This window comes from Ananas comosus, linkage group 2 (genome assembly GCF_001540865.1).
Source record: "Ananas comosus cultivar F153 linkage group 2, ASM154086v1, whole genome shotgun sequence".
NCBI lineage: Eukaryota > Viridiplantae > Streptophyta > Magnoliopsida > Poales > Bromeliaceae > Ananas > Ananas comosus.
In genome coordinates this window covers 12009814-12081099 of record NC_033622.1, presented here as the reverse complement: position 1 = coordinate 12081099, position 71286 = coordinate 12009814, and the positions used below count along the sequence as shown (strand labels likewise).

General features: G+C 35.3%; 7 protein-coding genes across 13 annotated transcripts; 2 read left to right on the top strand and 5 right to left on the bottom strand.

The window, feature by feature from the left end:
- Positions 5411-8772, top strand: LOC109706791. 4 transcript variants are annotated; one of them, XM_020227783.1, is made up of 3 exons: positions 5432-5484; positions 5650-5708; positions 7529-8772. In XM_020227783.1, exon 3 carries the CDS (start codon positions 7542-7544, stop codon positions 8499-8501), a length of 960 nt encoding a protein of 319 aa, XP_020083372.1. In that variant the 5' UTR covers positions 5432-5484; positions 5650-5708; positions 7529-7541; the 3' UTR covers positions 8502-8772. The 4 variants fall into 4 exon arrangements, with proteins under 4 accessions (XP_020083371.1, XP_020083372.1, XP_020083373.1 ...); XM_020227782.1 differs by lacking the exon at positions 5650-5708 and having other exon boundaries at positions 5411-5484; XM_020227784.1 differs by lacking the exons at positions 5432-5484; positions 5650-5708 and adding an exon at positions 5751-6010.
- LOC109724867 (nitrate reductase [NADH]-like) lies at positions 10420-15927 on the bottom strand. Its single transcript, XM_020253820.1, has 4 exons — positions 14785-15927; positions 14490-14630; positions 12679-12911; positions 10420-11972 (listed from the first exon to the last, which is right to left on the bottom strand). The coding sequence occupies exons 1-4, from the start codon at positions 15794-15796 to the stop codon at positions 10620-10622; spliced, it is 2739 nt and encodes a 912-aa protein (XP_020109409.1). The 5' UTR covers positions 15797-15927; the 3' UTR covers positions 10420-10619.
- Positions 20277-30182, bottom strand: LOC109727036 (E3 ubiquitin-protein ligase COP1). 4 transcript variants are annotated; one of them, XR_002220698.1, is made up of 14 exons: positions 29763-30182; positions 29217-29294; positions 27443-27598; positions 26658-27017; positions 26227-26384; positions 25986-26051; positions 24123-24207; positions 23887-24042; positions 23670-23768; positions 23388-23492; positions 23123-23302; positions 22441-22551; positions 22047-22287; positions 20277-20537 (listed from the first exon to the last, which is right to left on the bottom strand). XR_002220698.1 is itself a non-coding variant. In XM_020256898.1 (13 exons), the coding sequence occupies exons 1-13, from the start codon at positions 30165-30167 to the stop codon at positions 22117-22119; spliced, it is 2130 nt and encodes a 709-aa protein (XP_020112487.1). In that variant the 5' UTR covers positions 30168-30182; the 3' UTR covers positions 21725-22116. The 4 variants fall into 4 exon arrangements, 2 of the variants coding, with proteins under 2 accessions (XP_020112487.1, XP_020112505.1); XR_002220697.1 differs by lacking the exon at positions 20277-20537 and adding an exon at positions 21725-21960; XM_020256898.1 differs by lacking the exon at positions 20277-20537 and having other exon boundaries at positions 21725-22287.
- Positions 34816-36035, bottom strand: LOC109727722 (STOREKEEPER protein-like; the record flags this gene model as incomplete). The annotated part of the gene is made up of 1 exon (XM_020257906.1): positions 34816-36035. A coding segment is annotated over one exon (909 nt), but the record flags the coding sequence as incomplete, so codon positions are not given.
- LOC109728765 (nucleolin-like) lies at positions 36038-36826 on the bottom strand (the record flags this gene model as incomplete). Its single annotated transcript, XM_020259289.1, has 1 exon — positions 36038-36826. A coding segment is annotated over exon 1 (342 nt), but the record flags the coding sequence as incomplete, so codon positions are not given.
- Positions 36965-42212, bottom strand: LOC109728756 (protein disulfide isomerase-like 2-3). Its single transcript, XM_020259280.1, has 9 exons — positions 42002-42212; positions 41750-41908; positions 40757-40870; positions 39767-39924; positions 38589-38688; positions 38225-38401; positions 37997-38142; positions 37512-37658; positions 36965-37411 (listed from the first exon to the last, which is right to left on the bottom strand). Exons 1-9 carry the CDS (start codon positions 42119-42121, stop codon positions 37237-37239), a joined length of 1296 nt encoding a protein of 431 aa, XP_020114869.1. The 5' UTR covers positions 42122-42212; the 3' UTR covers positions 36965-37236.
- Positions 64877-67468, top strand: LOC109706842 (1-aminocyclopropane-1-carboxylate oxidase 2-like). Its single transcript, XM_020227852.1, has 4 exons — positions 64877-65061; positions 65454-65686; positions 66404-66754; positions 66857-67468. Exons 1-4 carry the CDS (start codon positions 64954-64956, stop codon positions 67119-67121), a joined length of 957 nt encoding a protein of 318 aa, XP_020083441.1. The 5' UTR covers positions 64877-64953; the 3' UTR covers positions 67122-67468.

Below are 71286 nucleotides of genomic sequence, written 5' to 3'. Positions count from 1 at the left end.
TAATTGTTGTTTAATTTCATCGTATGCATTTAGAAAGTTTGTTGATTCTACAATTGGTTAATTATAGATCTAGTCGTAAAGCTTGACGAGATTTTCATGCATCCTGATACTTTTATTCGTCACTAGTTTGCGAATTTTCATTTGCGTTATAATCAACTTACTTTTTGGTCCATCGTTCGGAAAAGTCTCGTCTATACGGCTACAAAGAAAGTTCAGAAACAAAATTAAAGCCAAGAACAAACTATATAAAAAAAAAAAATCATAAAAGGGAAGTTAAAATTTAGAATAAAATTTAAATTCAGAAGATGAAATTAAAAAAAAATAATAATATTTGAAACCTTAAGAGCAGTATATTATTATAGTTTTCTGTGGTCTATAAATACAAGTTCTTCGTCAATAGAGATATTTAGTTAACTTTTTTAGTGTAAAGACTTTTAAATTCTATGGAAAAATGTATAGAGAAAGAGGATGCGTAAATATGTTTTATTGACTTTTAAATTTGAATTAATTGCAAGTGGCAAAAGGGCTTGATGGTTGGTATCCGAGACCCAAGTTCGAATCCTAGTTGATTCACATTTCCAGCTAAGTTTATTTCTAAATGAAATAAACGAAGCGGGTAGCATGCGACATTTCTCTCAAAAATAAAAAAAAAAGGATTAATTGCATACAGATTCCCGCAAACATAATGAATTGTAATTATATTTCTATAAAGTTCAAATTTTATAAGTTATTCCTGCAAAAGTCCTAATATTTTCAGATATATTCCTGTCGTTAAAATCCGTTAGAAAAGTTTAGTTAACCATAGGTTAAATACTTTACCCTAATTAATTTTTATAATTTTTGACATTTTTATCTCTTTTGTATTATACTGTTATAATTTTTGGAGGGATATATTTGTGATAGCAAATTGAAAATATAAACAATTTTTTAACAGTTTCTAATGTAACAAATAAGAGCAATATATCTGAAAACATTATGACTTTTGTAGGAATAATTTATGAAAGTTGAAGTTTACAAGAATATATTTACAATTTACTATCTATGTTTGTGGAACTAGTGCGCAATTAACCCTTTAAATTTTATGGAGAAATGTAGAGGATGTACGTTTCATTTTAGGTTAACCTAAACCGGTAGGTAAATCTAAAGCGTTGAATTTAGTCATTCTAAAAAGTTGGAAAAAGAATCAAAAAAAGAGTTTTGTCTTTAATGTCAAACAAACGTTATTAATAAGGTGGGTATTCACTATAACAAAATTAGGTTATAGGGACACATGTTTGGGACACTTTTAAGTAAGTGTCCCATTTATTCTAAATATAAAGCCCAATCCAACCAAAAATAAAAGATTACTCTACTCAACCCACCACACCCAGTCCATTTGGCCCGATTACAAACAGAAAAGAAAAAAAAAAGAAAAATCACTTACCATCTTTTCTTCTCTCTTTACTCAATCCACTGAATTTCTAGACGAAGAGCCTTTCGTGTCGTCCTCCTCCACCACCGCAGCCAACGAGATAGAGTTTCGGCGGTTGCTAAATGCTTAAATAAGTGTTGGTAAATTAGCAGCACTCTTTTAGGTTATAGCGACACTCTTTAACTGTCACTATATACCTAGCGACCCCACATATAGCAACACTTTTTAAAAGTGTCGGTAATTTTAGCTAGCAGCACTTTTTTGACATATAGCTACATTTAAAAGTGTCACTATAGACCGTTTTTGTTGTAGTGATTTAATTAGTTTTATATATGTTGTGAATAATATGTACGCATGAAAAACAAGTTTTGTATATAATTTTCAGAATTATAACGATTTAAATGCATAGTGCTAATTCAAAAGTTTCATAAAATAAAGGTATTGACGTATGAAAACTTGCTGTTGTGCACATGCATTCACACACGCATGTAATTAGCTTTGTATAGGGTGATCGATCAATATCATTAATTAGCGAAATGAAATTTTTAGATAGCATTTGATTTGGAGATTACGGTGATCATTCAAACCCCTAATAAGAATTTCAGTTTTTTTTTTTTTTCCATGTTATTACTAGTGTAAGAATCCGGGCGATGCGGTGGGTAATAATATTTTAGTACAAATTTACAAATTTAATAACAAATAATAACGTGAGAAAGGATTTAATAATATAAAAAATATAGAAAATTTTTTTACAATGAAATTACAATCTAAGAAAAAAAAAATGTAAGAAATGAAAAAGTAAGAAGTATAAGTGAAAAGATATTTATTTAGAATATTATAAAGAATGTATAACAAATGGCAAAAGATTATGCTGAAGAGACTTAAATTCATATTTAACTAATCATATAAAGAAATTTATTTGTCCAATTCTCTTTCTTAACCCAAATTAGATTTCTCTTAACACCAACTATTATTGCATTTATCTATAAATATCAAAATTGTCATGCTATTATAGAATTAGTACAGAATGTAAAGTAATTGAAGAAAAAGTGCAAGGAATATATGACAGCCATATAAATAAATTTTAAAAATAATAATATTTAGTTGTAACTACCTAAATTGTAAAGAGCTAATTTTCATACATCCATGAGTCCAACGGCTTATATATTATATTTAGTCTGTTGGTGCAACAAAATAATTTAATTAGTTCTTGATAATTTTGCTCTGTCAATTTTTATATAACTCAAATAACTTATTTATAAAAAGTAGTGTACAATAAAGAAAAAAAACTTTAGAAATAATTTTTTCTTTTTTTATCATTTATTATGAGGCAACATCTCGTAAAAAGTAGAAATTAATGAGGCAGGAAACCGAAGAGGCAATGATTTTACGGAAGAGGCGAATGGGCACACTGCGGAGGAATGAACAAAGAGCAAAGTGATTGGAGAGTAGCATTTAATTAATGAGAGGGAAAGTCGAAGAGGCAATGAGTTACGTGGAAGGTGAGCGAGCACAGTATGGAAGAGCGAAAAATGAGCGAAGCGATTGGAGAATAGAAATCGGAAGAGGGAGAAACTCTGAAGGTGGATCCCATAGGTAAAACTTAAGGAAAGCATGCCACATGGACTAAGATTATGAAAATCAATAGAACTAGTGAAGGGCCCGCGCTTTACAGCAGGTAAAAATTATAATAGTAATTAATAATAAGAAAATATTAAACATTCTCTTCTGTATCTCACTTGATATATCCACCAAACGTCATGGGGAGAGGGGAAGTGGGCGCGTATTAGTGAGAGACAGGGAGGGAGCGAGGAATAGGTTGGAGATAAAAAAATTAAAAGTCTGGTGGAGGGAAGGAAAATTGCCATAATCAATAATTGGAGATAGAGAGAGGTTAGGATTGTAAGATAGTAGTGAGATCATTTAAACATATTAATTGAAAGTTTGGTAGTGAAATCGTTTGCATTAATTAAAAGTACAGTGGAGGGAATGGAAATGGTAATAATGAATAATTGTAGATAGAAATGATAGAATGATACATGATAGTGGGGTCATTTAAATATATTAATTTAAAGTTTTGTGAATGGAACCATTTAAATATATTAATTAAAAGTTTTGTTAGTGGAATCATTAAAATGTACATTGAAAGTTTAGTGAGGGAAAGAAGAAGAGTCACATGCTAGTGAGGGTGAAGAAAAACTTACCATATGACAACAAACATTGGGAATTCATCTAAATTAATAGATTTTATAAATTATAGATTATAGATGCCACATTGACTAAGATTATGAAGATTAATAGTATTTTACAGTTGGATATTATTGGACAGTGATAGAGAAATTTTAGCAGGGTAAAGAATTACTTATTGGAATATCACAATTTCACCGTTATTTAAGAATTTAAGTGTTTATCGATACAGACTGCATTCACCGTGTCATATCGTGTTAATAATATATCAGTACGATACAATTTTCGTTCTAATAATACATTTCAAAACCCTCATTTTTTTAAAAAGAATAATAAGTAATTTTCTCAATAAAATTTTAAAAAATATAAATAAATAATTAAAATATTTTGTTGCTAAAAAATAAATATTTTATGCTATTATGTTGGTATACATGTATTTCTTTGATTGACATTTATTGGTATGATTCGACATGCACCGTATCATACCGTGTCTGTAAATTTTTGGCACGCCGTGATAATTAAATTCTTGCCGTTACCTATAAAATTATTGTCCTTTGATATAATTTGCTAACAAAAATATGCGCCTTCTCTACGTATCTCCTCCTCCGCCCATTAATTTCGAAGCGTAGAGCGTATACCACCGTATGTAGTATTTGGAGGAATGGTCCACGTATTTCCGTATATATTGTCATCTCTGGGTCCTCGTTCTTCACCCAAACACTGCCACAGTTTTTCCTTTTTTTTTTTTTTTTTTTTTTCTATGCTGTAAAGAGGTTCGAAAATATTTTGAAAAGCCCCAAGAACAAGTAATGCCTTAAACCTTTATGATCTTCGTTCATCTCATGTATTCGTGTACATATGTAGACAGTTCAATTTTACTTTTATGAAAACTTTTTTTTTTAGTTTTTCGTTCGTTTGGTTTCAAGAAAAACTAATTTTTTAAAAAACTTTTTTGCAAATTTCATAGCAAATTAATATTTTTATTTTTCAGAATTTTTTAAGAAAAACAAAAATACTAGTTTTCTATAAAATTTGAAAATAAGCTTTCCAAAGAAGCAAGTTTTCTTTGCAATCACATGGATTTAAAACTGAAAGCTAAAGAGATTTTTTATGAAATTTTTTTTTCCATGCTTTTTGGAGAAACCAAACAGCTTCTAAATCACTAATTCCACATAAAATGATGCTGGAAAATACACCAACCATTTATTTGTGAATTTTGAAACAACAAAAGATTTGAAAAATATTCTATTTATTTCTATACTTAATATACATTTTACTGTCTCATTAAAAAATGAAGAAACATATTATTATAGCTTAGTTTGGTATTGAGGCTCATATGATACTATTAGATAAAATGGAATTGGGATAAAAGTATATAGCGATATGCTTCTGTGTTTTCCGGTTGACTCTACATATGAAAAGAAATAGGATATTTTCTCATGGTACTTTTTCACCATATATAACGTAATCTCCTCGTAATTCTAAACGAAGCCTATATATTTTTGGCCAACTCCGTTTTACTTAACATTAGTCTCCACACCAAAGGGGTCCCAAGCCTGAATAACTTTTAGGCCTACTACAGGCCTTGCTTGTCGTGGGCTTAATTCGGCCCATATAGGAAGAGCTAATCAACTCAAACCGGGCCGGATCTGGTTGATCAGGCCCGGCCTATTACGGTCCACATCCAAACTCCTCGACATCGTGTCCTCATCGCGCGGTCCAAATGACGTTAATTCCCATTTTCAACACCACTCGTCCCCTCCCTATATAACAAACGTGGCTACAACTCCGTTACCATTTCGTCTTCTTCCNAAAAAAAAAAAAAAAAAAAAAAAAAAAAGCGCGAGGATTTGCTTGAGCTCGATCGCCATTCGAGGAAACCCTAGGTACACAATTCGACCCTTCCCCCTTCTTCGTTTTCCTCGCAAAATTTTAAAAATTTCCGAAACATTCGAGTTCAATTTTGGGCCCTCTCTTTTACCTTCCCTCTTTACCTTTCCCTTTTTTTCTTTTTAACTTTTTTTCTCCTCCCCCTTTTTTGGGGTCCCCAGTTTGAGGGGGGTTGGGAGATCTGAGTAGTAGCTGTAAGATGCCGAGATCGTAAGAGCATGTGAGTCTCCCCCCCCACCTTTTTTTTTTTTAAATTATTTTTAATTTTTTTTTAATTTAATAATGCTTGCGTTGCGTGGTTAGGGTAGATCCCATCGGGGTTATCGGTTGATCAGAGCATCTTATATAATACACTAATAAAAATTCTATCTTTGTTTGATGTGGGGTTTGCTGTATATATTTATCTCTATATATATGTTTGTATCCCTCAACTGTCTTAAGTAACAAAGTTGGCATTTTTCTATTATCTCTTGCTTTATTTTCCTCATTTGTTTGTTTGAGAGGGGGCTTCCTCAAAAACAGGTAATTCATGAGTATGATTTCATAGGAGAGTAGTTTAGATATCAAAGTGGGCATTTGAGCTTTTAAATTGTTGGGGAAAGGCGAAATTGTTACACGAATTGTTAACAATTGACCTGGGAATTCTAAATAAATTCTCTTACCTCCATTTTTTTTAAAAAAAAATTAATGCTGTATGATTTAGGTTTGTGACACAGCTACTATTCCTGGCTTATGCTCTGTAGCAATTGGAATTCTGAATTTTTCACTTCATATGGAGTTAATTCAATTTTATCGCAACACTTTTTAGTTCATCCTTGATTTTCAAGTTCTTGGTTTTTTGGGAGATGGAGTATAACAATGATCTACCCAAGTTGGTGCTAGTGTTGAAATGTTTTAGTTTTTCTTAGGACTAAAATTAGGTTCTGTTCGAACAGCTAAATTGAATAATTTTGGCCTTGAGTTATGGTGAATGTTAAAATAAAGTTGTAGGCAATTGTAGATCTGAGGATGCTTGGTGTCAAAGATGAATAGATACATTAAAGCAACATAGTTATCAGATAAATCTTTTATTTGTCTTATAATTATTGTATTACAAGACAATTATCCACTCATTACAATACCATCTGTAATTGGCTATATGGATTCATCATCTGTTTTGAAGTTGGAGACGTAATGTGAGATGTCTAGTGTAAATCCTTACGTCTCCAAGGAATCGTAGGATCTAGCTTTGCCAATTGAGATTTATCCAGATCCCTTGACTCGAAAGATTTATGATCTATCGTTTTCAAAGGCGCGCATGCTAATCTACATATATTTGGGACCTAAATTGTCTTCCAGTAAAGTAGATGGACGGTTTATGTTTGTTAAATATTTCATTTGTGATATGTTTTGGACTGAAAGTAACTCCATTTTGCCTCGTATATTATTGTGGCTATTCTTTGTTACCTCTAACTTGGAAGTAGAGTTGTCTAAATAATTGAATGGTGGTTGATGGTCTCTAGGCCTATAGTACTGCTTGTTTTATGTTCCTGAATAGAGAACTAAGTTGTTGAGTGTTATACAAAACTTTTTTATCCCACAGGTAGGCTATTGTTGCACGACAAGTTTCTGTCGTCTAGTTGAGTAGTGGTGAGTGAAAATTCGGTCATATCTGTCTTATTGTCTTCTTTGTTCTCGCATGTGTCTGTGGTTCTTTGCACGCATGCAGTTACATGCTCTTCGCACAGACAGAGACATATTTGCATGAACCAGTATTATTTTATACAAGTGTAAAGCTGGAAATTTTCATGTGATTTTTAAGTGCAAGCATAAAATCTTTCAGTCCCACACACAATTACACTATTAGTTGCGAGATATTGGAATTTTACTTACGTTGCTCTATATTTTTGAACAAGGATAGTGCATAACAAAGAAAGAGGTTCACAAAATGTGGTCTTCGTTACAACCTTTCTTACATACATGTCAACAGAATCCCATAAATGAATATTAGGAGAGCATTTTATAACACTGGTTTAAGATTTTAACAATTATTTTCCTCAGATATTCTGCTAAAATGGCAAGAAGTGTCAGACGCCGAAGACTTTCAACTCGTCAGCACAGGTCTACTCCATATTCTATCCCATCCTACCATTGGAATACAGAAGATGTAACTGATAGGAAGAAGAATAGGCTCTTATGCTCAGAGAAGAAGAGGGAGTGGGAAGACACCACCTGCTCGGTGTGTATGGAGTACCCCCACAACGCCGTCCTCCTCCTCTGTTCGTCCCATGACAAGGGTTGCCGCCCTTATATGTGCGGGACCAGTGACCGCCACTCTAATTGCCTCGACCAGTTCAGAAAAGCCTACTCCAAGGAGACAGGCCAAAAGCCAGAAGCAATCGAGCTTTCCTGCCCTCTGTGCCGGGGCGAGGTGAAGGGATGGACCGTTGTGGAACCAGCTCGTGAATATTTAAATAGTAAGAAGAGAAGCTGTATGCAGGATGATTGCTCTTTCGTGGGATCATATAGAGAGCTCCGCAAACATGTGAAGTCTGTGCACCCTTCCGCAAGGCCTCGTGATGTGGATCCTGCACATGAGCAGAAGTGGAGGACACTCGAGCACGAGAGGGAGCGGCAGGATGTGATCAGCACTATCAGGTCGTCAATGCCGAGGGCAGTGGTGTTTGGGGATTATGTTATAGAGATGGACGGTTCCGACGAAGAGAACGATGAAAGGGGAAGTCATGACATTAGTAGGAGGATCCTTTACTTCTTCTTGCAAGAGGGTGCGCGACTTATGAGGCTTCAAACAGAGAACGCAGGATCGGAACAAAGGGAAGAAGAGAGTGGTTATGATTCTGTAGATGGAATTAGCGGTCCTGATGTTAGTGCTGCGTATTCAGCTGATGTTGATGATGAGGCGGTGGCTTCTGTCATTAGTGCCCAAGGGAGAGGCATGGATGTGGCGAGATCGGAGGGACGACGGCGCCGCCGACGAAGAAGCCGGGGTAGATCGGGCATGGATGTAAGCTGAGGAGCAGAAGCTAGTACCGTTCTTGTTTATTGCTGATCAAAGGGAAACCGGCACACTGTTGAATAGGTAATGGCTAGATATTTGTGAATTTCTTCTCTAGTTTACTGATTTACATTCATGTAATTTAGACCCAAATGAAATATTGTTGTTCTTGTCATGTATGTTGATGCATCTTTGTTTATTTGTGCACTTCTTAACATTTGCATATGGTGTAAATTATTTGCTTCATTCTAGGAAGCATTAAGATTATTTGAATGATCTGTATTCTTCATTTCTTTGTTGTCATATTGTTGTTTCTAGTAAACATTCTCGATTACCGAACAAAATGCTTGTTCTTGGTTTCAATCATTAGATTAAATCAATTATCTTGTGTCCTCTGTGGGGAGTGTTATCTCATCTTTGCATTAACTTCCTTCAACTAATCTCACCTTGAGAATGCTTTTTATTGTCAAGAAATCCATGTAGGTATTCTTTGTTTTGCATGTTAGTACTCAAGAGGCTTAATGTGACACCATGTTCTTTGTGGGGTTGGACCTTACTTAACTACATTTCATTGCAAATTTGCTTGAAAAACTATAGATCAATTCGATTAATTGAATTACAGCAAATTTCAAACACTGAAAACTATTTGATGGATAATGTTAGATTAATAAGTCAAGCTAGGGCCATGATTCATTAACACATTTGGTTGAGAAATTCTTTGAACTTGCTAGTTCTCATTGGCATCATCTTTATTTACTGTTATATCTGAAGCAGTTCCAGCATCTTAGGCTTCATAAACTTCTTTAAATTCATAGTTAAAAAAAATTAATATGACAAGTAGAGAATAAGAGTTCTTGGATGTGAGGGGTGTAAGATCTATACCTAGTCTAGAGGCGTACTCTTAGCATTTCTCTTATTATAATACTGTTCTGTAGCATTTATATCACTTCGGATAATTTGTAATTTGCATGTCAACAAAAAAAACTTATTTATTAAAATTATTAAATATTGTTGGGGTATTAATAGAATATTCTATGATGTTATTGGACTCTGTTGTCTCTTCTTGTCATTAAAGTCAAAAGGAGAAACTTAAAAGCAACAGGGTTGGTGGGTAAACACTCAACCATGGGTGGTTTGTATGCAGTGTTGAAGAGTTTTTCTTGGAAAGTATCTACTCTATTAAGGACAGTAATGTGTCCTTGAAGGTAAAGAGGGCAAATTCAATGATTCCTTAATTCATTGCATCTATCATTTCACTATTACTTTGACCTCCTCACAACCATGCATGCTTTTAATTTTACTCTTCCGCATCTGCTCTTACACTTTAAACAAAAGCAAATTTGTCAATGTCCTTTGTAGCCTTTTGTACCATGTTTATTAGCTCTTACTAGAGAGTATTTTCTTGTGGTAAAAACTAACTTAATCAACCTATTTCTTTGCGCACAACTACTTTTTAGGTTGAAAATCACTTTTAAGTTGTATTGAAGTTTAAGTAAGACTAAATTTAGCCTTTAAATTTTAGTTTGTTAACCAAAGAAATACAAATATAAATAAATATTTGTACGGATGGTGGCTACTGTGTGACCTATAGCCTAGATCAATGAAAAGTATATATGATCGTCTCAAACTTACAGACCACGCTTTGATGTTTATTTAAAAAAATTGGGGTTCTTCTAGATGAGCTACATTTGTTACAATACATTTAACTCGGAAATTAAATTGCATTATGTAGAGACTAACAATGACATACAATTTGATATTAAAGTTCAATGAATTTAGCACTTATCTTTAAAAAGAAAAAAACAAACTTGAAGAACATTTTCTTTTTCAGTGCCCATCACTATCAACCACTTCTAATGAATATCCTTTAGTACCACTCCAAGAGGATTTTCTCATATACTTTTTGGTCCCACAACTAACCCCCTTGTTTCAAAGATTCCATCAAACCATAATAATACACATTGCATTAATCAAATTAATAAATGGAAATGGAGATTCCATACGCATCTGCTTATCCGCTTTTGACCTCTCTTCTAGGCTTTTGTTGGCTTAAATTACCAAAGAATAGGACTAGCACAGTAGTCAAAATAAATCCATACATATATATTTACAGTGTCCGAATCGTATCGTGCCGTATCAAAAAATAAAGATGGAGTCGGATTTATCATACTTCATCTTCTCGAGGTTTGGCAAAACGGCGAATTGTATCATCGGCTGCGGCCCGCACGCGAGTGCGAGCGTGTCGTCGGCGCCGCCCGCGGGGACGTGCTCCTGTAATATGGCCTCCGTCACGAAACCGATGCTGTACCGCCACTCCTTGTCGGGCCGGCTGAGCCTGTCCACTACATACCAAACCCTGAGCCGGTCCGGATACACCGCCGCCCACCAGTCCAATTCGTCCCTTAGGAGAATGTTGTCCTCCGACCGGTTCGTGTAGACTAAGTGCATCTCGGTCCGGTCGTCCGGCTGGTCACGGAGCACCGCCTGGATAACTTGGTACACTGGCGTGATCCCCGTCCCACCCGCGATCATCGCGAGCCGCCGCGCGAACCGGGGTTTCCCGTTGACCATGAAATTGCCCCGGCCGGAGTACTCGATGTGCCCGAGTGGCCCCTTTATGTCGATGGCGGAGCCGATTGGAAGCGACTCTAGGTACTGCGACATGACTCCGCCGTCGGGGAACTTTGGGTGCTCACCTTTGAAGTAAACCTTGATGAGGAGCTCGAAGTACCCAACCGTGTCGACGGGGCTCGTCGGCGTGTAGGCGCGCATGCACGGCTTTCCGTCGACAGTGGCGCAAAGAAAAATGTGTTTACCAACTGAAAGACCAAGAACTTGGTCGTCCGACGGGAGAGCAATTCGGAAGAGCCGCACGTCGCGCGAGACCACGGCCTTGGCCACGAGCCGGCACCGCACCTTCTCGCGCCGATCGACGAGAGCCGCAGCCGGAGCTCGGGCGGCCTCGCTAATCGTGTCCAGATGGTTAGCAAAGTCCGACGCGCCGTGCACCGAGTTGTCGGAGGCATAGCCGGCGGCGACGAGCTCGCCGATGCGGTAGGTGTCGAGCATGGCGCGGGCCTTGTCGGAGTGGATGGCGTCGAACTCCTCGGTGCAGTCGGTGCCGGCGTTGATGAGGATGCTGTCGGCGCCGCCCGGGTGGTCTTTGAGAAAGGCGGTGCAGTCGTAGACGTGGCCGTGGATGACGATCCAGGCGGAGTCGGCCGACGAGTGCTTGCGGACCTCCGACATGGAGAACTGCTGGGCGGCGGTGTTCATGAAGGGGGACGACGTGCTTTTCTTGAGAGTCGGCAGACGAGCGGCTGCGGCGGCAGCGGTGGCGGTGGAAGTCTCGAGGTGCTTCTGCTTGGCCATCCAGCCGCCGGGCTGGTTGCCGGGCTGCGTCGGGTGCTCGAAGACCAGCCCGATCTCGCCCCTGTACGGCCGGCAGCCTGCCACCTTCACCCTGAACCAGCAGTTGTTCATCATGCCCTGCATCCCCGAAATGATCACACCATTTAACTCACTGTCTTCCCAGTTTAGTCGCATAAATTAAAATGCATGGCAAGATATTCGGGTAAAAAATTTATGAAATTTAGGTTCAAACATACATAACTTATCTGATCTATGTATTATTTTAAGTCAACTATTTAATTTTTTAAAAAATTTTAATTTTATTGTCTAATAATATTTTATTTTGCTTAATATGAGTCAGTTAATAATATTTTAATTTTAAAATCTGAATGGATCGTTTGTCTTTACAAATATAGTTAGAATACTTCATATATACAATTCTCGCAAATATAAATTTATTAAAATCTATAATTATTCTAAATTTTAAAATCAAAGTATTATTAAACGATTCAAATTAAACAAATTAGAAGGTTGACCAGTAAAATTAAACTTATTTTTGATGTTAAGTAATCAACTCAAAATAGTCCATACTACGGATAAATTTTATATATTTTTACTTAAACTTCGTCTAAATTATAAAGCATTTTGAAAATACGATCCTCTAGACTTTCTTAATTTACTATCTAATTATTCAACAACTGTTTTGTAAAATTTGAATTTATTATTTATCTAATTAGAATATTAATTTTATATCGCTCAAGTGGCCACAGTCCTACTAAAACAAACAGTGCATTAATTACAAATTCAAAATTTAAACTTTTGATTTTGATTTTTGGTTGTGTACCATGACGTTCCAGATGAGTTTCTCAGGCTGGGTGTTGAGTGACTCGTCCCATGCTCGGACGGCGATCTCCTTGGCGCCGAGGAGGTCGAGGATCTCGACGTCGACGGACCAGAAGCACCAGCACCAGTACTTGCCGAACTTGTTCGGCTTCTCGCGGTGGTCGACTGCGCACACCACCCAACTCTCGCCGCCGTCCAGCGTGACTTCCACCCTCGTCACCTTCCTACCTCCCCCTGTCAAACAAAAAACGCAGCTTTAAATAAATTATTATGTTGAGCATAAAATATAAAAATAGTATAATAATTTATTTTTTTTTTTATAAAAAAGTAGTTATTCTAAACTATCAGTGGACACAGTAGTAACAATAATAATAATAATAATAATAATATTTCAATTGCCGACTTTTTGCGTTGTGAGTCGGCGGGAATAAAGCCAAAAAAGAAAAAAAAACAGCATGTTGTAAACAAGCCGAAATAATATTTAAAATAGGCTTTATATTATTCTGAATAAGAGGCAAATTTCTTTTGTTGTTCCTCTCATGAGTCAGTGTAATAAATAATAAGCAGATTATATATATATATATATATATTGCGGCTTTCAAAGAACGTGTGTAATAATTTGGTGAAGTGAATAGTAGATAATGAATGGCTTTGATCATATTCACCGGTTAGATTATACTATTCAACCGACCACCCACTCAACCCAAGGGGGCGCATATCATTCTAACCGCACATCTTTTAATCCAATGGCTAAAAACTTACAAGCACTAATGACTTGATACTTTTAAAAATATAGGAGCTCAATTCTCTCTCTCTCTCTCTCTCTCTATATATATATATATAGAACTAGGCTGAAATACTATTAATTGTACCAAGCGCTTGGTGCTATTAGATTTTCGGTTCTTAAATGAAAAAATATACGATTAGAATGATATGGACCCCTTGGAGCTGAGTGACTCATTGGTTGAGTAATATAATCTAATGAATGAAAATAGTCAAAAGGTTAAATCTAACGGCGGAAAACTTAGTAACACTAAGCATTTGGTGCTATCGATAGTATTCCGACAGGACTCTTTCTCTCCTTCCCCCTCTCTCTCTGTATGTATATAAATTGCCGCCTTCAAAGAACGTGTGTAATAGCTTAGGTGAAGTGAATAGAAGATAATTAATGTGCTATTAATTTTATTTATCCTTTTAAAAAAAATAAATTTAATTTGAAATATAAAATAATTATGCTTCGAACTTGCGTCGTTTAGTCTGTGCGAAGTGAATACTTAATTGAGATATTTTTACTCTAGTAAATGATAACTAATTTTAATGAATTCAGTTTAGTAATAACAAAATAAGTTATTTTTCTCGAGCAAACTCGGGCTTAATTTCGAATTATATTGACGCAAGTTTCTGAGCCAAATATTTTGAAATATGCCTATACATTTAATAGCAAATACATAGAGCAAGTAATTTTAAAAAAGTATATATTTTCTGATCCATATATTTTTCCCTTTACTTAATTGGTAAGCAAAAGGCTCACAGGAACCGCAATGTCAAAATTCATGGGATAAAAATTACTAGGTCGCAATTTCGACCACAATCATCAATTCTGTTAATTTCTTTTCGTTTTTATTTTTTTATTTTTTTTGTTTTTTCACTAACTAAAAGTTTCAGCGGACACCAAAATTATGGGAGGAAAAAAAAAAAAAAACAACCTAACCCAAAAAAACATCTCAATCAATTCTAAATATTATTATTTTTAATTTTTTTTTTACCACAGTAGTAAATAAATAAAAATAATAAGCGAAATAACGGACTCACCGGAATAGGCGTAGCCCCTGATGGTATACGGGCTTAGCGTGGTTAATGCGTTGATGGGGAGGATCTCGTCGTTACACGGCGTGGTGATCACCGAGTTAATGTTTAGCTCGTTGATGATATACTCCGGCTTGTGCCACCAATCTTTATTCATCCACCACACCAAATCAAAAAATAAATAAATAAATAAAATAAAATAAATTATGTTTAAAAATTTTATTTTATTAGTGCGTCCTTCAGCTCTACTGAAGTCGAAGTAGAGAAGAGAGTATATCAGTATGATTTTGAATTTGGATACCTTCTGCGTTGGCGAGCTCGGCGTCGACGTGGGAGGGGAGGACGCGGTTATCGTGGTAATGGTAGTAGCTGTCGGACTCCTCTGGGGCGACGGTGATTTTGCGGAGCCACTTGACCATGCGGCCGCCGATGAAGCCGGGGATGACGACCCTCACCGGGAAGCCGTGGTCGGGGGACAGCAATTCTCCGTTCTGCATGTAGGCCAGCAAGACGTCGCGCGACACGTCCATCGCGACCTCGCGCCGGAGGCTGGTCCCGTACTTGGACCCCTTCCCGCCGCCGCCGCCGCCGGGGAGGTCCTCCGCGCCCTCGAGGCGCACGTGGCGGGCCCCGCTCCCGCGCGCGGCAATGCCGCAGCGGCGCAGGACGTCGCGGAGGCGGGCCCCGCGCCACACGGACGTGGAGACGGCGCCGGGGCCCCAGCTGAAGCCGACGGTTTGGCGCGCCATGTTGTGCTCCTTGCGGCGGTTCCCGGCGCAGACGAGCGTGACGGGGATCTCGACCGGGGGGAAGTCCCGGACCAGCTGGTCCATGGTGAGCCGCGCCGGGCGCCGGACCAGTCCCGCGACCTCGACGGTCCACGCGGACCAATCGGCCCGGGGGACGGGCCCGTGGTTGCGCACGTAGTGGAGCGGCGCCGGGGTGAGGAACCCGTGGTGCATGAGCCGCGGGAGCGGGGGCTCGGAGTTGAAGGGGTGCTTCCCCGTGAGCCGGATCAGCGAGGGGTTGCGCCGGACCCACCGGTCCGACGTCCCCTCGTCGCGCGGGTCCTGCACCGAGGGCTCCACCTCCTCGTGGCTCCCGCACAGCGCCGCCCAATCCGAGTCCTCCACGTCGTCGTCGTCCTCCTCCTCCTCCTCCTCCTCATCGTCGGAATCAGGCGCACGCCTCGGGAGGATCTGCGCAAGAGGCGGCGGAGCGAAGCGACCGCCTCCGCCTCCGCCTCCGCCTCCGCCGCCATTCATGTGATTCGCCATCGCGGTTCGGGCCGGGTCGACGATCGCGGTGCCCATTTGATACCAAATATTCAATCCTACTTGAATAAAACAAAACCAAAAAACGAAAAATAAAAATTTTGCGGAGTAATTAGCTAGGGGCGAAGGTATGAACACATAAAAAGGAAATGGAGGTGCGGAACGGCGAGAGCGAGCGTGGGCTTTTATAAGCCTCGTAGTCGAAGATGGCGTCATATATATAGGAACAGGTGTACGTGGATGAAGGAGCGGAGCACCTGGCCATGAACCACATCCTTGTGCGCGGTAATAATTAATGTTCGTTATTAATAGAGTTGTTTTTGTCGGCGGTTCATCGTATGCTGTACATAAGTTTTAAAAGAGTAATGCATGGTGGATTAAGTCGTTATTATTTATAATAATGTAGTAATAATAGAGGATTTTTTTTTTTTTTTTTCTAACGAGAATAAGTACCCCTTTGGTATAGCTCGTGGAAAAGTAATTTTTACATAATTAATTTTTCTTTTCTCAATTGAAGTGAAATTGGATGTCTTAATTTTTTTTTTTTTTAATTTCTTCCTTATTTTTCTTTTCTCTTTCATCTTAACCACCCATTAAAATTAAAGGATGGCTAGAAAATTAGAAGCATAATATATTTATATTTGATGATCTAAAAGCTAGTTATTTGATTCTTGCAAAAAGAACACATAAAACAAAACAGCCATTTAATGAAAGTTATATCTTGTACTTTTAGTTGGTTTATTTTATTTTACACATTATGCAACAAACGAAGTCGAGACATAAATAATATTATCTAAAAAATCTTTCCTACATTAAATAGTTTGATTTTATATAAAAAAAATCAGTTGGATCAAATGATTTTACTCTACAAGTCTCAAAACTATAAATTGTCTAGATGAGTAATTAATAATACCCAGGAGTGCAACTCCATTTAAAACACAAATATCATCACTTCTAATTAACATTGAACATTTTGGAACGCGCATTGCACTACTGAAGTGGGAAACTATCATTTTCCCACCTTTTATAAAATAAAAAGAACACAATAACAACACCCATATATATATTTTTTGTTATTTATTACTTTTCTCCTACGTACAACAACAACAACAACAACAGCACTTGGGCGAAACCTCGTGCTGCCTCCTAGCCTTCACACACAGTCAAAATCTATGCCCTAAGTAAGTACACACATGCGACATGGAAATTTTTTTTTATAATAATTATTCTACATAAAAATTTAAATAAAAAGTATAAAAGTTATTTTAGCATGAAATTTTTATATTACTGTTGGTGCCGAAATTTTCCGACCCTGGACCTAGTCAACGATCCTCCTCTGAGAGCGCGTCGGGATGCGAAACGGCTGCAAATAGTGACCCTCGAAGTTTGCGCCATTCGACAGATCAAACGATTCGGCTGACGAGGGATCGGGTCAGCCGGGTTCGAAAACTCTTTTTACTCTCCGGTTCGACTGGATGAGCCGAATATACGGGAAAAGTCAGAAGTTAAGCCGGGAGATGAGCCGAATGGCTAGCACAATACGAAATCTGATCAGCCTGAATAGCCGAACGTGACTTTCTATTGAATAGAAAATGAAAAAGTATAAGAACAGGAGAGTGATGCCCGTGGGGCAGGCAGACTTTAAGTGTATTCTTCAAGGAAGTGATGCCGAGAGAGCAGACAGACTCCAAATATCTAAGTTACAGCAACTACTCCTAGGAAAACAGTAAATGCGAGGAAGGAAGATACAGGAAAATAATAGTGTTTTTTTGTGCGCAGGGACGAAAACCTCTTTTTGGGGTATTATTATCCTATTTATAGATAACCCCCCTCGGTCAGTTATTATACGATCGGCCACTATCTCCTCATATTTCGGACCACTTCTAGCCGATTGGAACCGCATGTAACTGCTTGCGGTTGCCGTAACTTTCTTCAATTGGCGCAATACCTTTTTCCGGTGCTCTCGATACACGACCCAAAAGATACTTTTGAAGGAAATATTCGCACCTAAATCTCATCCGCGCCTAATTGGCTCAATAATTACTTATTATTAGGATCTTTATCAATCATCTCATGTAGCTTAATAAAATCAATTCAGTAGTAATGTTTATGCTTACGCAAAGCATACGTACCTTCTACAAAGTCATGCATTTCCACACTCTCAATTTCGTGGTCATGTGTAAACATCCATCAACGATGTACAGCTACCTAAACAAGTATACAAAAAGTTCATAAGAATCTTCATAAGCACAGCTTTATTCTTAATTCAGTACAAACTCATGTGGTATATTGGTTATCGAGATGGCTTAATTTCTCCGGCTCATCCTACTGGGCTCCCGCTTACAGTTTAAACCTAGAAAGAAGGGCAAACTATACTTACAAATAATCTATAGCTATACATTATTTTTCATAACATTTACCACATGACAGTTTTTTCTTCACCCTTACCTTCTCTTTTTTTCTCATTTCCTGATCCTTCACCTTCCCACGTCCCATATATCTCCACTCGATGCTTCGTCTTCTATCCCGTTTACTTTCTAATTAATACATTCGATCATATGGCCTATTGTCATCTAAACAAATTATTTTCACAAAAAATAATTAGAAAAATAAGATTTTCTCATACTCTTTTTTCATACTATTTATATTTATTGATGTTTCATAACAAATCAAAAAAATTTTAAATTTTTACTTTATAAATCTTCTGTCTTTTATAGTATTAACCCGCCGCATGCGCGGGTAACTTCACTAGTTTTACAATACTTTACAAATTAGCTTGCATGAGGGTGTTTAATTGGTGAAGAAGTGTAAATTACGGAGATATAAGCATGACTTATAATTTTAAGATTGAAATTCATCCATTGAATTATGCAATTTGTAAGATTTGTTTATAAATAAAGTATTTTTTTGGGGAATAATCATCTAAGATTCGCTAATCAATCTATAAATCAAATTAGATTTTTTTTTTTTTTAGTTTTAAAACTGTGTGCTAATTAAGTGGTTTCGAAAAGGAGCCAATTAGGAGGTGGTGAAGCGGCGCATGCGGGAATTCCAATGGACTCGTAGCCAATCGGGCACTTGTGTGGCTTTTATTTGTTTATTAATTAATTTATTTATTTATTTATTTTTTTGTGGCCTCAATATTTTTGAGAAGGACGAAAAATTGAAAGTGGCTCGACCGGATCACAAAGGGCAATGTGACGCGGCCCACAGTTTGAGCGAGTCGCCACTTCCCCCATAAGTGACTCGATCGGTTAATTTCCACAGGCTCCAACGGTTCAATGGAACCCGGTGCATGGTTTCCTGTTTCCAAGTTTGGTGGTCGCAAATTGTAACGAGTTTTGGTTGTATCCCATAGTGTTGAATTTGAAACTAGTGCGGAATATTCTCGTTCTTCTTTTTTAAGTTGCCGTTGGTTTCTCGGTAACCGAGAGGCCAGGCGCTTGAATTTAGATTTTTTAAAATGATATTTTAAATTTTTTAAATTTAAAATTTGATATTTTAGATTTTTAAATTTAGATTTAATATTAAATAATATAAAATACAAAATATAAAATTTTGAACTTTGAATTTTGAATTTTCAAATTTGAGATTTAAAAAATTGAATTTTAAATTTTGAATTTTTGAAATTTAAAATTTATGTATTTAAATTTAAAATTTCGAATATAAAAATTTTAAAATTTAAATTCAAATATAATATAAGGAGTAATATTATTATTTTCTATTTATAACTACCCATTATTCTTTTTATTTCATCTTATCTATCCACACATTATTTTTCTTATTTTTAATAACAACTTAATTTATATCCAAATGCAAAATTAGTCTATTTCAAGTTTATACCTGAGCTTATACCTATCTCTAGAATAAACAGCTCTTGCTTATACCCGAACTAAACAGAGCTAGTAGTGAATAAAAGGGGAAAAAAAAAATCTAATTAATTAGTGATACATATATTTTTTGATAGATCATCACTTACATATATGCGAAAAGGACAGCTGAATTGTGATTTTAAAATAAATTTGAGATCTTAACCTTTAAATACCTCTACAAAAACTAGACATGCTACCTCTTCAATAAAATAAAAAATTGGGGTTATAGTTTGCACCAGTATAAATAGTGGCCTAAATTACTTAGTGGGAGTCATTTGTATTGGATATTACTTCCAATCCCAATTGGTACCTTAATAGCCTTATATTTTAGAAAAAAAATATTTAAGAGCAAATTGTTGTAAATTAACATCTTTTCGATTAGCAAAGTTATTGTAGTTAATTTGTGTCCTGTTGCTGAACAAAATTCGAAGTGGAGAAATTTTCTATAGTATTATGAGAGGAGCTTTTCTGAATTTTATGTAATAATTAGTAAAGTTACCTGCGCATTGCGACGGAATGATATTATAAAAGATAAAATATAAATAAAATAAAAATTTTAAATTTTTTGATTTGATATGAAACTTCAATAAATACAAATATAAGATATAAAACAAATATAGGTATAGATATAGAAAAATTTATAATTTCGATAAATAAATCACACATAACAATAATAAAAAAAGCAATAAAAAAATTTCTACACCAAACACACCTTCATCGCCCTATTGACGTCGGGGAGGCAAATTCCGATCTTTACATCGCCTTCACCGCTAGTATCGAGCTTTTTCCTTCGTCACGACTATGTTAATTATGTATAGATTCTTCCACATCCATTATTTTTTTCCCCTTACTGACTCCAAATTCATCACCATTTCCTCCTGCCGCGCCCCGTCGCGATTCTCAGAATCCTAATTTCAATCCACACACAATTAAAAAAAAAAATTTAAAAAATTACAAAACATTAGCCCTTTTTGTGCGCCAAGAAAATAAGTAAAAAAAAACAATATAAAAAAAAGTACGAAGAAATTTTATTTTACTTATTTATTTTTGTGAAAGCAATTGAGATGTGGAAGCTAAAAAGATGAAGCATTAGATGGAGATGAAATCATACAAACACATTAATTGAGAGGTGGGAGTTATTAAGATAAAGTATTGAGTGGAGATAAGATCATATAAATACATTAATTCAGAGATGAGGGATAGGAAGATAAAATATTGGGTGAAGATAGGACTATATAAATTCATTAATTAAAAGGTAAGGGTTAGAAAAATGAAGCATTGGATGGAAATGAGAGTGGGAAGAGGGAAGCCAGCGGTGAAGGAGAATTCATCACGTGGCAAAAATTTAGGAAAAATAATATATAGGTATAGATAGTAACAGAGTAATGACATAATGAATTAAGGGGTTATTTAGTACACCTATTTCAAATTTTAAAATCAGAATTTTACTGATTTCGATAGTTGTTGTTTGTTTTATTCCTATATCCATTCCACTCTAGAATAGAAATGATTCAATAAATTTATACCACAATCCGACTTTGAATTCTGAATTGGCCCCATCTCTCGCCTTTCACCACTTTTCTACCTCTTAACTAAAACATTCTATCAAAAGTTGAAGTCTTTCAATTATCCATTCCGATTTCCATTCTAATAACAATATAATTAAATTTCTCATTCTCACTTCAATCATGGACCAAACATGCCATAAAATAAAAAATATTCTAGTAAACTATCAAATAAAAAATCATTAGTGATTTCATACTATGATAGTAATCCATCGTCGCATGATCTTGACTGCCGCTGTGGTAGTTGGTTGTTGTTCTAAGAGACTATTTTAAAGGTTGGGGGTTTGAACCCCCAACCTTTAAAACTGAATCAAAATTGCGATTCTTCTAGACCCAAACATGAAATGTTTAAGATTTTGACTTTTACGGCCCTACCACATTAAATAGCTCATATATTCCTCCGTTCTTCGGTGGTACCGCAAATAAAATATCATAACTATCTCATCGACATAAGAAACAAATGGAAAAATTCAGCCACTCTTGCTTTCAGCCCGCGCAATCACAAAGCCAACGAGCGAATTGGATAAAAATTTCTCATCACAGAAGCACGGTCCACATTTAATTGGAGAAAAAGATTGTTAATTGTCGACCACGAAAAACAAAAATCTCAGAAACTACTAATGGAAGCACCTGCACTAATGTTAAATGCATGATATATCAGATCAACAACAGTGCATTAATATACTGTGTAAACCAAGTTGCTGTATGTACATAATCTGCCTAAACCTGATTGATTATCTTCAAAACTGCTGCTAGGATCGATGACCTGATAAAGGCCTTCTTGTTCCATATAAGAATAGCAGATAAGAATGAGAAAATAAATTAAAAGAAAAGCGTGTCGAAGCCACTTACGAAGTACATGTAATGTACAAGTGAATCATAAGAAGGCGAGCTTTGTCCTCGGTACAAAGCTCATTGGTAATCAAGCAGCAAGCACCAGAACTTTAATGGTCCCCTGACTGTTCGCAGTTAACATAGTAGGGCTATCACTTTTCCAGCAAACAGCACTTATGAAGTATGATCCGGCATCGTCATCCGCGTCGTCCAGATCGGACGATACGAATCTATGCCAAGCTGCAGGCTTAGAGATGGCCTGCGAGGTTTGCAAGTTAGTTTGGAATGAGGGGTCCACCTCTCTTAGCAAAATACGAAGGAGAGAGGAGAGCTTTTGAAAACGAGGAACAAAAATGATTTGAGCCAACTGTGGGAGGCATCGGAAGCAGATTAAGAAGTTTGTTTGACTAACCTTATGGTAAACAAAAACATCGTTTGTCTCGCTTCCGCAAGCAATGTATTCACCATTTACCGTAAGACCCACAAAATTCTTCTCATTTGTGTGGCCTTTGAATGTGCGTACCTGAGAGAATAAGTTGTGATATCAGCCCTTTTTTCCTAAATCTGAATTAACATTGAAAGCCAGAAAACCAAGAACTGTTAGATATTACTTACAATAACTGCGCAAGGGTACAGAAGCTAGAGGATCTCAAATCATTAAAGGTTGGATAGAGGTAACCATCTATGAAAGAGTGGTTTACAAGAACAAGAAAACCAAATGTGGAAAGCATGCAACGACAAGATTCAGCATCAAATTTCCATCTTGCCATATTGACTAGTCAGAAGTAAACACATTTCAACCTAAATTGAACTTCCAGAACTTACTCCACTAACTATATACTGGTATGTTAATGTAGAAAAATTCTTTCAACGAAGAAAATTTCTTTGTATCTCACATGTGAGTTCGTGGGAGAAATATAGGAAATTTGTGCAAGTCCATATGATGCGAGTCATGTACTTTATTTTGTTCTATCTGGAAATGGTAATAACCAAAAGAAGCTGCTGATAAGGTGGCAAACAAAAACAGCTTTGCAAAATAAAGATTGCCATATAAAATTAACTACACAGATAAGGACAACTTTGAAAGCACATACAGGAGAATTATCTTTTACATCCCATAAGCGCAATGTACTATCTGTTGACGCAGATGCAAGCTCACTGGTAGATAAGAACTTCACATAGGAAACTGCTTTTCTGTGCCCTCTAAAAACGTGGACTGGAGCACTTGTTTTTCTCAAATCAAAATAGTGAATGTGATGATCAGCAGACCCCACCTGAAAAATGATGTTATCTATACCGGTGCCTTTATTAAGTATTAACAGAAAAAGACATAACAAGTAACAGTTTATAGTTACATACAGCAACATAAATGCTTGATCCAGGGTTATATTTGACAGAGCAGATATTTGCTTTCATATCAATATTAACCACACTGGCTTCTTCCTTTGTGCACCAAACTTTGACCTGTTTGTCAGGAGTAAGATGCAGCCAAATAAAAATCAGATAAGATGTACTACATAAGATAATGTCTCAGTATTAACAAGTCACATTTCGTCAGTTGTAATAGTTAACATGTCAAGAGGCATAGGAAGATGTAATAGTAGTAGTAATACATAGATAACATTTGCAGTATTGGATTACCTTGCAATCATCACTACCAGATACTAGCATTGATGGATCTGTGCGTGAAAAATCAACACTCCATGCTCTCTTTTCGTGCTCTTCATATTCCATCACGCTCTGGATATACAGAGTAATGAACATTTCTTACCCACCACATTTGTAGCAATCAGTGAAACTAAAAATGGGATTAGATGGTAATTGAAAAGGAAAGGCTGTTGAAAACAAACATAGATACCTGGCGAGTATTTACATCCCAAACAGTCACTATTCCTTCGTAGTCACTGCTTGCAATAATGTTTTTTGAGTACTTGTTCCAACTTAGGCAACTAAGTTTGGACCGGGTTGACATCTCTACAACAGGACAGTGTACCTCTGACGGTTCATTTACAACCTGTTGAAAATACAAGATAAAGAGGTTAATATCTTTGGGTGAAACTAGTACTTACAAGATAAGAAGATAGAAAAGCTTACTGTGGAGAATTCAAAGACTTTAATACGTTTTGAAACTCCAGCAGTGGCAAACAGCTCATCATCACGATCAAACTCTATGCTGCATCTTAAAAAGTATCATAAAATTGCTCTGGACTTAGCAATTAAGCAGGAAAGAAACTCAAAAATGTAAACGGGCTGCAATTACTGTGGATCGTAACTATCAAATGATTTTGACATCGATGTTTCCTTGTCTGAAACCAAGGATTGCCTGTGCCAGCAGCACAGGCCTGTGCCGCCCGTACCATACCTTGCCAATGGCGTGCCAGCACATGACATAGGCCCATGTCGCCCGGCACCCAGAAATGCTGGGTGTACCACCATGTCTCACGGTGTGCCACTCTGTGTCGCCCCATGCCAGTTTTGGTGGTCGAAAGAAACGTTTTGATGGTCACAGACCTCCAAATGATGTGTATAGGTAGGCAGTAAAGACCGCTTTTGGTCCTGTTTGACCTAATCATAGCTGTGAAATTTGAGAGAGAGAGAAATCTCCTCTTTCTTTTTCTCTTATTCCCTCCAGAAAACAATAGGATTTTGGCATTTGAAGAAGTTTAAAGGTAAAATTTCTAACATTGACCTTGTTCATGATATAGATCTATGGTCTTTTTAGCCTTTTTTTGGCCACTTCTATCATGTAACTTAAGAATTTGTAGATCAAGATTTTTTAGGTTTCTTCATGACTGTTAATGAAAAATCTTTCAATTCTGTGTTATTCTTTTTTTACAAGTTTTTTTTTCTTTTTTTATTATTCTTTTTTCTTATTTTTATACCCTGAAAATTAGAATAAGAAATAAACGATTTGAAATGCCAAGATAATGATCTCTTAAATCTACTATCATTTAGACTTTTGAAGCTAATAATATTTTTATTGCATAATGTTTTTTTTTAAATTTAGTTTACTATATTATTATTTTAATTTTCAAAAATTAAAGTAATAAAAGAAAAGGATAGGAATGTTGAGATAGCAGTAGATCTCTTAGATCTACTAACATTTGAAGCCAATAATGTGTTTAATTTCATAAACCATAGTGTTTTTTTTTTCAAATTTTTCTTTTTTATTTTTTCATTCTCTTTTTTTAATTCAAAAAATTAAATAATAAAAGATATTTAGAAATGTTGATATACTTCTCTACTAGGAGATCTATTAGATCTACTAACAGTTGAAGCCAATAATGTGTTCTATTTCATAACATATTCTTCCTTTCAAACTTTATTTTTTTTTCATTGTTCTTTTTATTTTTAAAATAATAAAAAGAAATGCTAGAAATGTTGTGTTCTATTTCATAACGTATTTCCCATAATTAAGACATTATATCAGGCTCCATTTTGTAAACTTTTTGGATTTCATGTTACCCGCAGATTGGTTTAATAACAACAAGCAACACTAACTTCATTGCATGTAACGGAAATAAGTGTGATGGATGACTAGTTCATGAATATATTCTTTGCCTGATATAAAGGTGCATGCCAAGTAACTCTTCCTTTTGAATTTTCTAGCTCCAAGCACTTGTAATCTATTCAAATATTCAAAGGTATCAACCCAGCTGGATCCTTTGAAGTAATGATGGAAGCCCATTGTCGGGTGAAAGGTTTCTGAAAGCTTTTAAAAAGCAATAAAGCTTTTATAAGTTACAAGGCTGTAAACTAATCTACATATGGAAGGAACATGAACACATTTTAACTTGTAAAATAAAAGCCACATATGCCAATTCTAATATCAAGATTTGTAAAATGAGCAGCAAGCCTAATGGCAAAACCAGCAAAGCTAGTTAAAGAACAAAAACAGTAACACTAAAAAAAAGATATATGCAGAAGTTCAAAGTATTCTTTCCACCGTTTACTCACCTTGATACAATATTTGCTGAGTGAAAGAGATCTCCATGTCTAAGTTCCGCGATGACACGCAAGCGACTGAATTATACAAAAGTGTACAAGAATGAAAAAGAAAACAGGGAGAAATAAATCACAATAGGATCTTAGAAATTAATAATGCAAAAAAATATATATGTACAATGATCTTTTTATCAACCAAATGCAAAAAGCATCAAATTCAAAACCTGACTAAGAACTCAATTAATTGCTGGACCTGTATCGAGTAAATGTTGTCAGCACAGACTGAAAGTCCTCAAGACCTGCATGATAGCCTTCTTTGCTTATACTGTTAATCTCTCTTTCTTCTTGTCTACTTTGTTGATTTGCACCAAGACGCCGTTTTTGCAAATAATATTCTTGGAGTTCACTAAACTGCACGATTAGAATAGTACATAAATTAAGGTCAATTTAGAGCGAACAAAACAAGAACAACAAAGATTACTTTTAGGTAATTATGTTACTGAAAAGGTATAATCATTTAGAAGTTTGGAAGAACTATATTAGTTCGATAACAAAATATGAGGTGCAAGAATTAGAAAATATTAAAAAAAATTGGACATATAATATAAAATTCACTTTTAACTTAAGTAATGACGAGAGATACTACAAAAAGTATCTCCAATAAAAAGTATGATAGACTTAAACCTGTGCATGGATTCGTCTCTTTCTAGCTATGGCAACTCCTGATTGAATTAGAGGATTTGGTGGCTCTGAACCGGTAAAACCATCTCTTCTTTGGAAGCCTTGATTGTTCTTTTGGGCCTTCATGTCAACTTTCTTACCCTGTAAATTTCCAGAACAAACACCAACAAGAGAGTTGCGAGCATTGGAGAGAAAGAGATTGCTATTCTTGTCAGCTGTGGAAGGCCACATCTTCGCTGCAACAGGATCATCCAAAAGCATGCGCAATTTCATGGAGTATCTCTCTTTGGCACGGTGCAATTCTATTTTGTGCCTCTCCACAGCACTTATATCTTCTTTGATGTACTGTAGATCAGTTTGCACCTGCAGAACCAAAGGGATATGAACTTACACTCCAGTACGATACGCTAGCCTCACAATATAGATTAGAAGCAGAACTAACTGGCCTACGAAGAAACATTAAGAAAAGATAACAAAAAGTTTTAAAATAACACCAGTGATATATTACATATACATCTTGACAAAATTATTATCTAATACAACATATAGCACTGTAAATCTAAGTTTCAACATATAAGTTGGGGACTCACCCCGACCCACTAGGGGAGGTTGGTTTCATATGCAAAAAAGCATTTCAAAGAGGGTCTCTTCTGCAAGTAGAATGGTACATAGTTGAGAAATTATGTTTTTTAAGTGCGTATATGAAAATTCAGATTTTAAGATAGCCACAGAAGGTGGAAATACAGAAGGCCTACAAAAGAAACAAAATCAAATTTACAAAAGCAAACCTCATTCAACTCGTCTAGTTTTTGCTTTCTCAGGCATTGCAAGAAATCAAGCAGTATTTGCATGTTTGTCTCGGCCTCTTGTTGTTCCATTTTCCTCTTTTTCTCAGCAAGAAGTCTTAACAGGCCATCTAGCTCCTTAACTGACATTTCACATCCCTGTCTACAAGAAAAGAGCCATCTAAGTCTGCAAAAGATGATCCGTGATTTTTAAGATGACTAATATTCTACTTGACTACAATAATGGTAACAGTTGAATTTCAATTGATGAAACACATGCAGTTCCTCTGCATGAACATTACTGATAAAAAGTTACTAAAGCTATGGTCTTTTTGAATAAAATTGCAGATACTCAGCAACAAAGCGATATAATTTCACAACAAGGATTTAAGTGCCGTGACACGGGATCGTGCCGGAAACTTGCCGGCACAGTACGGCACGATGCGCGCCAAGCCGTGCTGATGCGTGCCGGTCAAAAAAATTCTTGTGTGCCGACACATAATAGCATGAAATATTTATTTTCTTTAGCAACAAAATATTCTAACTATTTATTATGTCTTTTTATCACATCTTTTGAACTTTATTGAGAAAATTACTTACTAATTTAAAGAATAGAGGGTTTTGAGCTATGCCATTGGCACGGGATCTGTATCGTGCCGGTATATTATTGGCATGGTGCGGTACAGTGGATACGGCCCGTGCCGACGGGCACTTAAAACCTTGTTTCACAAAAAAGATCGACCGGATCGATATAACATCGAATGGACTAGTTTTCCTATAATTAGCTATCCAAGCAACCAACCAACCATCCGACCAATATTCGAAGAAGAAATTGCTTATAGTAATCTCCAAGCACAAATCCGGCACCTGGACTGACACTCCCACTTAAATTAATTCATTTAAGAATAAATTCTATATAGGATGGAAGTTGGCATGCTCAGTTGCCCACAACACTAGAAACATTACCGAGAAAAGTTAGAGAACAGTTTCTTCCAGATAACAAAAAGTGAACAGGCTTCCATTCCGCTGAAGAACACAGATATTCTAAGCATTATGAGATATGATGGGTCAGAGAGTCTTATCACAACTTTAAAGATAGCCTTATGGTTGTTTTGGATTGACCCATAGAAAAAAACAATGGCTGTTGTCTCCATACAGTATGACAAACATGAAAAAAGGCTGTAAACCTAGTAGATGGAAGCTGAGAAGCTAGAAAAAAGTCCTGCATATATGGACTGTCACATGAGTGATGAATATATTCACCGATTTCAGTAGAATAGTTATTAAAAAAATAAATAAACAATCTATCGGATAATACATTAAACAAAAGTAATACCAAGATAGAGAAAGATGCAAACATCGCCAAATGTTGAATGATAAAAATCCAACTAAGGTATACATAAAAGTATAATGTTCTACATGCCATAGAGCTGAATGATGTTAGTCTCTCACTTCGTTTGCTCAAAGGCTGTAAATATAGTAAGAAAACTTATGATAGAAGAATCTTCTAAAATCCTGTCATTATAAAAAAAATAGGTATCGAAAAGTGTAAATTTTAGTCATACTCAAACAGCTGAACATATTATTAACCATCATATATGAAGCCATGGGCAAGAATTTCAGCACAAAGCAAGATAGCAAAAACTCCATACTACCTCCTGATATGTGCCAAAACATGATAAATCCCTGTTTAGTATACGGAACAGAAGTTTCATAGCAGCACTTCCAACATTGTGCACCAGCAACACCCATGTATCAATGTGAAGTAACCACTGACCTGTTGCAGTGCTAGACGAAGATGCTCCATAGGTGATGCAGTTTTTGCAATTTGACGGGCTGCGGTCTTTTTCAGTACCTACAAGAAATTACTGCTTTAAGCACCAATCTACCATACAAGTCAAATGAACACTTTAATTGAGATTTCTTTCCTCCTTCAATACTTGTAAAACATACTAGGTGGATTTCTAATACGCATGCCTACTTTCATTCAATTCTAAGAATTACATACCAATCCGACCAAGTAGTAGTTTGGTCACCCTTGTCCCTGATTATTCAACAATTCAATCTATAGTGCACAAGTAATTGTTCAAATTGGTGTGAAATTCTTAGCCTCTATTTGTGCATTAGCAGTTCGTTCACTTGTATAGGTATAATCCCAAAAATGGATTCACCAAGTGCACCATAGACCAGATCAGAGAAAAAGGGAGACGAGTTCTAAGCCCACACGATCAAGAAAGATGCGATCTTTACAAAAATTCCAACCGCACCTCACTCAAAAAACCCAATTTGAACTCAGAAACAAATTATAGGGACAAATTCAAACCTTATCGAGGAGGAAATTGGGGAAGAGGTGGTTCTTGGTGAGGTAGTGAGAACAACAGGGGCAATCGCTCTTGTTGTTGAGGTGGGTGACGATGCACATGTAGCAGAAGCTGTGGCCGCACGCGGTCAAGAACGCGTCCTTGATCATCCCCATGCATATGGGGCAAAGCAGGTCCTTGTCGAGCTCCGCCGCCGCCGCCGCCGCATCCACCGCCATGGCCGGGCCCCTCTCCTCCTCCGCCGCCGCCGCCGCCGCCGCCGCCGCAGCCGCCGCGGCGCCCCCGGCGGCGTCCGTGGTCTCCGAGAAGGACGGCGCCGGGGCGGATGCGGAGGTCGCGGGAGCCGCCGCCGCCGCCTCCGCCTTCACCACGGAGGGGACGAGGGCGCCCACCGACGAGTCCCCCATCGATCGATCGATTCCTCCTCCCCCCCCGCCACCCCACCCCCTTCTTTGGACGCTCTTGGGCGTGGGTTTGTGTGCGCGCGCGTGTGTGGACGAGGAAGGTGGAGACGAGCGGTGAGCAAGAGAGAGAAAGAGAGAGAGAGAGAGAGGAAGCGGTGTTGATGTAATGTGTTATGTGTTATGTGTTATGTGTGTTATGTATTATGATGTATTTATGTATGTATGGGTAGAAACGGACCACGTCGGGTGGAGAGCGTTGGTTGGATGGTGGAGAGAAGTGCGGAGTGGGAACTGGGAACTGGGGAGGCGAGCGCAAATGCCGATCTTTTAGGCCCCGTTTTTTTTTTTTATCTTTTTTTTTCCCAAGGATTAAGAATATTAGATATAATTTTTTACCTCTCAAATAATTTTGAAATATTCAGCAATAAAATTAAAATCTTATTTAGTTGATGACGCTGCTATTTTTAAAAATAACTAAAATTATTATATATGATTAATTTGATAGAATAGTAGAGAATAGTGAAAGAAAATAAGAGTTGAATTTATTATAAATAATTTTATAATAAAAATAATTTATTATAATATATAATGAGAAATTCTAGTTGTGTTTTGAAGAGTGTAGATCTTACAGCTCCATCCTAAGATTCACAAAAATCTAAATAATTTTTAGCCCTTAGATATAGTGGGTGTAAGATGTATATTCTATTTTGGAGAGTTCAGCTGGAATACTATCGATAGCATCAACTTATTGGTGCTATTAGTTTTTTAACCCTTAGATTTAACCATTTGATTATTTTTACCCATTAGATTATACTATTCAACCAACCACCGACTCAACCCTAGGGGGCCCACGTCATTCTAGCCGTACATTTTTCAATCCAAAGGTTAAAAAACTAATAGAACCAATAGATTTGTGATATTGATAGTATTCCAGCCTAGTTCCTATTTTGGGATGTGTTAGTAGCATTGCTCATATAGAATATATTATGTTTACATTATTTAATTTTAATTCAATTTATAATTTTAATAAAACTTAAAATTAAATATTAAAATAATATTATCCAAAAAAAAAAATGGAATAGTTTATCAAAAGTTATGTTGGAATAGTCAAAAACAGTAAATTTTGGATAAAAATCACTCGATTGATGTAATAGTAGAAATAACTTTCGTTATCCCCGCTTTATTCCTTAACCAAACAGACCAAATTGGAGTACCTGTGTATTCTTTCACTTTAAGTCATAACTTTATTTTCAGTTAAAATTTAAATTTTTAAAAAAATTATAATTGTCTCAGACTCATTCTAGAGAGAAATTACTTATGAAAAAAAATATGTGAAGAAAAAAAAGGTTAAAAATGTATAGACAACTTCTAAATTTTAGCAGAATTTGAAATTACCTCCTGAATTTTTTTTATTTGATTTACAGCCTCTCTACTTACTAAAAGTTTGATTTAAACGCTTCTTCAGTAATTTTAGGATTTATTGTTTCAGTCGAATTTTTCTTGATAAGCCAATAAATAAGTAGTATTTTAGAAAAATTGAAGGACCATTAACTTTCTAAGATGTAATTTTTATGTAAATTCTAATATACTTAATATTGTTTAACTTCCTAACTTATAACCCACTATTTTATGGGCATTATATTTATACTAATTATAACTAAAATATGTTGATCAAATTTTTTTTTGAGAGAGATAGGTAGCACGGTACCTGCTTCGTTTATTTCATTTAGAAATAAACGAAGCTGAAAATGTGAATCAACTAGGATTCGAACTTGGATCTCATATGTTGATCAAATTTAAACTGCAAATGTATTTTATTGCTTTGTATTTTATTGGCCTTTTTTTTTCATTTTAACTGAATTTCAAAAATTGCAAAGAAGAGAGCTTAAATTAATAAGTAGGGGAGTGTAATTCAAATTTAAAAAAAATTAGGGATCAATTTCTAAATGGGGTAAAGTTCAGGAGTGTCTATATATTTTAACCAAAACTATAATAAATATTAGCATATCAACTTCCTAGTTCCTGCCAAGCAACCAGTAAAACTAAAAAAACTTTAGCAATACAAACAAACCAGTAAAACTAAAAAGACTTTAGATCCATAGCAATACAAACAAACAACAAAAATGGAGTAATCGTTACCTGAACTTTAGTTTGTTGAAAAGTTTATTTCAACATGAGTTTCCACCTTTGATGAAACAAACAAGAACTCAGAGATTTGCACTCTATTTCCTGTTTTTATATGTTTTTTTAGATCTAATAATATAATGCTACATGTATTTAGTAAAAAGAAATTTAACGTGGTTCTCGAACACCCCCTTCAAATTCACGGGTAAGAGGAGGTAATAATCACTGATCGTTTTATATCTCCTTTTGTTCATACAGGCTGGGTAAAATTGCATGAAAGCCCAGTCAATTATAAGCTATTTTGACATTGATTACAACCCTTTATCCTTAAAAACTCCATAGAGTTTAATCAATTCTTTTAAACTTTTTAATATTTAAAAAAAAGAGAGAGCAAAAGTTCCCAATAAATTAAAATTTTATCAAATTTTATCACCTATTTTCATCAAATTTAAAGGTTATATATATATTTTTTTAAATAAATAAAGCAACAACAATTAACTAGTAAGAAATAATTAAAATATTAAATTTAATGAACTTTTAACAAAACTAATTAATAATGCCTAAGGGCCTTTACCTCCCAACAAAAAAGAGAAGAGAGTAGATCATTACAAAAATTATAAACCTGGAGCCGGGAAACTTTGAATATTTCACATCAATCAATCATCCCAAGATAGAAAGTACAGGATCAGATCTATGGAATTCCGAAAGAACAGATCTTATATCAACTCAAGCTTCAGAATCCAATTTCGAGTCCCTCTAACTGATGACAATATTCATACTTTTACAGGGAGGTTACATATCAGCGCACATGTAAAATTATTTATCCTTTTGGGAATATATGAGCTCCCAATAAAGCTAGACTACTACTAAAAATTAAAAGCAGATTCCAGAATTACAAATAGCCTAAATCGTATATAACATACGATCAACATATTGATCCTTGATTCGGATGTCCCACAGGGAAAGTAAAAAAGACTCAGTTTACTTGTAAAAATATTCTACCTTTATTCCCTAAGCCCTTGTTTGGTTGGGGGTTAAGGGGTGGAATAATCCCTTAACCCCTATATTATCCCCAAACATCCTAAAAAATAGGTGGGGTTAGCTAACCCCACCTAACCCCACCTCAAATAAATTATCCCGGATTAGCTAACCCCACCTAATCCCACCAAACTCCAACCAAACACTATTTTTTATTCATAATAACCCACTATCTTTCTTATCTCACCTACTCCAACCAATCATTATCCTTCTTTATCAATCATTATCTTCTTATCCCACCTACTCCAACCAAACACTGTTTTTCATTATTCTAGACTAACTCCAACCCCCAACCAAACACAAAAAAAGTTTAACCCCACTTTAACCCTGAACTTAACTCTATTTCTGGAATAGTTATTTTTTCCTTAACCCCGAACCAAACGGAGGCTAAGTTCCCTTAAATAAAAAATGACAGTAAAATTAGTTCTCTAAAATGAAGGCATTCTCATGGTTGAGAACTTGAGATACCAGAAATGATGGCTAAACTTTGCTAATATCATGAATAAAGATATACAGAAGTATCGGAAATCGTAAGTTTCTCCCAAAACCTATCCGAGAAAGAAACCCATTTCACATTTTAAGCAATCCTTTAAATACTAGAAAACTTCAAACAAATTTTCTATGGCCAAATTGCTTGCTAACAAATTTAAACTGTTTCCTAGATATATGAGAGAGCACAATTGGACTGAGAGAAAACTACTATGATGACTAGATAACATGGTATACCTATTCATTGATCCAAACAAATTTTACGTACCTGCACTCACAGTACAACTTAATTAGCGCAAAACCCAGAAGATACCTCGAGCAACAAATAAAGAATACACAAAACAGTACAAACGTAATGATTCATAAGTACAGTGAACTACAATAAAATAATGCAGAAAAAGAAAAAAANCGTCTGAACTATTCCCTACGAAATGGAGTTGAATAAAATGGGGTTGAATAGGCAATGCATTTCAGTGTAGTTTCAAAAAAAAAAAAAAAAAAAAAAGAGCTCACAACTACAATTGTAATACCTTAATCCCACAGTACACAGAAATTACATAATAAGATCTTTTATCTAGTAAAGATTTACAGGATCTTCAGATTAATTAATACTTGTAAAACTGGCATAAAACCTAATATGGCAAGAGAAAAAAAAAACAAACATACACTATTTGATAGTCATTTCAATATTAGCAAGAGGTTTGGTATCAAATCAAGATGGAATTGAATTGGTTTGTAAATTTCTTGAATTCAAGTGAACTGATTTTGGGCCTGAATTCTTTTGTTTGGAATGAATGGTGTTGGATTGAATTCCATGTTTACTTTCCATGCTCTGTTCTTAGTTTCATAACATACCCAAAAAACCATGTGTGAGAAACATAAACGATAGCAAGACTTCAACCATCAGATTTACTTACGCTTACTGAAATCATTCTAAAATCATCACAAATCAATTGAAATAACACCCACTAAATAAATACTAATTTGTGCAAATTAGTGATTTAAGAAAACATCCCGAACAAGATGTAAATTCATGACTATACTTCAGATGAGGAACAGGAGTAAACCAAATACTTTAACAATAAATCGCCGGTTCCTAAACATTAGTGAGTGAAGATCCATGGAATAAGACACATCTTGCTATATGTAACAAGAACAAGGACATATCTAAGCGATACAGAAGCAGAGAAATTTTAGGCGGAAAATCCCATCAACCTACAAAGCACTTACGAGTCCATCAACAAGAACTAGAAAGAGTAATTGCACAAAAGGAAAGAGAGAACAGAGGAGGAGGAATTTCCAACTTGCCCATCAATCAGATTTTGCGAGAGCTTCGAGCATCATCTTCACGGTCTCCTTCATCAGATCCATCCGCCGCAAATGCTGCTTGATCTCCTCCATTCTAAGCTTCTTGAGCTTCTCTTCCATCCCCTTCGCCTTTGGCTCGTCGAGGAACTCGAAAGCCCTTTTGAAGGCGGCCCCGCAAGGGTGCTCCTTGGCGAGCTCGTCGACCGCCTCCTTGAGGTACGGGAGCGGAAACTTCCCCCTTTCGTGCTCCGCTTTGCCGTTGGCCACGGACGCCACCGCCGCAAGCCGCGTCCTGTTGTTGTTGTTCTCCTCCTTGGCGTTCTGCTCGCTGCCCGCCTCGTCGTCGCTCTCCTCGCTCTTTTCCTCGTCGGTGTCGGCATCCGCCGCGGCATTCGCGGAGGGGGAGCTCTTGCTCGCCGCGCCCCAAATCTTCTTGGACATCTCGAAGGCGGCGCGCTCGTGGTCCTTGGTGAATTTGGGGTCGGCGCCGCTCCTGCCGCGGGCGGAGTTCGTGGCGAACTTCTTCTTGAGGCGGCGGATCTTGTCGGAGAGCTGCTGGTTGGTGACCTCGAGCTGGAGGGCGCCGCGGATGTGGCCGCGGAGGGCGTCCACGTCCTGGGACGAGGAGGGGAGCGAGCCCTTCTTGGATCGGTACTCGGCGAGGCCGCGGAGGACGGCGATCTCGTCGTCGGGGCCCCAGAGGCGCTGGAAGAGCTGGCGCTTCTGCTCCGAAGGGGGGGCGTCGGAGGAGGAGCTCTTGGGCTTCTTGGAAGGGGGCTCGGAGGGGGAGGAGGAGGGTTTCTTGGGCTTGGGGGAGGCGTCCATGGGGCGGGAGCTGATGGGCTTGATCGAGGGGTCGACGCCGCGGGACGGGCGCTGGGCCGGGGGGGGCTCCTCGTCGTCTTCCTCGGGGGTTGGTGGGGTTTGAGTTGGGGTTGCGGTTGGGACTGGGATTGGGATTGGGATTGGGATTGGGATTGGGATTGGGGAGGGGGCTTCTTCTTGCTCTTGTCGTCGTCGTCTTCGGAGTCGTCGGAGCCGGAGCCATCGTCCTCGTCGTCGTCCTCCTCGTCCTCGTCGCCGCTAGGTTTGCGAGGGGGCTTCGAGGAGGGGTTCTCGGGCTTCTTGGAGGAGGACGAGGAGGGGGGCTTCCTGGGGGGAGGGGAGGAGAGGTTCACGTCCTCTTCCTCCTCTTGCTCGTCTTCCTCGGAGGACGAGGATTCGGGGTCCGCAGCGGCGGGGCGTTTCGGGGCCATCTCCGCGATGGCGAGAGGGAGAAGAGGGCGAGGGTGGAAGGGGAATTAGGGTTCGAGAGAGAAAGAGTGCGTGTTCTCGAGGGGTGGCTGTGGGCTTATTTTCTTTCTCTTTAGGGTTTTGGAGTGGTTTGGACGGTTCAATCGACGGTGACGATAAGACCATCCTGTTGGCGCTGGATCGCTTGTATAATGCGTTCGCGGGGCCACCGCTCAAACAGGGGGAAGTCGTAGGCCGCGTAGACAAATACGGTGCCGACGTCGAGAGAAACGCCGAATTTCATTAGGACTAACAATTTCTGCAGTATCAATATTATATCAGCCCCGAACATCACATATAGAAAATAAAAAAGAATACGCAAAGCATATGTTTTTGTGTACCCTGCGGAAGAGTTCTCTTGAGCTATTGATACATTTAGCAAATCTATATAATAGAAGACAATGTATTAATCAATTAAAAATTTCTACATTGATACCAACCTATCAACAATCTCTGTGGACAGAAGCATGCTAGATTTGTGGGTCGTGTTGCTGGCATTTACTACATTATACCTACTTGATTCCAAAATCTACACCACACTAGTATCAAATAAAAACTCGCGCCGTCGCCATTAAAAACATAAAATCACTACAAGAGTTATAAGTTTATAATAAAACTCATGCTGGATTTAACCTTTTGTTTCATTCTGCACCCCGTAAAAGGGAATGTTCTTTTGTCAATTGATATTAAAGATAAACATAGCTAAAAAGAACTCGAGTCTTTGGAGAGCTAAGTGTAAAACTGCATGAGCAGTGCAAATAATCCCGAGAGATTCGAGCACACTTCCTCACACCTTCGTCCCTGCGGAAATGATCGTTTGTTACAACTCGTCTTTCGTTGCAGTGTCATCTCGCATGAGCTCCTCGAGCGAAAATTCGTCCTCTTCAAGGATCTCGCCATCTTTGCCATCCCATGGTTCTGTTTGAACAATGGTGGGGGTTTTCTCTAGAGGTAGATTCCCCTTGCCGCCAAGCCCGGCTTGCTTCACAAATTCACTGGAGACAAAGTTTTAGTAAGTCGTTCTCTGCCGAGGGACGTATTAAACAACTTCTATAAACAAAGAAAACAAAAGAATACTTCGATAGGGGAGCTTACATTATTGGATCATGCTGGAAAGCACTTTTTAGCGGAGCGTATGCACCTTTCTTAACATTCAGAGCTACCAAAGCTGGGTAACCATAGCCGCCAACTCCAACCTGCTTCTCAAGGTCAGCCTGTTTGCCAGCTTCTGCCCACACGAAGCTGCAAAGCAACACTACCTTAGTTTATATAATAATTAGCATATTATCATGAATTCGAGATTTAGAAGAAATAATGTTTTTTAATTGCCAAGCTTTTGTAGCAAGTTCTAAAGGAAACATATAGTCGCTGCATATTAGTGCGCCAATTAGGTCGGAACGCGAAATGAGCTTCAAGGCCCCAAATGCAAATGCTTCAATTTAAAGCTACAAGTTCAGCTTCAGCAATTTTCTCCCCCCTTCTTGTTGCAACTTGTATAAAATTTATGAGTTCAAAAAGATACAAACCAATAACTTCATAATTCAGGGAAGCAACAAAGTGCTTTCTAAATAAGCACTTGCCTGTAGGGGCTCCGTTTGAATTTCTCAGCAACAGATAATAGAAGCTCAAGATATTTGTTTCTTCCCTCTGCCTTTGAGTCCAGGATGTCAGGGAGGAAGGCCACAAAACATATGGCAGCTGACGCACACTTCTCTTCCATCACATCCTACAGAAAAGATGAGTGAGATTATGCAGTAGCCAAAGTTTAGCATGTTCTTCAAATATAAATCAATGATAGAAATTCATACTGGGCCAGTGAGCTCAGTCACTTCAGGTGGAGCCACATTGGTTTCCAGCTGCTCCAGTGCAAATGACTCGATTGCTGCTGCGGCTCGAGCTCCCTCGTAGGGAAAAGGGCTGCTCTTGTCAGCACCAAATACCAAAATGGTAGGAAATCCTTGTACATTGAACCTGCTCATTAAGGACTGAGAAATTTGCATATCAGCTTACGGAACAAACTCATCTGTTTGTTTTAATAATACGAGGGTGAAAAAGAACAATTATGATTTTCCTAGCTAGATAACGCCTTTGTGATTTCCAAAAGTATCATCAATATCATAACCACATAATCTAATGTAATTCGTCACAAACCTCATCTGTAGATTAACGTACCTTTTCAGCATCACAATCAACATGGCCCAGTTTCACCTTGCCCTTCAAGTTATTTGCAGCTTTTTTCCACTCTGGTGCCAATTTTTTGCAATGCCCACACCTGAAACAGAAAAAGCTAATCTTAGGACTGGAACAAATGGAATCAATTTAGGCTTCGTTTGGGATTGCAGAGAGATTGCATTACATGCGGTGAGAAACGACGAAGGGAAAATACCTTGTTTGTTTCCGTACGTAATATTGCGTTCCGCATATTGCGGTTAGTCGGTTACGATATATTTTCTGCGATCCCATCGGAGAACGCAGAAGCATATCCCTATATACTTTTTCTCAACTCCATTCTATCAAATAGCGTTAGATAAAACTCAATACCAAACTAAGCCTTAATTATATGAGCACATCAATTTAGAGGGCAGGCCTTGGAGCAATAGTTCGTTAACCCTTTGCAGTCTAAGCACCATAAATCTTCAATCATGAAAAAAAGACCCTCTAAATAATAAAATACAGATGTTGCCAGATCCTAAAGTAGAAGCTGTCTCATGCATCTGGCTGCCTTAATCGAGAAATAAAAGCTAAAAGCATGTTAATTGGCATGCAACAATATCGTCTTCAACATGTGACAGCATGAAGAAATTTAGGTGTAAATATCAATCTCACATGTTAGAATATAATATTCTCCAGAACTAACTGTTTGAGATTGTAATTTGGTTAGTTTGAAAAGCAACAAAAAAGGAAAAAAAAAAAACTGAAAAAAAAGCATAACTACCGGGAGAAAGCTTAATATCCTGAAAATAGTTTTAAAAAAAGGAGGCAAAACAACCAAACAACTAAGCCATATTTGAAATCCTTATGACAGAAAAAAGGTATCAAAGTTTCTAATATAAAGCACTTTTCATGCTCAAGGAATGGAGATTTTTTTTATTCCTCCATCATTGAAATTTAAAGTTTGACCTTCCTTAGTTAAAAATGTCAAGCACTTGCATACATAAACTTTTTTGGCGTCTACAAATTGATTGAATAGCTTATTATTATACTCCACTCAATTAAAGCATTATAATCCTTAAATTAGCAATTAGTTTGGAAGAACAAATACGGTTAACAGGCATACATAGAAAGGACATTAAGATCAGTCGATTTACTGTTAACACAATAACTGTTGCATGTGTTTCAAAGCTGCATACCATGGTGCAAAGAACTCCACTATCCAGAGGTCCTTACTTTTAAGGACAAGCTCATCAAAGTTACGAGAAGTCAGTTCAATTGAAGCGCTTGTGTCAGATTTCTCATTTGAACCTCCTGAAGTCTTGCCCTCCAACCTTTCCTTCAGGAGTGCCTTAACCTGTGAATAAGATTAATTTCTTTTTATTTGTACTCATATGATAGACGAAAAAGCTACTCTGGCATCATGTGAATTATTAACAATACTACCATGGAAAGTCAACCAACCGAAAGCATCTTGGTTTGAGCCTCAAATGAAACAAAAAAAAAAAGTCTATATGGTCGACCAATAACTATCACCAAAGTGTTACAAACTGGAGTTACTGGACCCACCTTAGTTAGGATTTATGATGAATTTTGCGATTGACAGGTAGTTAACATAAGGTTTTCATATGGAATTAAACTAGCAAACTTAAATAAACTAGCCGACTTACATGGAGGATTCAATAAGTGCAAGTTACGATCAACTTTTCCTTATGAACCTAATCTAAGCTAACTACCCAAAGGCTGAAACAAAAATTATTACACAACTCCTACATGTATTTGTAAATAATTGAGGGGGACAAAAGCAGCTAAGCAACAAAATTGCTATGACACTTGCATTGACTCTTTGCGCTTCCCATACATGTATGACTGAAGAATGCTGCCAGTAATTTCAAAATCAATGAATACCAAATAGCGATTTCCCCTAAAGCTCAATGTAAACAAAATATCAAAAATTTTCGACAAGTTAAAAGGCTTTTCTGTGAACAGAATGGTAGCATGCCATACATCTAGATAGTGCTACTATTAATAATAATAATTAGATTAAAGAGACATACAATAAGATGATTCTGGTGCAAGATACAAAGAGACCAAAAATCCAATGACTAATGAAACTTTTAGAAGAGAAGACCATATGGTGGGTTCATTAAATAGAAAGAATTTAAAGGATTTGTTCTGAGTTTCAAAACCTGTTTTAGAGCAAATTCTGCAATTGGCTTTACTTCCCTCGCTCCTTGATAATCCACTGGAGGCTTACCAGGTGAAAACACTTTGATTGTAGGGAATCCTTGAATTCCATATTCCTGCATATATATCATGCATTGTCACTTCCATTTATTCAAATATAGAAAAGGGTATGGCAGGACGTAAAAGCTTTTAATGTGATGCCAGAAGTGTATTTTTGACAATTTCTTAATTTATAGTCTGCTCCAGCAATATAACCATGCAGAGTTAAGTCATCAAAACAGCACCAAATCATGTAGGAAAAAACAATGAATTTAAAATAAAGTTGAACAAAAAAGTTGCAACAGAATTAATATATGAATGAGGAACAGTAAATTTTTGAGGTAGCTATCTTATGTAATCCAAATGTATCGAAATTGCAGATTTGTCATTCAAAAGTTAAATTATCAAATATATCCCTCTCTATGTTCAAAATTTGCAATTCCTCTTCTTCAGTTCACCAGGTAAAGTCGAATATTCCTTGCAAAAATGGCTATTCCACCATAATAAGTGTCCGCCTAAATACTTTACTCTCATTTTTCAATTCAATTGTCTCTCTATTCAACCTCCTGTTTTATGCAAACCCTGAATCATAAATCCTTCAAAAATCCTAAAAGAAGTTCAAGAACAGACTAGGCAACTAGCTGATGCGGTCTATCAACTACAGTTTGACGTACAAGGCATAATTTCACCCATTCATAATACTCAATTGAAGTCAACTTGCAACAGTTTCACAGGAATATATTTGCATTTGCCGCTACATTAATAGGATCAAATTTGCCCAAAATGTTGGGTAACAAAGCGACCGCTCTGATCAAGCAACTCACCGATACTAAATCTACAGACTAAAGTTCGACATGCGATGCATACATTCTCCGATTCATATTAGTCCACCACAATCACAATCACAAATAAACAACACCACAAAATTAAGCACAAACATGGCGATGATTCCACACCTGAGCGAGCGATTGGTGAGCGTCGGCGTCGACGGCCGCGACGGTGGCGACGCCCTTGAGGACGGTGGCGGCGCGCTCCCACGCGGGAGCTAGGGCTTGGCAATGGCCGCACCAGGGCGCGAAGAACTCCACCAAGACGATCCCATTGGATCCCAAAACCTAGCACCAAAACCCTCGATTCAGCACTCAAATCGCAAGGAGCTCGAAGAAGAAGAGATCGAAAAGCAGAGTGGGATCAGATCGGGGGACAACCTTCGATTTGAAGTTGGAGGGGGTGAGTTGGAGCACGGGGGAGGAGGGGGAGTAGAGCGATGCAGCAGAGGAAGCGTAGGAGAGGATGAGGAGGAGGAGGAAGGAAGAGGCGACGAGCATTTCGCAGCTCTTAATAATTTCGATCTCTCTCTTTTTTCTTTTTCTTTTTTTTTCTTTTTCTCTCGATCGCAGTAGGAAGGGACGAAGATCGTCGAAGCGCGAGCTCGGTTTTGGAGTTTCGGGAAAACGCAGGGACTAAGACGCGTGTGCGAACCAATTGGGGTGCTCCACGTGGACATAGCCACGTAGGCTTGAGGATGTTGGATTGCTGGGCCACAGCACACCACTCTCAAATATAATTTAAATTTTAAATTTTAAATAACCTTTTTTTATTAACAAAAAGCCATTCAAATTTTATCGACTGAATGAGTAATACTATAAACTTTAAAAAAGAAAGGCCAATTTGCATAAAAAATTCACTTATTTTGGACTTTTGCAAAATCGGGTCACCTTTTTCGTTTTTGCAAATTCGGTCCATTTTTTCAGCAAACTGACCAAAATACCCTTATTACTTTTTCTCTTTCCTCTTTCTCTCTCCTCTTCGTTCTCTCGTTCTTTCACCGAAAAAAAAAAGCGAAGGCCAGGCGGACGCGCCGCCGGAGCACCGCCAGGCGGGCTCTTCTTCTTCTTCTTCCTGCAGGAGTAATTTTTTTTTCTCTTTTTCTTTTTCTTCTTCTTCTTCCTCCTGCTGGAGCACTTTTTTTTTTTTCCCTCTTCTTCTTCTTCTTCTTCCTCCCGCTCCGGCCCCGCGCCGCCCCTCGTCGGCTTCTTCGACCGCACCCACGACCTCGACCCCGCGCGTCGCGAGTGGGTCTACGGCATGCGTCGCGACCGCTACTCCATCCTCCTCGCCAAGTTCNGAAAAAAAAAAGAACGAGAGAACGAAGAGGAGAGAGAAAGAGGAAAGAGAAAAAGTAATAAGGGTATTTTGGTCAGTTTGCTGAAAAAGCAGACCGAATTTGCAAAAACGAAAAAGATGACCCGGTTTTGCAAAAGCCCAAAATAAGTGGATTTTTTATGCAAAAAGGCCAAAAAGAAAAAATAATAAAGTGAGATTAAAGCAATTAAAAAATTTAAAAAGTAAAAAAAATAATCGGATCAGTCCACTGCTCGGTCTACTACGGACCGCACGGGCCTCGTCCTGGCAATGGGCCGGCCCGGCATGATCCACATTAAACATACAAAGCTAGATTTTGAGCTGTGATTAGCTGTTTCTCTTCTAAGTCTAAAGCTTATGCCCGACATAGTCCAACACAAGTCCCGTTTCTAAACATTCATTTGCTGAGGCTCCAATATTGCTCGCTTTCACTTACATTTTTTCTTTTTTTTTTGAGAAATAGGTAACAAGCTAGCTACTTCATTCATTAAGCAAAATGAATTGAGCATACAAGATGGAAGTAACGAAGGCCTCTCTAAGAAACCGGCAAAAAGAGGTAAGATTAAAAAGCGAAAAGGAAGAGACAAGGTGAGAAAAGAAAGGGAAAGAAGCTCTAGTAACACATCAGAGCAGTGCGGTCTAATTGCTGTTAAGTAATTTAACACGTTCTAAAGACCGGGTAGTGTTGGGCGGATTTCTCCGAAAAACGGAGTTATTTCTATCCGTCCAAACCACCCACCAAATCGCAGCCAGAAGGATCAAGCCTTGTGTTCTCAACGAATCAACTGGGTTGTTAGAAATTCCGGGCCAAAGGCTTCGGACGTCGCCCATGATGTTGTCAGTTACGTCCAATCTTTCCACACTGAGGAGAAAGTATCGAACGCAAACACAATTACTGAATAAATGGTCACAGCTTTCCGTGAGAACCGCACAGAAAACACAATTTTGGTCTACAAGTATGTCTCAGTTGAGCAATCTATCTGCAGTGAGTAATCTCTTCCGAAGTAGCAGCCAAATAAAGACTTTGATTTTTACTGAAATTTTCAAGTTCCAAATGTGTTGGTTCATCGGGATGTGCAGTCCTGCGTCTGTGATGAACTGGTAGAAGGATTTGACCGTGAATATTTTTTCAACTTATTAGTTAGTGTAGATGATTAACATTCGAAATCTCAAATTTGAAATATAATTATTTTATATTTTTAATTAAGTTTATCTCTTAAAAAACAAACAAAGCAACTAGCATTCTATCCCTCTCTCTCTCAAAATTTAAATAAAGAAATTTTTCTTTTTTTTTTTGAGAGATAGATAGCACGCTACCCACTTCGTTTATTTCATTTAGAAATAAACTTAGCAGGAAATTGTTTCTTCATCGAATGTATAGACGATCACATAATTAGTTTTATTTTTCTGCTCCAGTTATTCCTTCTCAAGAGCCACAAACATTCCATCCTACAACAACCGCCCACTCCAAATCCAATCACCTTCTTGAACACATTGTAAACAATCTCCAACCCTCTCTGCTGCGTGTTTTCTACCATCGATGCCGCGCGCTCGCTCGCAATGCTCGCAAATGCGAAACAAGTTTGCGATATACTAGCAATGTGAAGAATCCCGGACTTATATCAACTTCCAGTGCAATGCCATACCTAAATTTTAGATCCACCTTGGAACGTATATTAAGTGAGCCGGCTTTATGCCTCCGAATGGTTTGACTGGCTCGTTCGTACAGATAACGGACGAGTGCCACACGTGACAAGTGATATCATTCCGGGAAGTAGCAGGAAACGTTGGAGTACGTCGTCGATTTTCGAAGGGTCGAAGAGCAGGTCCTTTTGCAGGTAGCAGTACACTGCACAGGGCTTGCACTGGACCCAGGTGAGGTCGGCGGCAGTGTCGAGGGCGAAGGTGAGGTCTTGGCTTGGAGAGCCGACGCCGACAGTGACGACATACTCGCTGGCGGAAAATAAGGAGCAACCGCGGACAGGGATTGTCGTGTCGGCCGACGACGTACTGTTGAGTGTTGCTGTTAACAAGAAAGATATGCGGCGGAGAGAGGGATTTGACGCGAGACCAGTCTCGGCGGAGGATGCGCGCGTGATTGGTGTCTTTTTGGCGGCTGAGCGGCGAGCACGGGCCGTGCCGGTGAACAACCTTCACTCTGCTGCTATCACCAGTTGCTGCAAGAAATGAGGTTAACATTACAGTTGAAAGCAAACAAACGCTACATGAAGTTGAAATCTAATATTACTTAAACTTGCATTTTCTGATCCACTTCAAAAGTTGTAATTTTTAAAGAAACTCATCAAGGCACTTGTGTTTGACTTGAATGTGGTTGCAAGTGTAGTACATGTTTTGTGGCGTTGAATCGACTTTTTTTTTTTTTAAGAAAATAATAATAAAGAACCATTCATGGGAACTGAATCGATCACCGTCAATTTCGGAGATGATTAGAGCATTTTGAATTGATGACCACTCTCAATATATTACTTCCAAGATCGACCTGCATTACAGAATAAAAGATTTAAAATTAATTCTCATAGAATGCTATTCAAGTAACGAGATTTACGAAACATTAACTATGATACTATATTATCCAAAAGATCGATATAATAATAAATAAGCTCAGAAATTTATTTAACTCATCATACCAATTTAATCGAAACATTATTCGAGCTCGAGTTTGCGATTTAGTAGGTAAATAGCAGCAACATTAATTCAAATATCCGTAAAATCATTTAAACCTTCGCGAGATAATGAAGAGGAGCAAACATTGCTTGGTAGCAGAGAGGTAACACTGATTTAAACCTTCATCTCTATTAACACATGAAATGTTGCGAAGAAGGAAAATAAAAAGAGTAATGCTTCTATACTTTTTTTTTTTTGGTTACCGTTCATTCACGCGTATTCAACGACTTAGATTTAATTTTTTTTAAATTGTGACCTGCAATAGTAGGTCACTTTGGGAGAGGTACCGGTTACCAGGTACCTCAAAAAAAGATATTTTTGTCTTTTAATACATGGGCAATTTAGTCATTTTACATCTACTATATTTTCAAAATTTTTATTTTTTCTTTATTTCTTTTTGCTCTCTCTATCTTTCCTTTCATAATTTGGCATTTCATATAAGGAAAATTTCAAATGATTTGACAATATGATCATTGAATTTAAACTTTAAATAGTAATATAAAATTTCTCTAATTTAAATTTCACTTTTAAATTTAAAATTTAATATTATATTCAAATTTATATTTTAAAAATTTAAGTTTCATATAAATACTTTGAAATATGGTAAACAGAAATAATTGTTTGAATTCTAGTCTTCTGGTTTAGGTTTGATTTTGGGTTTCGAAAAATTGGTCAGTTTTGAATTTGGATATGGATTTTTGAAATCCGTCGAGTTCGGAAATAAGTTTTGTGATTGTTAGTCAGATTCGAATTCAAATTCCTAACTATTTTTTTTCTCACCAATAATTCTAATCTTTTTAATTTATATGTTTAAAATTATATTTAAAATATTTATTAGCTCTAACAGTTAAATTATCATTCTGTTTAAAATATTTATTATCTTTACCGGTTCCAAATTGTTCTTAATGTTATTCGGTTCAATAGGTTAAAATCAGATTCTTGATAGAATAGGTCAAAGTCTGATCAGTCAAATCAATCGGTTCAATCTAGTTTTTAAATCATTGAATTTAAAATTTAAATAGTAATATAAAATTCCTCTAAAGAAATCTAGTTGTAGAAATCTTACTTTCTAAGTTTTTTATGCATTACGTTTTAAACTGGTGCGAATAAACTGTATTTTAAATCTTGGTAGAAATTTAGTTTTTAAATAGTAATACGAAATTCCTCTAATTTAAATTTTACTTTTAAATTTTAAGTATTTAATTTTTAAAATTTAAATTCATCGTATTTAGAAATAAAACAATTTCTAAAATTTCTATAATTTAAATTAATGGATAATTTGAGAAACACTAAAACATTTAAAGTAGATTCCTAAATTAATGCCTAATAATTTCATAAATTTGGTTAATCAATTAATTTCCTAAAGTTACATTTTTACCCTCTATTAATCAACGGTTAAGATCTTTTTTATTTTTTTTTAAAAAAAGTACCGAATCATTTCTCAAATAAAAAATTGTGAAAGTGAACAGAGGATTCGGTTTAAGCAATCCATGGAAATTATAATCGCATATTTGTACACTACAAGAGAGGACTACAAGATCTTGTTTACTATGCCTAATTAGTTCAATTAAGAAGCTAAGAACGAAGATAGAAGATGGAATTAGAAGTCCCAAAAATATACATGATTCAGATGTTTGCGTCCGAGACGTGGATTTGATTAAATGAGATAAAACTAAATAATTCTAGGAGCCCGAGGGAACTCGAACTTAGGACATGTGATTCTAATACCAAACTAAATTGTAGAAAATAGTATTTTTATATTTTTATATTAAAAATTATAAAAATTTTAGAAAAAAGAGGGATCCAAGTATTCAACCTATGCATGTATACGGGCAATCTCATTTCTTAAAATAAATAAACGGGCCGGTCCAACCTAAAAATCACTGCAGATTTAGCCCAGAAAGAATCAGCCTCGGGCTCACATTTTACATTTCGATCTTTTCCGATCCAAACAACGAAGCCCAATTCATTTTTAGTATGCAAAACAGAGTTAGGACGAAAGTATATAAAAACATATTTTTATAGTTTTACCAGGACTATAGAAAAAATAAATTATCATCATATGCACAACGTAATATTACATATAAAAATAAATAGATTTTTTTAATTATACTTTCTAACCGTACATAATGCATTTTCTCCGCGTCAGTCATAATTTACTTTTAGGTTAAGCTTGCAACTTGCAACGCTCTCCTTCTTTTTCTCCCCAAAATTGTTTCAGCAAACAAACAGCATACTTCTTTTTTTCTTTTTCGTTTTTTCTGCTTTCTTAAATATATGATGAGAAGTTTAATAAAACCATAAATTTGATAGAACGCACAAAACTTATTTGAACTATGAACTATTCTGATTCAACTATTCAACCTTTAAATTTTTAATTTTACTATCCAATCTATCGAATTTGTTCGATTTGAGTCAGCCAACGGCACTTTGAATCTAAAAATACTATTGACTCACTCAGATCGAACAAATCGATGGATTGGATAGTAAAATTAAATTTTTGAAAGATTCGATAGTTAAATCAAAATAGTTTATTCAAATAAATCTTGTATGTCCTAATATTTGCATCGAATACCTTCTGCAATGACATCATGCAAAATGTTGTAAGTTTTTTTTGTCGAACATGAGCAATCATGCTCACATGGGAGATCTTTTATATTGTCAGGTACATTCTCAATGTCTTGTCCAAAACTCCGTTTCCTTCATCAATTCGCTCGTACCATTTATGTGCATGGACATGGCCAATAACGCAACGTTACGAGCTCAATCTCTTAAAGTGGGGCTCTGTGGGTAAACGTGGGATGATGGAGAGGTGCAACGTATAGCCCAAAAAAACACAAGAAAAAAACAGAGGAGGGGATATGTAGCTCTTTAATTTTAGTGCCGGGCAATAACTCTGTGGAGCTACTCCCATGTGCACAACCTTACAATATGGGTTGATCAGGAATGGGCTCTTTTTGGGAGAACTTAGAACATCACCTCCTCCTCTCTTTGGGTGTACATGTATCTCTCCCACCACCTTTTTCCCATTCTCCAATCATGCATGGCTTAGTAAAATTTTGTCCCGAGTGTCGCGTAATACTATTAGATAAAATAGAGTTACGACGGAAGTATATAAAGATCAGTATGCTTCAATATACCATGTAAGTTCTGGCCGTGGTCAGAGACGTAATATTACTTTATAAAAGGTGATCTGTTATTGAGGGGCATATGTATTAGTCTGAAGAATATTTTGGTCTTTGTACAATGTTTTCGTCCATAAGATCTATCGTTGGTCTTATCCAACTAAGGAAATTATAGACTTTTCAAGTGCCTACAAAAGAAATCAGAATTCAAATTACAGCTAGACTGCGAATTCAATTTGGAAACAACTTACGAAATTTAATTCTGAATCAAATTTAATTCTTCTTAAATATAAAACACAAATTTGAAATAAAATTTTTAGTATAAATTCTAAATTTTCAATTTAAATCAAGCATTAAAATGTGATTTCAAGATTAAAAGTGGAATATAGATTCAAATTTAAGGGATGATTTTAAATTTTAAAATCAAAATTTTACATTACGATACCGAATTTAAAAATTGAATTTAAATTCAATATCATTTTGAGTTGGATACTTAACAGATTAGGAATTATCTAATTAAGTAAACAAAATTAAGTAAAAAATTTAAAATTTTATAGGATCCTGATAAATTTATTATATGCCACAAATTTTTTTTTCGATATTGTACTTGACTATTCTAAATTAGTAACCTGTCCAACAAGTTACTTCATATAAAACACAATCATATCCTTTTCAATACTTACATAGTGTATCAAAGCATTCCTCTCACTCAACTTCTTGTTACCTATGAAAACGAATGGAATATTGTTTTGCATTACACTTTAATCCTGCTGTGTAATGTATTCTATCCGTAATCCCAAGTAACGTCTTAGTCACGGGTTTCTCTGTTTACTCCGTCAATTTTCCCTTTTCCTGGCCTCACAAGTTCATGAAAATGCCATTGCATTACCTTGCTGAGCATATGACTTGTTAGGCGTTGGTCCCTAGTTATTTTGAATCTTGTTTTGGATCTTCCTTATTCTTTTGAGGAAGTTGCATGCGAAGATGATCAAGTGGCTTTCGATGGTTAGCTGGATAGTATGTTCAACGGCTCTGTGTGGATGCATAAACATCTTATTCAACACTTTTTTTTTTTGCTTATTAGACGGGATCACGGGATTCCATCAGTTGAGATGCCTGAGAAGTTGCAAGAATCTTAATTCTGATCATTTTCTTTAAACTTTGGCGCTCAGAAAGCACTTTTGTTTAATGACTCTATCAGTTTTAAATTTTTCGGTTGCGAAATATCTAACTCGTTTAGTATTAAAATAGTTTGGCAAACCAAACAAAACCGCCAATAAACTAAAGAAAAATCTCAGATGAACTGGTACAGTTTTACTTTTAGCCCCCGTTTGGTTCGAATATAAGAGGTGGGATAAGGGGTTATCCCACCCCTTATACCCAAACAACAAAAATAAGAGGGGTGGGATTGCTATCCCACCCATTAACGGGTTATCCCGGAATAACCCGTTAACTCTTCCCCAGGTATAGGGGATGGAATAACTATTTCCATCCCTAATTAAATTTTAAATTTTAAATTTAAATTTAAAATTTAAAATTTATAATTTGTTATCTTAAAATAAAAATTTATATTTTTAAATTATAAATTTTAAATTTTAAATTTTAAATTGATATATTTAATTTTCTAAATTTAAAATTTTATATTTCTAAATTTAGCTTTGATCTTAAATTTAAAATTTGAAATTAAAAATTTAGAACTTTGAATTTTCGAATTTGAGATTTTTAAATTTAAATGTTAATTTTTTATTTTTGAAATTTAAGAGTTATATATTTAAATTTAAAATTTTAAATATAAAATTTAAAAATTTTAATTCAAATATAATAAAGATGACAATATCATTATTTTTTATTTATAACCACCCACTATTCTTCTTATTCCACGTACTCCAACCAAATACTATTTTGCTTATATCTGGACTAAATCCAATACTCAACCAAACACAAAATTATTTTATACCTACCTTATACCTCATCTTATATCTATTTCTGGAATAACTAGTTCTTACTTATATCCGAACCAAACGAAGCCAATTGATCATAATATTCTGGAACTTTCCTAGATTATCCCAAATAATTTTTCCTCCTCAATTTATGTTACATTGCAATAGGAAAGCTCCAGGTGAGTTCCTTATGCAACATCCTAATTAATTAATACAATATATAGTTCCACAAAGCGACTTAAATATTCCCTGGTCCAAGAGCTCCATCCCCTTTTGTTACACATGGATTCCACTTTGCCTTTGTTGCTCAACTAGTGTAGGGCCGGCGCTTCGCAACAGGTCAATTGTATTTTAACCAATTGATATATACATATTTATTTAAAATTTTAAAATTTAAAAAGTTATAGCTAAAAATTATATATATATATATATATAAAGCAATCTTATGTACATTATAAAAAGTAATTTTTTTATTAATAGTTTTTTTAATTTTAATATTTATAATATATAGTTAACTATTCTAATAATTTTATTTAAAATTTTAATTAAATTTAATAATTTTGATAGCTATTTTATAAATAAAGTTTTAACTAAAAAATTAAAGTTGGAAGACTTATATTAGAGGACTTTACCTTATTAAAGCTCAACTTTATTTATATTAAAGTTAAAGTCATATTGAAAAATATGTGAGGATGTCTTATATACCGGACTTATAATTTTTTATATACTGTATTTATAAAATTTTATTATAAAAGTAAAAATATCTATTAATTTTTATATCTTGATTTTTTATATATTATAGATTATATTTTATCATATGAAAATTTAATTTTATTATATTAATTATTAAAAAATAGATTCGGTTCATATGATAAATTTTTAGACGTGGTGTAGGCAAAAAAAAAAAAGAAAAAGAAAAAGTTAATTTATATGAGTTGGGAGGGAGAGAGGAATGAAAAAAGTGGGCCCCATCAATTTGTGGGGTATATAACTTTTGTTTCACTGTATTTATAAAATTTTATTATAAATATAAAAATCTATTAATTTTTATATCTAGATTTTTTATATATTATAGATTGTATTTATCAGATGAAATTTTAATTTTTTTTATATTAATTATTTTAAAATAGGCTTAATTTATATAATGAATTTTTAGACATGGCGTAGGTAAAAAAAAAAAAAGAAAAGGGTTGATTAATATGAGAGAGGAATGAAAAAAAATGGATCCCATCAATTTGCCCTAGACCTAGAGAAAAAATTCTAGAATGCAATGGGTATATTGGTGATGTGGCGTAACAAATCAATCAAAAAAAATTTTTAGAAATATATGTCACATCATGATTATAAAAAAATATTTTTATTGTATTTTTGTTTGAAAAAAAAAAAATGATTGACTTATTATTAATGATATGGTGCAAGTGTGATAGTGTAGAATTCCTCGACCCGGGAAGCACGGTCGTTCATTTTTCGGGTTCCTCTTTCATGTATTGTATAAAATATTAAAATATAAAATAATATTCTCTTTTAGCTTTCCAAAAGGCAGCTAGGAAAAAAAAAAAAGAAAAAGAAATCCCCTTGCCTCCCATTTGCAACAGAAGTTATTCGAAAGGATAAAATTGCATATAATTTTTTAAATTTTTTTTATATAATTTTCTGGGCTATTCTTTTTATTATTATTATTAATAGCCTTTGTTTAGCATATTTTAGAGAAATCTAAGAATATCTTTAACTTTTGTCCCAATTTCATAGATTTATTATTGTAAACATAACTGAGTTATATCCTACAACATGTAGCATTCTATTCTTAAAAATTTTAGGAAAAATTTTAAATACCAGTCCTATGATTTCATACGTTCTCACTTTGGTACTTTATGGTTTACAGTGTACCGATTTAGTACCCCATAGTTTCATTTTTGTTTTTTTTATTATCTTTTTCACTAATTTTTTTCGTTAAATCAACGACAAAGTTAAGACTAAAAGGTACTAAAGTGAATAATCGATAAACCTAGGTGATGTATTTGAAGTTTTTTGTATATAATTTAACGAAATGTTAACGGAGAAGTTGATAAAAAGAGAAAAATGAAAGCACAAGGTATTAAAATGATATATTTTAAACTATAAAATACTAAAGTGAGAACGTGTGAAACTATATGGGGTGATATTTGAAGTTTGTTCAAAATTTTATATGCATGCATAAGCATATCTAATTTAATAGCCTTAAAAGGATGAAGCTATACAAAAGGGACAAAAATTAAAAGTTGTGATAGTACACGTAGATTTCACTGAAAGATATTTTTCATGACTTTTCGAATAAAAAGTCAACATTTCCCAACTAATTACGTGAGGACATAGAAAAGTTCAGAACTCTTTTAAAATTATCTGAAAAGTAAGGAATTTATATAAAAATTATTTTTATTAAAACTGGCCACGAAGGGAAAATTTTGTTCACAATTCTTAATTAAAGAACTACAATTCGGTACTCTAAACAAAACAGGTCTTCAATTGCTCCTACAGTTTAACACGAAATCACCTACCGTATTTAGAGCAGCTGGCTAAAAGTTTAATGGTTGGTACCGAATACCTCTTTGTTAGCTTAAAAGGCGAAGTGTCCTGTCCTGTAGCGAAAATCAGATTATGTCGAATCATATTTGAAGTGGCATGAGACTGATTAAACCAAGTTAAAAGCGAGACTGCTAGACGTTATGTTTGTACGCTTTAAGTAAATTTGTTGTATATTTCTAACAGTTTGAGCTTTTGGGACTAATGATTAGCGCTAATAATCCAACAGTCTCAAATTTGAAGCCTTGTTAGACTTGTAGTATTATTAATTTCCTCTCATTTAATCCAAATTTATATTATAGGCCTTACAAAAAGTCTGGAACCAAGTCATGAGGAAAATGTTATGTAAGAACCTATTTACCTCTCATTTAATCCAAATTTACTTATATAGTACTTATAACACACATGTGAAGGAGGCAAATAAATAAGCGGTGAAAACTGGCTAGGCTTACTATAACTTCGTACTTTCATAATATTATTCATTCAGTTACTTTTTAAAATAAACTTGAGACACATCTGACAATATTACTAGAAAGTGAAAAAAAAGTTTATGTGGAGAGCTCTCCAACAATATCTCGTTAAGGAGTTCTAATCTGTCACCATGTATTATTTTTTTATCTCTGTCCAAAACTCATAATTCTTTATCTAAATTTTTTTTTGAAAAAATAAATTTTAGTATTAAAAAACATCTAATAAATTTTTGGATTAAAATAAAAGTAACATGCGGTAGCAAATCGAAAGCTCCCCTACGAGCACGCCTCGTTAGGGAGATCGCCACTAAAGTTTTGTCCATAGAAAGTATCTTACTTATTCTCAAAACATCATCATACCACAACATGAATAACATTGACAACTACACCATGCCGACATTCTAATCTTGTAGATCAAATCATGCTCGCTTCGTTTGTTTCCTTAAAGCTTAGCTTTATTATCTTCACACATCACCTCCTTTATTAATTTATCTCTATATAACACAAGTAAAGCAAGAAAACAAAAGAAAAGATGAAACGCTGCGATTAAAGGGAAAACTTCGAATACCATTCATGTGGTTTCGTATTTTCTCACTTTAGTACAATATGGTTTAAAGAATATTAATTTAGTGTCCTGTGGTTTTATTTTTATTTTTATTTTTTATTATCGATTTTATTAATTTTTTTTATTAAATCAGTGACGAAGTTAAAGCTAAAGAGTACTAAGTGAATATTCGATAAACCTAGATGGAGTATCTGAAATGGGTACTAAAGTGAGTATTCAATAAACCTAGGTGCGGTATCTGAAGTTTCTTGTATATAATTTAACAAAATATTAACAAAAAAACTGACGAAAAAATAAAAATAAAACCATAGGATACTAAATTGATACACTTTAAACTATAGGGTACTAAAGTGAGAAAGTGCGGAACCACATGGATGGTATTTGAAGTTTACCCTAATTTAAAAATAGGTTGTAATTTTATAAAGATTCGTTCGAATTTAAAATATCATTAGTGCCTTTAAAAACATTAAAGAATGACAAAATCATACCCAATTTATATGAACTATGGATCATATTGAGTTGTCTAAGCAATCTTTTAAAATTTTGATTTTTCTTTACAATATTTCAATTTGTCAATTTAAGCTAATTACTTATTTAAAAAAATTTGTAGTTACGAAAATTATATAAAGTAATACTAATTAAATCTATAAAGATAAACGTCACATTCAATTATTGAAGTCGAAATATTATGACTGACTTAAATCAAGTAAATTGAAAGGCTGGATAGTAAAAAAATTAAAATTTTAAAAATTAAGCAGCTGATTCAAAATGGTTCATAGTTCATGTAAGCTCTGTACGTTTTCACCTTAAAGGATTAAGGGTTTAGATTTTACGTTTTCACCTTAAAGGATTTAGGGTTTAGATTTTGGGTTTGGAATTCAGAGAGGCATTTGTAATATATTTATATATTTAAAAGAATGTTAATAATATTTTAGATTTTGAAACCGACCGTCTCTAGAGCAAATGGTAAATGGCTTGGTGGTTGGTAACCGAGATCTCAAGTTCGAATCCTAATTGATTCACATTTTTAGCTAAGTTTATTTCTAAATGAAGTAAACGAAGCGGGTAGAATACTACCTATTTTTCAAAAATATTTTAGATTTTGAAAGGACAAAGTATGATATTTTAAGTTTCATAAGGTTGTGTTTGAAATTGCCCCAATCTTTTTTTTATAAAAAAAAAGGGACTAAAGGAGGGTACTCCACCCACTTGTTATATGGCATCTACCACCACAGGGCTAAGTAGGGGTTTGGGCCTATCCCTGAGTTGGATCCACTCAAACCAAGCTCCATGTGACTGGTCATGACCTGAAAAAGCAGGTCAAAGAGAAGGAAAAAGACAAGCTACATGCACCAAACTGATCTCAGGTTGAGCCCACAAGTTACCTGCATTGCACTACTATTGTGCAACTTCAATTAGAATGTTTTAAAAGATATTAGTAAAGTTGTGGAAATTAATCCACATAGTTTTTCAACTAATAAAATAATTATAATACTATCGATCAGGAGGTTTTGTCATTTCCATACTAGATGCGAATCATAATAAATACTCTATTAACAAAGATCGATGTACAAGCTCCAAACAAATTCTCAACTCCGGTGTCGTAGTTACTTACTAACAAAAGATACTCTTGATCAATGTTATAAACGGGTGAAACAAATGAAGTTAGCGGATGCACTTTCGATAGAAGCAATTCATGTCGGTTACTATTTTTATTCAATGAATATAAGCAAATGGCTCCGATACGTCCTTATCAAAATTGTATCTATTTCGTGTTGGACCTTATTCTTTATGTACTGATCCAAGAGAAAACCCTTTTCTCTTTACCATTTTTTCGCGGTTACTTCGTAGGAATGTGAAATAAATGACAAGAGCAAAAAAGGAAAGAAAAAAAACTCTCTTTCTCCTCCACAAATAATCCTCTACTAGTGTCTTGATTGAGAGTTTCCAATTGGAATTCGACCCCCTAACATTTGATCAATTAATAATGTTTCTTTGACATTTTTTTTTCCTCTTCGATCCTCAAAAGTACACATTAATTAAAGTCCAAGTAGTATTAGGAGAACTACGACAAATTACACAAAGATCCATAGTGAAAATAAATGTCAAACATTTTGAACCACATAGCATGGAGTTCTTTTTTGAATGACAACTTATCATTAGCTAACAAAAATAGTGCGAAAATTGGTCAGAGATTTGGGGGTTTTTTCTTGCAGGTTGAAGGCATAAGAAGGATGAAGGAAAGGGACTTAATTAAGTGAGTTAGTGCTGTGGATTTAGTTAACTAAAGTTGGTTTAAATATGATTTAGGATGCTATTAAGAGGAGAGATTAATTAAGGTTGGTTCTAACTAAGCTTAGGATGCAAAGAGAAGTGGTCAAAACTTGTTGAAAAGAGAGTAGGACAATTGTTTCATTCCTCCCTATCAATTTTGACCAACAATCATTGAAGACCTTTTTTTTTTTCTTTTTATTCTAAGAGAACGCGGCAGCATGTTATTTTTTTTTTATGAATAAACTTAGCTGAAAATGTGAAGCAATTAGGATTCTAATTGAAAATCTCGAGGTATCAACCATTAAGCGTATTACTGGCTGTTCTCAGTGCAAGTGACAAAGGATCTGATGATTGGTACTTGAGGTTCCAAGTTCGAAGTCTAGTTGATTCATATTTCTAGCTAAGTTCAATTTTATAAAAATAAACAAAGTGATAGTACGCTACCATTAATTCTTTCTAAAATTTATTCAAGGTATTTAAAATATAATATTTTATATTTTGTTTTCAATATTAACGAAAATCGCAATGTGTGATTCTAGTTTTGTAATAAGTTGTGAGCTATTTAGGGTGTGTTTGATTCCTTACAAAACTACTCCGAAAATTATTTTTCATTTGAAAAGTAATTTTTGAGATATTTAATTGTCTGTAAAAAAAAATTCTAAAAATATTGGGTTTTTGTTTTCCCCTCTCTGTGAGCAAGAAAACAAAAAAAATGCAGCTCATCTTGAGCTCAGCACGGGGTCCACTTCACCTCGTAGACCACGTGAGAGAGAGTCCATGGTGGACCTCTCTCTCTCCCTCTATAAATTCTTATCGAATATTTTATTTATGAATATTATTTATAAATATATAGTACTTTATTTTATAGTGTTAAGTATATTCTATTACATATTATTTCACGTACTTATATATTATATAATATTTTTTAAATATATTTTATTTATAAATATAAATTATAATAATAATATACATAGCATGATAACCAATGATTCGACAAAAACTTCTTAATTTTTTACATGGCAAAAACTCTATATATTCCATAAGAAAATCTATGTCAATTAACAACAACTCTTTTTAATTTTTATGTTTTTTTTTCCAAACCAAGCAATATGCTAGCATAATCACTAGCAAAGTTAATTGCAATAACCATGAAATGGACGGAACATTAGACCTTATCCACTTGTTTGATCTATCCCTTTCCAATTTGTTTGGGAAGGTTGATTGATATATTTACCAAAAAAAAAAAAGGAAAAAAAAAGAAAATCTCAATCTTTCTTTTTTTTCTCGGCTGATTTTTCTATTTCTTTAAAAACACTATCAACGTTTTCAAATTTTAAAATGTGAACCTTAATAATTTTTTTCATATATACGAGATGCGACGTCTAGGACGAGACGGCTCGTGAAAGATTTGTAAGCATCCAAGGTAAGGACGATCTTAAAAAAGCAATCCAATTCGATATAAATGAATTGGCCATCTAATTTGTATGCATCTAGCTACCGTCTACTTTTTCTAACAAAACTAAGACTTATCAATGTGAAAGCTAATTAAGCCCACGTTTATATAAATCAACTTATGTTATTTTCTGATACGACTCTAATTCTCACACGTGGCCACCAATTCAACGTTGAATCCGTGAAATTCTAAATATACACCCCTAAAAGCTTAGCTCACCACTAAAGAAAATAAAGTGTCAAATGTGGGCCAACTCCCAACCAAACCCTAGTTGAAACTAGATTCCCTTCTAAGCCGCATTAATTTTTGCATGGTTTGTTCTCCTCAGTTGCTTCTTGAGGCAGCCTACAGTGATCTTCACTTTGAAAACTTTAACAGCTGGATGCAGTCACAAATTGCCATATACGCCTCGTCGCAAGGGCGAGGGCTTCGACGAAAGCCGAAAAATTCTAATTTGTTAGGTATGATCGATGCAGCAGAGAGAATAACAAAAAGAAAGTAAATAATTTATGCAGTTTAACCACTGCTGATGGCGTCTATGGACGAAGACAGTGAAATTTCAATATAATTGAAATAAAGCGGAGTACAGGCATGTTCAATATATTCGATCTGTCTTCGAAACTTTGGTGAATTTGCACAGCTGCGAGGGCTCTCCGGGTATAATCAAAATTTTGAATTCAAATTAGACACAAATTAAGTCACATCTCTTCGATTCTGATGGAAAGTGCTTCTCAAATATTAATCAATCAATTTAAGTGCAATTGATTGGTGCAGTCCAATTTCGGGATCTCAGGCGAAATAAGTGGTGGGAGGATGTTTTTTGTGAGCTGTATATTTGGAGATATTATAATTTGTTCTCTCTCTTTTTCTTTCCTTTTTTTTTTTGGTTAGACATGTGAAAATTTGTGAAGGATTTGAGTTCCCCACAAACAGGGAGTTTTGTTGTCTTTTTCTTGGACAAACCACGTATAAAGCAGGTTATGTAGAGATTCTTTTGACATGGTGTGTATTTTAATATATAGGTCAATCCAAAAAATACAAATTCTGTAGATAAGGAAGCTATTATTATAGTTATTATTTTACTCCATTGTTTATTTATACATATATTTGTAGAGAGGTCAAATAAAAGAGTATAATTGTGTAATTTTCTATTCTTTGCGAAGAGTTGGACCTCAATTAATGGCAATAAGAGATTGGCTAGTATACAACCAAGTATAATTTTAGAAAATCATCTCATGAAAAAAAAAAGCAAATATATAGATATAGATTTGCCAACATATGCTGCACATAATAAAGCCTAGATTTGAGTATAAGTTATTCGGCGATGATTTTTATATTATGATGACTTTTATACACGATTGCAATTATTTAATAGTTTGATTTTAAATCTTTATACAGTTTTAGCTTTCATGATGTATCAGAGTAATGTATTTCACTTAGGGGGTGACTTATCTTATTTTGAGAGCATAATTTGAGGGCCGATTACAGTATACTTTTTTTAGAAATTTGATTAAACTTTTCATCCACTAAATATTTTATATTTTAAGCTTCTAAAGTAAATTGGAAAAAAAAAAAAGGTACTTACCAAATATTCATGCACTGAGAAAAGAAGTCCTATAAATCCATAGATCTTATTCAGATTAGATTTAATTAATTAATGTGACAATTTTAGTTGGATTAATTACACTATTGGTCCCCAAACCTTTCCCAAATTTTCAGTTAGGTTCCTAACCTTTTTTTCTTTTTTTTTGTTAATTGAGTCCTCAACTCTTGCAATTCATTTCAATTGCGCCCTTATAGTTCATAAATTTGTTATTTTTGACATAATTCAATATGCGAGCTTTTAATATCTTCACGAAGTAGAAGAAGAAGAGGAGGATGAGGAGGAGGAGAAGGCGATGATAAAGAACAAGAAATAGACCCAAAAAAAGAAAATAAGAAAAGAAGAAGAGAGTAAGCGCTCAAATGATATAAAGAACGAAGAAGAAGATGATGCTGATGGCGTAGGATGAAGAAAAAGGAACACAAGAAAGAAGAAGAAGAAGAAGAAATGGAGGAAAATAAAATAAAATGATGAAGAAAAGAAGAAGAAAAAAAGGAGAAAAATAATAAAAAGAAGAAAAGGAAGAAGAATAAAAGGAGAGAAGTGAAGCAGAAGAAAAAGAGGAAGAATATGATGACAGAAGAAAATAACCAGATAAAAAAAAAAAAAAAAATTGGGGAGAAGAGGGGATTTTCCCTCCAAAATTCAACCAAGCAGCCACATGTCAATTCCACTAAAGATAATGGAGTCGTGGAGAACAGGGACACAATTAAAATAAATTATAAAAATTGAAGACTCAATTGTTAAAAAAAAAAAGAAAAAAAGAAAAAAAAAAGAATGTGATTGAAAAATCAAAATAAGTTTGAGAACACATCTGGGGGTGTAAAATTTACACCAATCCATCTAATGAATGAGTGTAAATCATACACCCCTGCATAGGGTGTCAATAGTACTGCTTAGATAGGTAAGTTTTTTGTAGGTCCAGGTAGTTGCACTGTGACCTAGTTTAGGTATGTAGCTAGGTATGAATAAAAAAAAAAAATCATGGAAAAGGAAAAAACGGTGTTGGGTTCCATTACTTGCTTAAAGTTGAAAACATAAACAAGGATTTTTTTTTTTTGTATTTAGACCCCAGGTAAATTTTTATTTTAAAAATAGCTCTATTAAAATTTAATTTGTAAAAATGATCCTGGATTTGCCATGCAGGCGCCACGTCAGCGCCACGCGGGCAGGGCCGAGCTTGTGTGTTAAGTTGAACACGGTGAACCATTCACCGTATTCAAACACGGTGAATGATTCACCGTGTTTAGTACGTATTTTTTATATATTAAAAAGAGAAATAAGGAATAGGAATGTCAATAGGTATGGATATCCGAAATATTATCCGAATTCAAATCCGAATAAATTATATATATATACATAATTTATTTTTATTTATTTATACAATATATAAAATATTAACTATTTTTAAACCCTCTCCGATCTTCATCCAACCGACGGGTTTTAAAAATCTATAATCGTTGGATGAAGATCTAAAAAATAAAAATTATTAAATATTTATATATTGTATAAATAAACAAAAATAAATTACTTTATATATATATATATGTATATGTATATATGTATGTATATATGTATATATATATATGTATATATATATATATATATATGTATATATGTATATATATATATATAATGTATTCGGGTTTAGATTCGGATAATATTTCGGATATTCATACCTATTGACATCCCTGCTCCTTATTCCACTTTTCAATATATAAAAAATACGTCATTCACCGTGTTTAGACACGGTGAATGATTCACCGTGTTCAACTTAATACCCTGGCCCCAGCCCTGCCCGCGTGGCGGTGACGTGACGCCTGCGTGGCAGAGACAGTGCCATTTTTGCAATTTTAATTTTGATAGAGCTATTTTTAAAATAAAAATTGCTCAGGGGCCTATTTGCAAAAAAAGCCCTATAAACAATGTCTATTTAGTGGATATGACTTGTGTGATTTCAAAAGAATGGAAATTTCTATAGTTTTAAATTATTTTCAAGAAGGGAATATTCAATTTGACAACCAACTCTGTTAGACATAATCTATACTATTAGAATTATCTAGAAATTAAATTTATAATTTTTCGACATCATTTATCAAATAATCAACAGATTTTAAAAATAATTATAGCTGATGTGGCATGTTTGTAAGTGCAACGGTATAAAATAATCTACAATAGTTGAAATTTTAATATAGAAATTTATTTACTATCAAGAGCAAGATCATATTTTTTATCTGAATTTTAAGTCTTCAATCACTTTTTTTTATATAAAATTTTTATTTTCAATCGTTCATTTTTAGGCTAATTGTTTACTGGACAAATGAGTTAAAAAATTATGAAATTTGATTTTTTAGATAGCTCCAACGTAGTAGGTCACTTCTAAAGAAATAGATCGCGGCATCGGACACTCCATCATCAGAAATAATTTAAAAAGTTCAAAAATCTCCGCTTTTGAAAGCTAGCTCTTATTTAGAATTGAAAATGGCATATAATCAACTAATATTCTATATTACTTTCTAATTTGGAATGTTTTATCTTTTTAGATTATTGATTTATTGAAAATATAATTACTACGTCCACAGCAAAATTTGTAAAAAGAATGCACAAAATGAGTTGAAAAAAAGAGATGTGTAAGACTTACATCCATCTTTGATTGGTAAAAATTTGTATATTAGATGAATCACAGCCGTGAAATATTTATTGAGTTCATATAATATTCATAGTCTCGTTCCGTGCATACAAAATTGCTCACCCGCAAAATACATATAACATTTTGACTAAATTACAAAAATTACTATTATAAATACCTGTCTTTTCACTTTTCCTTTCTGATTTTCAAAATTTTATATTTTACTCTCTTAAAATTTTAGAAATATTTTCAGAAGGATACGACGTTAATAGAAAGGACCAAATAACCAAATTACTCTTACTTTTTCTATAAACAACCAAATTACTCTTATTTTTAATATATTTTATATTATTTTTGAAAAATATTTTCAGTATAAATTATAAGAAATTAATAGAATACTGATAGAATACTTACGAAAAGGAGATTAAATGCAACAACTTTAAATATTGAAGGATAAAATATAAATTGTTGAAAAATAAAAACAAAAATAAAAAAATAAATATTTATAAAAATTTTTTGTAATTTAACCTAATATTTTTATACTATATATATATATATATATAGAGAGAGAGAGAGAGAGAGAGAGAGAGAGCAGGGTTGCTGTGCTCTCAGGAGCACGGAGGCCTCCGTACTCATGAGTCATTTTCGATGATGAAATTTTCAAATCGACGATCGGCTCCGTTAGACTTGATCTAGCGCATTTGAAGTTTCTAGAAAATAACTTTTGCGATTTTTTGATATCATTTACCTAGTGATCGAAAAGATTCAAAATCCATAATTTTTAATGGTTGATATCTGTCGTTTTCAAGTTTAACGGTGTAGAAGTATTCAAATCAGATGAAATTTTGATACAAAATTCTTTATTACTATCTACAACAAGATCAATATTTCTGATCGAAAATTTTAGTGTTATATCACCACTTTTTATTGAATTTTTATTTTCAACCGTTAAAAATTTTTTATTTTGAATTCTTAGGTTTGCTAGGTAAATGATATCGAAAAATCGTAAAAATTATTTTCTAGAAACTTCAAATACGCTAGATCAAGCTTAACGGAGCTGATCGTCAATTCGGAAACTCCATCATCAAAAATGACTCAGGAGCACGGAGACCTGAGCACAGCAACCCTGCTATATATATATATATATATATATATATATATATAAACCAATTATATATGAGCGCATGAGGCTAGTACAGTTGCGGTATTCAAAAGAAAATTATCAACATATCAATAGCGTATAACGACAGCATTTGAAAATCCGACGCGTTTTTAATGAAAAGCTGTTTATTCCTCTTCTCGTCAAAGCCTTCAAGACCGGAGAAAGCAGCCACTCCAGCCCCCACCATTCTTCTTGTGACAATACATTAAAGATGAGAGAGAGAGAGAGAGAGAGAGAGAGAGAGTGATCTTTACGGCATGACTCTGTGTTTATGTTAGCAAGTTTAAATCTATAAATAACTTAAATTTATTATGTACTTAAACCCACCTTTTTATATATATATATATAAAATTGAGGTAGAATACTTTTAGAAGCAACAACTCCTTGTTGCTTCTAGGTTTCTAACTCTTAAATCCATTCCTTAATTACTAACACTCCTTAGATCAAACACTATTCCACGTACTATCTATTAATAGTATTTGGACTTTTTTGCTATCAAATTTTTAGTTCTTGAATGAAAAATTGTAAGATTAAGATGATAGTGATCCCCTTAGGATTGAGTAGAAGGTTGGTTGAATAGTATTATCTAAAAGATAAAATTAATTAAAGTGTAAATCTGACAGCTAAAAAATCGATAATAAAAGAGTCTAAACACTATTAATAGCATTACAGCTCAACTCTATATATATATAATTATTTATTTGTGAACTCATGAATCCAAAACAGCTGTAAATAGCGGTTCATTTCACCAAAAGTGGAGAAGAGTGAAGCCACTTTTGATCGTAAATATTTTTTTTTTTTCAATAAAAACTAAAACTCTCTAAAGTACTATAAGTGCTTCAGTCTGAGAGAGAATTCAATTTAGAAATAAAAAATAAAATATTAATGAAATATTAATTTATTTCTCACACATTTAGTTTTTATTTCATTTATTTCCTACCAAGCAAATAACGAAATCGGAGAAATTTCAGTCTTACTTACAGCTATACAAACAAATAATTTTTTGGATCGTAAGTGCTGACTTTAAGGGCTCAATCACAGCGCTCGCACGTTTCATCCTGGCTCGACCCACCTAAATTTTAGATCTATCGCTGATCCTTTTACGTTCATTTCTGTTGAAGATCGCAGTCCCACTTAGCTGATCAGTGCTCATCAAATTCAACTTATTAGTCTGCCCGAATCTAAAAGCAGCACTCGAGTAATTTTCGGGTGTGAAAAACTAACACGCGACAAGCGGCCAAAAGTCGTGGGGTCCGGTATACATACCATCTAGAGAGAGAAAGTGGCACGCGCTATCTCTCTCTCTCTCTCTCTATCTCTCTCTCTCTCTTATTGGAGATGGGATCCAATACGTCTTCGACACGGGTTCCCCAACATTACGTTTCTCTCATCCTTTTCCCCTTCCCCTTCTCCATCGCGCCTATAAATAAGGGGTGCCTCTTCCCACCTCTCATTGTATATTAGAGTCGATCGGTAAAGAAAAAAATATATAAAAATATAAAGATAAAAAAATAAGAGAGTGTGGAAGAGTAGAGAGAGAGAGAGTAGAGATGGAGAGTAAGTTCCCAATCATCAACATGGAGAAGCTCGAGGGAGAGGAGAGGGCTCAAGCCATGGAGTTGCTTCGTGATGCGTGCGAGAACTGGGGTTTCTTTGAGGTGCATGCACGGCTAAATACATATATAAACACACACACACACACATATATATACACACACACACATAACCCTTCTTTTTATACACAAATGGCTCCAGTGTTTACTGCTTATTGCTNACACACACACACACACACACACACACACACATATATATATATATACCTTGCATTTTATTATTATTATTATTATTACTATTTTTGGTATCTGGACTATACCACATTTTAACTGGAGACCACGTTACTGGGGCTCTCTTTTGCCACACAAAAAGTTTGGTGGCTATAACTTCGAACGTGAGATTGTTTCATCTATCATATTTATCTGTATTAATTTTTTTTTTAAAAAAATTTATACGTACTAAATACTATACTTATAAAAAATTCTTATACGTGCAGATTCTGAACCACGGTATCACGCGGGAGATGATGGACGAGGTGGAGAGGCTGACGAAGGATCACTACCGGAGAAGCCGCGAGCAGCGGTTCGAGGAGTTTGCGAACAAAGCGCTCGAGGACGGCACCAACGGAGTCGACGTCTCCAGTAACTTGGACTGGGAGAGCACCTTCTTCGTCCGCCACCTCCCCGTCTCCAACATCTCCGAACTTTCCGATCTTAATGACCACTACAGGTGCATTATTACTATTATAATTTTTGGTTTTGTTACTATTTTTTTTTTGAAATTTATAGGTGTACTATTTATAGTAACGGTTCGGAACGTCCACCAAATTCGAACAGTACCAAATTGTGCAAATAGATATAATTACTTAAATGTATTGTAATACGGAGAGTGGTACGGCGGAAAAAATAACATACTAACAAATTAAGTGGACCCTGATGATCGAAGGCCTAACTATCTAACTTTTCGATAATTAGGTGTAGGGTCAAAATGGTAATTAAACAAAGTGAATAAAAAGTAATATATGCTATCAGTTGTGTATCCGAAAAAAAGAGTTTGCATATTATATTCTTAATCCTAAATTTTTATAATTTTTTTAAAATTTTTTATATAAAAAACCTAACAAGATAAAAAATAAAATATGAACTTTTGAATAAAAAGAGGTAAGATTTATAAGTGAGAAGTCTAATTTTATCCGCATGGATTGATTCTCTATTATGTACCAAGTTAAATAGAGTGATTCGCACTACATATGTTTTTGTTATTCAGCCGTGTTATTTGAGTAGAATTTCTCAAAAAAAAACTTTTTATCGAAAAAAGTAGAGCTTGTGTGAAAAGCCTCAGACAATTGGTTAGCTACGCATTTGATTTCCAGAAGCTTCTGCTTTACGGAAGTGCTTTGCGGATTCGAAGTGTAAAGAAAGTTGCCTGAGCTGATTCTCACTGCAGGAACGTGATGAAGGAATTCGCGGTGGAGCTGGAGAAGCTGGCGGAGCGGCTCCTCGACCTGCTGTGCGAGAATCTGGGGCTCGAGAAGGGGTACCTGAAGAAGGCCTTCTGCGGGTCGAACGGCCCGACCTTCGGCACGAAGGTGAGCAGCTACCCGCCGTGCCCGCGCCCCGACCTGATCAAGGGCCTCCGCGCCCACACCGACGCCGGTGGCATCATCCTCCTCTTCCAGGACGACCGCGTCAGCGGTCTCCAGCTCCTCAAGGACGGCGAGTGGGTCGACGTGCCCCCGACCCCGTACTCTATCGTCGTCAACCTCGGAGACCAGCTCGAGGTGATCACCAACGGCAGGTAGGTATCGTATAAAAGATTCTATACCGACTGTCCCTAAAAGTTAACTTAAGTTGTCAGAGAACAGTATTTTTTAGGAATGTACGTTCAACATACGTGCAGTTACAAGAGCGTAATGCACCGCGTGGTGGCCCAGACCGACGGCAACCGGATGTCGATCGCGTCATTCTACAACCCCGGGAGCGACGCCGTGATCTTCCCGGCGCCCGACCTGGTAGAGAAGGCGGCGGCAGAGAAGGACGAGGTGTATCCGAAATTCGTGTTCGAGGATTACATGAATTTGTACGTCAGGCAGAAGTTCCAGGCGAAGGAGCCCCGATTCGAGGCCATGAAAGCCGTCGCTGCGCCGCCGATCGCAACCCAGTAGAGAGCTCCATGCATGAACCTTAAAGCAAGGCTGAATCACTAGTGCTATATATATTTATATACATATATGTATTTGTTGTAATTTTCATGGTGATTATTATTATTATTATTAGTATGCGTTTGTAATTAGAGCATTTAGGTAACCCTAAGTAAGGGGTAATTAGTAGGCATGTTTGTTTTGAGAAGGTACGTTGAGGGGTCTATGTGGGGTAGAGTAATAGTGGTGGACTAAGCTTAGGTGTAACCTTGTGTGTAATCTATTGAGAAGCAGGCGTCCTGTGGTAAGATTACACATTGTTTTAGTACTGCTACGAGTATTTATAATATTACCTCATATTATTATTTTTATATGTTGTTCCAATAAATATATATATATAGAGAGTGAGAGAGAGAGCTAGGCTGGTATACTATCGGTAGCATGGAACTCTCCATGCTACCAAGTTGTTTTTAATGTTGCAGTTTCCAAATCGACGATCGGCTCCGTTAGACTTGATCTACACTATTAAAATCATTTGAAACTAAACTTCATAATTTTTCTGTATCATTTACCCATCAAATAAATAGTCTAAAAATAAACGGCTGAAAATAAAAATATCATAAAAAATGATGATAAAAGACTTGAATTTAAGATTATAGATACTGATCTTCCTCTAAATAGTTAAAAGAATTTTCTATAAAAATTTCATCAAATTAGATTAGTTTATACCAGCTACATTCACAAACGCATTAAATCTACATTAAAATTGTCAATTTTGAGACCTTTGATCACTATCAAATGATGTCGAAAAATTAAAATTTAGTTTCCAAATACTTTCAGTATGCAGATCAAGTTTAACGACAGATCGTCGTTTGAAAGCCGCATCATTGAAAACAATTTGGTACGACGAGCCTCCGGCTACCGATAGTATTCCAGCCTACATCTAATAGAGCTAGGCTGGTATACTATCGGTAGCACGGAGGCCTCCATATTACCAAATTATTTTCAATGATGCGGCTTTCAAATAGGCGATCGGCTCCATTAGACTTGATCTGCACTATTGAAAGTATTTAAAAACTAAAGTTCATAATTTTTCGATATCATTTTCCTATCAAACGAGTAGTCTAAAAATGAACAGCTAAAAATAAAAATCTCATAAAAAATGATAATAAAAGACTTGAATTTAAGATTAGAGGCACTGATCTTACTCTAAATAGTAAAAAAAATTTTCTATAAAAATTTTATCAGATTTGGATTGCTTTACACCGTTAAATTTACAAACGCATCACATCTACCATTAAAATTGTTAATTTTGAGACCTTTTGATCACTAGCCAAATGATATCGAAAAATTATGAAATTTAATTTTCAAATACTTTTAATAGTGTAGATCAAGTCTAACGGAGCCGATCGTCGATTTGAAAGCCACATCATTGAAAATAACTTGGTAGTTCGGAGGCCTCCGTGCTACCGATAGTATACCAGCCTAGCTCTATATATATATATATATATATATATATAGGCATTATGATGTAGTGAAATTTAATTGGTTTCTATTAAATTGCCAGGGTATTAAAAAAGCTAAATTACAGAAAATCCTCTGTCAAAATGTGATTTTTCACTTTTTTCCGCTGTCATTTAAAACCTACACTTTGCCCCCTTGTAAAATGAAAAATGTACACTTCGCTCCCTACCGTTAGTGATCCGTTAGGGTTCCGTTATAAAATATTTTTTTATGCCCAAAATACCCCTCCGCCCTCTTCCCTGTTGCCTCGCATTCCTCCGCCTCACCGCCTCGCCGCCTCGTCCTCCTCCACTGCCTCGCCCCCGCCCACATCCCCGCCCGCACCCACAAACACCCCTTCACCCTTCTCCGCTGCCTTGCCTTCGCCCTCGTTGTCGTTACCCATCTCTCCATCCACCCCCACCTCGATTTTCACCCTACTGTCGCCGAAATCGAGGGGCGGCGAGGGTGCAGGAGGAAGATAAAGCGTGAACCGCGGAAAAACCGCGGCCGATCAAGACTGTTGTTGAGGAAGATGAGGGAGAAGACGAATATGGTGAGGGGCAAAATAGTCATTTTATTATCACAATACACACCGTACCCTTTGTAAATATTTTTTATTTTACAAGAGAGTAAAGTATAGGTTTTTAAATGACAGGAAAAAAAAGTGAAAAATCGTGTTTTGACAGTAGGGTTTTATATAATTTAGCCTATTAAAAATATGTAAAGATAATTTTGACAATCTAAATCAAGTATTTCGTTTTCTTTTAAAGGGTACTACTACATGCCACAGCTACTAAACTAACTTCAAATTTGAAATAACTTCAAATTTTATTACCAAACGAAAACAATCGAAGTGACAGCATTGACGGTTCATTTGGTTGGATGGAATTAAAAATATAGTGTGGCTAAAATTATATAAAGTTAAAAATACGGTAGTTATAACTGTATATATTTTGTTTGATTGGATGTGGGAGAAAATACTACAAATATAAATAATTGTTTAATCTAAATGTATCAAAACCAAATACCGAACGGTTGAAAGGATGGTCAATTTGAGCATACTTCTAAGGGTGCGTTTGGTTCGCACTATCTTTTAAAGATTTCTAGTAATCCAATGGGAATAAAAAAATATGACGGTGTTTGGCTAAACGCACTAAGTAATCTAGTTGGTAATATTGGATTCACTTGGGAATAAGATTCACCCCAAAGTACTAATCTCATTTCCTTGAGGGAGGGTGGGTATCCTCATATTAATGGATTGGGGTAATCATAATATATCTAATCTCTTTCTTTCTTCCTATCCGCCGGCTAATTGATATTATTTTTCTTTACACTCTAATCTTATATCTCTCTCTAAATTTATTTTTCTCTCTAAAATTCAACTTCTTTTTTCTCTCTAAAATTCGACTATATTTTTCTTTCTTTTTTTTTAATTATGCTCTCTCTAACTTATACCCTCTCTCCCTTTTTTCTAAAAAGATGTTGAAACTTTTGATAACATTATCTAAAATTAATTAAATTAATTAATTAATTAATTATATATTTTTTGTAATATTAAATAACATGACTAATTAATATTACTGTGCGAACCAAACACAGGAATTTCACATTCTTAGTAATAGAATGAATAGGAATAAAATTTTTGAATATCTTTTATTCATAGTAATCTTTCATAATGCGAACCAAACGCACCCTAAGTGTTCCAATTAAACCTCCTCATACAATTCTGACTGTAGCAATTGAATCCAATATATCAGAACCAAATACAAAACATGGATCTATACGTAGGTACAACTGCATTAACTACAATTGCATAAAACCATTTAGTCCCTAATAAGAGTAGATTTTGAGTTCGCTGTACGTGCTAAAATTAGGTGTTAGTTTAATGAATCCAATCTAGCGGTGATAAATTCGAATTTATTAATAGAATTATTCATAACATTAATAATTAGTAAAATATCAACTTGTTTGGAGATGCATTCCGATCAGCTTCTCCACAAATTGAGAATCAGAGATCAGGAATTTGATAATTAATTAGTAATCCAGCAGATTCTGTCTGAAGCTGAAAATTAAGCTTTGGAAATATCTTTTTTCAAAATAAAGTAAATCATCTTGTAAACAAATATATTGCCCTATGAATTCATAAATAACAAGATCTTTCATAGAGCAAAAGTCAAACTTCCAACTTTCAATAATGCAAAAAAAATCTTCTTATTGAATAAATGATCACCAACTTAGTCTCACGTTCAAACAGAACCTAATAAATCATCTCGTAGATAAAATTTACCATCCGACGAAATCATAAATGACAATGACAAGGCTTTTTAAAGATCAAAAACCAAACTTCGAACTTTCAATCACATAAAAAGATTTTCGTATCGAATCAATTATCATCAAGTAACTTATTCCAACAACCAACCGGATGTAACAGACATTGTTTTGAAATTTTGCCAGACAAATTTCAAATAGAATGAGGTTGAATGCCGTTTATTCCCGCCAAATACTGGTTAAGTCAATACGTTTAATGGGTAAAGAAAGGGACATGAACTAAAACAATTTCAAACTAAATAATTGGATATGCCTCAGAACAAAATTGAGGGAGGAGACAAATTGCAGATTATGACCTCACTAATAAATTTCGCCATACACAGATACATATTAGGGAAGAAAATATCAATTCTCC

Bases quoted from the DNA above. Each gene is read 5' to 3' on its own strand.
- LOC109706791 (XM_020227782.1), top strand. From the start codon at position 7,542: ATGGCAAGAAGTGTCAGACGCCGAAGACTTTCAACTCGTCAGCACAGG.
- LOC109724867 (XM_020253820.1), bottom strand. From the start codon at position 15,796: ATGGGCACCGCGATCGTCGACCCGGCCCGAACCGCGATGGCGAATCAC. The intron at 14,631-14,784 runs GTATCCAAATTC...GGATGAATAAAG, and splicing joins CGAGCTCGCCAACGCAGAAG to ATTGGTGGCACAAGCCGGAG. The intron at 12,912-14,489 runs GTGAGTCCGTTA...TTTGTTTGACAG, and splicing joins CAGGGGCTACGCCTATTCCG to GGGGAGGTAGGAAGGTGACG.
- LOC109728756 (XM_020259280.1), bottom strand. From the start codon at position 42,121: ATGCTCGTCGCCTCTTCCTTCCTCCTCCTCCTCATCCTCTCCTACGCT. The intron at 41,909-42,001 runs GTTGTCCCCCGA...TTTTGGTGCTAG, and splicing joins CCTCCAACTTCAAATCGAAG to GTTTTGGGATCCAATGGGAT. The intron at 40,871-41,749 runs GTGTGGAATCAT...ATATATATGCAG, and splicing joins CTCACCAATCGCTCGCTCAG to GAATATGGAATTCAAGGATT.
- LOC109727036 (XM_020256898.1), bottom strand. From the start codon at position 30,167: ATGGGGGACTCGTCGGTGGGCGCCCTCGTCCCCTCCGTGGTGAAGGCG. The intron at 26,385-26,657 runs GTTTAAGTCTAT...CTAATCGTGCAG, and splicing joins AGAGACGAATCCATGCACAG to TTTAGTGAACTCCAAGAATA. The intron at 23,303-23,387 runs GTATGTAACTAT...ATCATTTTTCAG, and splicing joins GATCAAGCATTTATGTTGCT to GTGGGGTCTGCTGATCATCA.
- LOC109706842 (XM_020227852.1), top strand. From the start codon at position 64,954: ATGGAGAGTAAGTTCCCAATCATCAACATGGAGAAGCTCGAGGGAGAG. The intron at 65,062-65,453 runs GTGCATGCACGG...TTATACGTGCAG, and splicing joins AGAACTGGGGTTTCTTTGAG to ATTCTGAACCACGGTATCAC. The intron at 65,687-66,403 runs GTGCATTATTAC...TTCTCACTGCAG, and splicing joins GATCTTAATGACCACTACAG to GAACGTGATGAAGGAATTCG.